At 42.9% G+C, this 68,113-nt stretch overlaps 1 protein-coding gene across 1 annotated transcript; it reads left to right on the top strand.

Moving 5' to 3' along the window:
* Positions 1 to 7,499: 7,499 nt before the first annotated feature.
* tfec (transcription factor EC) lies at positions 7,500 to 18,826 on the top strand (the record flags this gene model as incomplete). Its single annotated transcript, XM_080491880.1, is given in 10 exon segments — positions 7,500 to 7,625; positions 7,628 to 7,656; positions 7,658 to 7,733; positions 11,363 to 11,617; positions 12,382 to 12,483; positions 14,266 to 14,311; positions 15,258 to 15,314; positions 15,428 to 15,503; positions 16,442 to 16,589; positions 17,805 to 18,826. Coding segments are annotated over 10 exon segments (1,446 nt in total). The 3' UTR covers positions 18,336 to 18,826.
* Between the last annotated feature and the right edge of the window lie 49,287 nt (positions 18,827 to 68,113).

Below are 68,113 nucleotides of genomic sequence, written 5' to 3'. Positions count from 1 at the left end.
TAAGGACAATAATCATGCGTCATTCTGCAAAAGCTAACTTTTTCTGTGCGTTTTTAAACTTGTCCCCCACAACAACACAGCATTTGTCTTAATGTGAGATCGAGTGCTTCACAAAAAGAACATAAAACACACAAAGTATACCATCAATAAGTGAAATGTCATAATACAGGATTGCAGTGATGGGGACATCAAACGGACACACACACACACACACACACCATTAAAACCCTTTGCAAAAAGAGGGGTGCTACTTTCAAAACATTTAAAAGGTCCTACTTTTATAACTTTAAGTGTAACGTGTAAAAATCAAGGCAAATTATCTGATGTCTTGGGAGAAGCAACTTTGTTGTCTTATGAAAGCCTAACCCACTATGTAACCATACACACTGTATCGTGAAGCAGTATTGTATACTTAGAAGCCTTAAGAATTAAAACCATTTTCCAGAGTAACTCAACAGAGTAGGTTCATATAAGCAGATATAAAAATGGTTGAAGGTCCCTGTGACAGGCTGGCGACCCTTCCAGGGTGTGTCCTGCCCTCGCCCACAGTATGCTGGGAATGGCTCCAGCGCCCCACGGCCCTGAACTGGATAAGCGGGAAAGAAGATGGATGGATGGATGAAAAAAAGGTTCAAGTCATTCAAGTCAAAAGTTGGTGAACTTTTAGCTTTCGGTAATCCTTATTTGATAAAAGGCTGACATGTGCAGTGAAGGAGGTGCATTGTTGTCTACAAAAGAAAGGTTGGCAGTGACTATGTGACACGCTTGGCGCTGGCAGTACCTAAATGATGGGGAATAGAAATTGAACTCAGGCAAAGCTAATTACTCAATTTACCCCAGACGAGCAACTGGAGTGATGTGAGAGGGCAGCTGGGGGAGTAACCCAATCAAACAGGGAGGAAAGTAGATTTAGGAAGTAAAAATAATAATGATTTCATTCAAAATAGGGGAGAAAAAAAGAAAAGCGGACGTCCGTATCCTCCCTGCACGTAGTCGGGCTGAATACTTGAAGTGAAAAGTTGCGAATATTGTGTCAGACTTTCTCACGTCATTGGCCAGCAGAGATCCCAGTCTTTACGGGAATGAGGATATTAAGCTTGATGGGTGGTGATGTGAAGTAAAGGCAGATCAGTATCTGCACGCTGCTTGCACTTCCTTTTTATTTCTTCTTCCTGTCTTGCTGAGAAGAAACGCACTGGTACTCCTCCCTCCGTCACAGCAGCTTATTCGTTCAAACGGCAGGGACACAAAGATAGCTAGACAGAGCAAACAAACAGCCCTTTGTCTGCAGCACAAACCATATATTATTAGTTCGGGTAAGGTCAAAGTTGATTTAATTTTCTGCTTAGTTCTCATTAAACAGCTATTGCATTATTTAATTTCCCACAATCAAGTTAAGGACTGGGGGTGGAGGGTTGACTAATCAATATATGTCTACCAAAAAGCTTTTGAAAAGTGGACTGCAAATTTAGCCCACAAATGCACTCTATTTTCGCGGGGGACAGTGGGATTTTCTTTTTGATGCCATGTTAGACTTCAAAGGTCCACAGAGCTGCACCGAAACATGACGCATTTCGATCTTTCAGGCAAAGATCTCACTTCTGGTGAATTGCTATTGATCTTTCTAGTTTTGTATGAGAATCTTTGGTTTTTTTTGCTTTTTCACGAAATATAAAAACTACAACAAGACTCTCTGCATCCTGAGGTGAAGTTGAAGTAACACAGGAACTGCTGCAGTATTAGATCCATTCATCATCTATAGCACTTTACCTTTAATAATGACATACAAACACTCTTTTCATACCTTATGGACAGATTAAAATAACCATTTTAACTCAAAGACATGTTGAGAACTATAGTAGGAAAGTGGAGTATCGTGAGAAAACTCACATACACATGGGGAGGACATGCACAGTCACACAGAAAGGCTTCTACCCAGAGATGACTCGCTGTGAAGTGAGTGGACTAACCACTACACTGTAGTGCAGCCCCTAATATGATTTCTTTTTTTTTTGACATGTTGACAACCATAAGAAAAGCCTGCGGCCTACACAAGTGTGTCAGGACCCGACTGCCAACCACTGCAAGGCACATCTACATAATGGACTCGCATCAACCCGTTGCATGCATCGTGAAGCGTGTTTGACTACCTACAGTACATGCCCATGTGCGGACTTCCTACACGGGAGACAAAAGGAAAATTATGGCAAGTCGTAAAGGGAATGACAGCAGACAGAGCTTGTTCTTAAAACTCGGAACGTGAAGAGAAAAAAAAAAAAGGGGGAAACAGTTCAGTTAATGTCAGTGGTGACTTACTGTTACTGTCAGGAATAATGACGATGTGTTCCAACACAGCGGCATCTCTGTGAAACAGGTGATAGGCGTGTACTTCACAAGAAAGTATGAACAAGCTACTGGGGATAATGGTTATCTAACGCAATATAATGCAGTTGAGTTTTTCCCATGCTAATATGGCTGATGTATTCCCGACATGAGCAGTCACAGAGGTCTAATATTACTTTTACGTCACGCTGTCAAATGTTTCCATAGCAAATGGGTCAGTCGGTATTAGCTTACCTATTACAAGATTAAAAACTTGCGACAACGGCTTTCCTCGAATAGTTTTCCAAGAATATTCTGGTTTGTAATACAGATTTCCATTATTGACTCTTCTCCTTACTCTCTGTTTCCAAGTGGAACATCACCTGAACTATATTAGACATTTTATTTGATATGTTACACGAGGAACAAGTCTTTCCAGAAGCTCATCTGAATTGTTTTATTGCAATGATTTGATAAGGGTTTAGATTAAGTTGTGGAGCTGCTTACGTAATATACAATGATACGAGCTGGCATTGGCTTTCAAGGTCAAGTTTTGAATGAAGACTTTTTTTTTTAAACAAAATGTGGATATTAATTCAGATTTATGTGCTCCTCGATCATCTCGACTGCTGTTATATCAAACAACAGCTCTTTTTATCTTCTGCTATCTGTAGCTTGTAAATGTTAACACTATTGTAATGACAGTTCGGACACGTTTTACTTTCAGGTGTTTCTACACAAATCCGTCAAAAATGATTCAAATAAAAAAACACAAACACAAAAAAAAAGAAAAACAAAAAAACCTGCTGATTTCTGCTCCTGCATGAGAATTTGTGAATATCTGATGTCAGTCAGCCCGGCGTAGACGCGGTTCCCAGCCGTCCTCTTTTCAGCTCCAGACAGACAGACAGGTGGTTCAGAGGACAGAGAGTCTGAGCGGAGGTCGGAGACTGTGCCGAGCGAACAGATCAAACGCCTCGGTAGCACTTACTTCTACCCACATTGCTCCGTGAGGGCTCCCAGTAACAGGCCAACCGAAGTACAGTTAGAAGTTGTTTTCAGACTACATTGAGAAGTTAAAATAAAAAGACCCGCCTCGAACCACATCATGTGCATAACTGTGATTGTACTTCCTCTTACCGGTGATAGTTGGAGCTCACCGGGACTTCTTTCACTCGCTGCCAAAGTGAGATTAAAGATTACACTTCTGCTTTCCGACATCATTCGGTGAAGCAGCGCTGCACACCGGACCGTCCCGTTCGAGCTCAGTGGACAGTGAGGGTCCAGAATGAGATTGAGCTTTAAGAACAACACACAGCAGTTTACCCTCCTTTCCTTTTTTTGTCAATAGCATTACACTGTCCTACAAAGAAGACGGCAAAACGCAAAGTACACTGAAGGTTTGACTGATTCTGGAATGAACTTACACCAGGCTGACGCCGCACTAGAGAATATAGGACATTTAGAGGAAATGTGGTTGAAAACAACGTTAGTAGTGAGAAGTGAAAGGTGCAGATGGAAGGAAAGGCAGAAACCAAAGATCAACCTGTTAGTATTGAACATGCTTTGACCTAAACTTTTCAAAAGTGCTTCTCATCAGGCTACAGGAATAAAACTAGAAAGGTCATGACAGAATGAAGAATAATAATGATAAAGATGGCATTGGCAGGACAGAATCATACACACCCACTTAAACACTACAAATACACATACTGGTATGATGAATTTCAGATGAGAGGTGATTAAATAATGAGAGGAGGATTGGTTTGCACTCGTTCTGAGAGTATCCTCAGTTTAATTCAGGGTTGGAGGGCCTTTGTATGCATGTATGCTTGTGCCCAAAGCAACTATAAGTTGGATGAATGCTTATGAAAAGAATAATACAAAGAACAAGAATAATGGAGGATGTACAAGGAGAAGGAAATTGCTTGATATTATTAAAATGGGTAATAATGCAGCACATGAGCGCATCAGAGTGTTTTCTGATAAATACCGGCCAATCATAAAAAAGCATGAACACTCCAGAAAGAACAACATAACTTGCATTTTGTTTGCCAAAGTATACCTCGCGTATTGAACCTTCTTTTGACCGACAGTACTACATGCCAGAGGTTACAGTATAAACAATTAGTGACAGACTGGACATACTTATTCGTTTAGGTAGCAAACTGTACATGCAGGCCCACAATGAGACATTGAGAAGGACAAGTATGAAGCGAAGTTGCATAAGTGCTTGTGTGTGTGTGTGCGTCTCAGAGACACAGTGTGTGTGTTCATGTATGCAGGCATGCAGAGGGTCAACAGCCTCCCAGGTGTTCCTGTGAACAGGTTCCTTTTCACTGCCCGCAGATGTGATGTACACTAACTGATTTAGCAGCAAAAATCATGTTATTCCATTTCGAGTAATTACATCTGCTCATGAACGAGAAGGCAGGCTGCATTGCACCAGTGTGTCGTCCCTAAGTGTTTAAAGTGAGTTCAAGGGTTTATCTGTGAATTGTAAAAACAAAAAAAGCTAAACAAAAAAAAAAAGGGTGAGAGAGAGAGAGAGAGAGAGAGAGAGAGAGAGAGAGAGAGAGAGAGAGAAGAAAAAGAAAAGAAAAGATACATAGAGTATTATCCATACACTCATTCGCTGATTTTCTACGCTGGTTAATGTAACTCAGTGTAGCAGGCGTTGATCCCAGTTGAACTCAGGTTACATCTTTGACAAAGTCAACCGTCAATCACATGACAAAGACAAATTTGAATCACCAATTAGTTTCAAATGTATTTTTTTGGACGTTTAGAGGAAATTCCCAAGGCCCAGCCGGACTACACCTCTGAATGTTCTCATAATAATGCTGATGCTCGAGGGTCCTTTCTGCATCATTAAATGTATGTGTGTGCAGAATTCTGTTTGCTGTATTTACAAAGTATAACTGTGAGGCAGATCTAGTTACTCAGACCGCCTTATTGGAATATAATAAATAATAGCACATACATTTATATATGGGACAATTAAACAACTATGACCCTATAACAAGTGGCTGTTTTTGTGTTTTCCGCCAGAACTGGGGTTTTAAGGACTAACGGTGCTGAACAAATATTTAATGACACAGGACATTGAAATTCTCTCTGAGACTCTTGTTTTTAGTGATAGATTTAATATTGAAGTTTCAAGATTGTTTTAGTTATAGCGCCACTCGCAGCCTCCATTTCACTTTACAGCAGGGTTTCTTTACATTAACTGCACATTTTAATTATTTTTACAGCACTGCCCAAGTAAGGCATTTTCATAAACTCAATATTTCATCAAGGTAACAAGCACACACGGTTTCACACAGTCCGCACACAGTTTCACGTGTAATCCAGTTAAAATAGCCGTAATATTTAATTCATATGTGAATCATTAAAAGTGCAGTGGTGCTGTGTCCATTATGCATTCCTTTTCTAGCAGGATAAAACAGTCCTCAGATGTGGGAGCTGCACTTTGAAGTGTTGTCTCAGAAGCAGGCCAGGTCTTACAGGAAGTCCCTGATGTTTAAAACATGCCATGCAGGGGGACTAACAAAGGTGAGCATTTGTGGCTTGCCCCGAGATGAGCCAAAAATGGCCAGCCAGGAATTTGGGTGGATCTGATAGAGTGTACGCACAGCGAACATCAAATAAACAAAAAAAGTAGACAAATATCCACATGGGGTGATGGTGAAGTTGCAAAGAAGGGAGAGAAAACACCCCCCCACACCCACACCCACACACACACACACACTCACACACTTTCAGTGTTTCAGTGTAACTGACAGAGATACATAATAGTACATAATACATCCTTATTGTTTATTATCTGCTAATATAGTTGTAAGAATAGGATTCTCAGTGTTATAAAATCACTTATCAAGTGTTTCCATGTTACGTTTTCCTTTAAAACTTTATTTAACTTTATTGGCGCTTGATTTAAAGTTAATTAGTGGGATTCCATTTGTTGTGATGGATTCAATTTCCTTTGATTCTCAAGGCTGCTGAATGAGTCAAATGTTTATTAGATTGGATCAAGAGAGAATCTTGAGTTGTAAACCCTCACCTTCCCCTACAGTCATGAAATCATGGATACAAGCGGAAATAAGAGTGAGGAGCTCGGCCATCTGGGAGATACTGAAAGTTGAATTGCTATACTTTAACATAGAAAGCAGCCAGCTGAGGTGGAAGTCACTTTCTATTGGAGGTCTAATAGACACATCCAACCAGGAGGATTCTTTACTCTCCATACTGCCACACTGACCAGATGTGGACCTACATGGGTGCTGTGGAGAGTGAAGCTAGGCCAGCTGTAGTGTCATGCAGTAATGAATGAATATTGACTAGAATAAATGACAACACAGACACATTTTGAAGGTCATAGTAAGGCTTTGTCAATAACAATAGGATTTGTCAGATTGTTTTGATTGCTGTATAGTTTCACAGTGTTTGAGTGGAGGGACATTCACCAGGAGTTAATCTGCTGAACAACCCCTGTCGGTTTGTGATAGCAGAAATGCAGTTTAAGACATGCAGCACTCGAAGACAGCCATATTTTGGAAAGTTAAAACTTTTGTTGGTGAAAGCCTTGCAGAAAAACAAAACACTTTTTTTTTTGACTGTTTTGACTTTGTGAACCTTTTTTTTTTTTTTTTTTTTTTTTAACTTATCGAGTTGTTTATTACTTTCATAATAAAAGTCTGATTCAACAAGGGGGACTTTCAATGTTGGCTTTCAATTTTGCTGTGCATGGGACTTCTCCTTCTGGGAAGGGCTGTACTGGCCGCTGTTTTGGCCTGATAGTGACGGGGGGGTGGGGGGGTGGGGGTGACAAGTTCCGCTGAGTGTACAAGTGTGCTGCAGCCTATTTGCACACTTGCAGAGATTTCAGTGGCAAAAGTGTGACTGTAGATTTGGTGGTTGAAAAGCCTTCCAGGGGAAGTGGGTGTCATGAAGATAACCTGGGAGAATGTGCTGAGCTGGGCTGGATGTTCTGCAGGCAGGAAAGCACAGCGATCCACAAGCAGGAACTCACATTCTGTCAACTTATTACGCCGATGTACGCACACTCCCGAGCCTCCTAACTGCCATCTGTATTTCTGCCGCTGTCAGGTCTTTTCCTGACCAAAAACACTCACACAGGAAACGGCCCGTGCGGCTCCAAAATAAGCTGATGTGTCATGCCTTCCTTTCTGATATTTCTGCAAAACCTCAGGAAGGAGGCTGCAGCACCTCTCTTTTTCTTCCTCTTCTTCACCCCCTGTCTGGGTGTGAGACATTGCCAGGGCTGTGACAGTTGCACTTCTTCTGTAAGACTCTGTGGCTCCTGTGGTGGGAGACTGCCACTCTGGAGAGCCATGAGCCGCTGTTGTGTGGTCAAAGTGATCACCCTGACAGAGATCCAGCTTCTGCAGGTAGGAGCAACCACTTCTCTCAAAGCCACAGAAATCTGTGAAGGACCAGGCGCGAAGAGGCATATGCGTGTCTAACTATGGCTGCACGCTTGATAGACTGTGCGCCCTTAAGAAAAAAAAAAAAGAGAAGAAAAAAAAAAAGGCATGCACTTGCAACCAGAATAAATGAATAGCCACCGTGGAATGCAATTTTTTGTGATCAGTTCACTATCCCTGCCTTATCTTCCCACACATTTCGCAATCTAATGGGTGGTTACAGCTATTTACTGGTGAGCAGTCTCAGCAAAAAAATACAGTAAGCATGACTGTGGAGGCTTTTTTGTTCCACTTTCATCTTATCTCCAAAGATTCGAGATGAACAATTATCAAACATTGCAACTCTGCATTCTGGAAATATGTCAACTTGCCGTAAAAACTCAGCATTTTTTGCAGAAATGAATCCAAATCTCCTCCGAGGTTTTGTCCATCATATCTAAAACCAGCTAATGTCAACATCGCTCAGTGTTTCATAAGTTGTTGGATTTTTCTGAAGTGAAAGGAGAACTTGGGCAAGATTGAAACTGGGTTAGGGAAGGGCTTTTCTATTAAGAAGAAAACCTCTGCATGTCTGCTACGATGGGGATTTTAAAGCAAGAATGCAGTGGGACTAGAGACTGCAAGGTAAATGACGATTACGTGTATCTCACAAGTAAGTCCTGGGGAAATAATGCTTTAAGAAACACATCAAACTGGACTTTAAGTGATAACAGTTGGGTTGTGTGTTGGGTTTTGTGTCAGTTTGCCTTGTTTGTTTTGAAAGAAACTGTGAGCTTAGGTTATAATGTATACTTCTTGATTACGATTTGGATTTGAGATGGTTTCTTTTTTCAGTGTTTTTAAAAAAAGTGAAGGGACATTGAATTGAAAAAAAAAAAGAAAAAGACAAAGATGGTTTATGTGTCTCAACTCAGGGTGTAGTTTTGTTCTGACATATTTATTTGGCTGTTTAAATCTGCAGCTCATCTGATAAGACACGTTGATATCCTGTAACGGGACCTTCGAGGGGAACAAATACAGTGTATGTGATTTATGAATTTGTTTGACAACCTTGCCAACAAAAATGACATTCATAAAGCCAAGTAATTCAATAATCATCTGAGCCATCACAGCTTTGCTACAGGTTTGCATGCCAGCACTAATGACTGCAACTGTATATAAATAGAAATTGCCCCTGTGACCTCTTCCTTACCAGTAACGTGAAACACAGGCTCAAGTGTAGTAGCAGGTGCTGGTAGTCGTATTGAAAAGGAGGAAAAACCGATGTCTTGAAACATCCAAATGGTCACAACGATCTCAAACTGGAGCCTTGATGGATCCGATTCTTATCTCATTCCTGTCCCATGTGTATGGCGAGCACTGATAATCTTCACCATGTCCACTTCACACATGCACAGGGCAGCCATTGTGGAGCTTGGCCTTGGTGACTGAAGCACCATTACCTCTCAAATCTAATCAGATTCCCTTAAGTGGATAACAAGCGTGTCTCCGGCATTTACAGTAGTGAGAAGGCCGAAGTGAAACCAGGACAATCTGCTGTCACACAAAGCAGATGTGGTGTGTCGCAGTCATGGCATCCTTCTTGCCATCTGCAGTGGAAAGAAAAAGAAAAAAAAAAATGTTGATTGGCTAACAACTGGCATCTTGTTTGGCCTGGAGAAGTTGTATAAGCGCTCTCAGTCAGAATTGACAAGTTGAGTATTGTGATGAGCCTCTTCTTAGTTAGGTGGATGAGTGGTGAATAAGGCCGGCTCGTCTCGCTGACATGAGGAATGTAAATGCTGAGTTTTGGACCAATTGCAAAGTTGCTACAACTAAAAGTCTCTATGATTGAGAGACTGCTTTCCCAACATTTTATAATGCAGCATTATTGCAAAACTTGTAAAAGCCACTGTTTGATTGAATTCTATTTCTTGCCTTGCGTGCTCTCACAAAAATGACACCTGTCACCTGCTCAGGTCTATTTGCATCAGGTTTAATATGAGAACGTTTGAGAAGCAGATATTTTTACGGTCACGTTTCGCTTCCTCAGTCAGTTAAGTAACATTGCAGAGAGTCAACTGAATCCGCTGCTCCACCCGGACTGCAGCTTATCAGAGTATCTTGCAGGTCCAATTGATTATCTGTGGTCAGTCACAGAAAAAAAAGCATCCATTTAGCGAGGAAAAAAAAAAAAAAAAAAAAAAAACACTTCAGAAGAGCTCTTTTGAGCATTTGACCAGTGGATAGAAGGTATTTAGGGGGAAAGTGAGAAAAATCGGTGCTGTTAACCACCAGACAGGCATTCAAAAATCACTCCAAACATTTCTTATACCAAGAGCTCCCCAAAATACTCTGGAGGCCATAAACTAATAAGGCGAGTTACAACAGTGGACTCCTTTGTGAGCACCAGACAAGTAAGAAAGTTAGGCATTTAGGTGAGATGCTGTCTTTTCTGAAAATAGCTCGTATTTTACAATGAGAAAAAGCTCATAATAACTTTACTGCAGTTATTTAGTGGGAAACTGACAATACTTTACTATTTGTATTGAAACCAGTGAATGAATGAAAAGGCTTGGTTAAAAATGGCATTAGAAGAGTTATTTAAAACCCTCACTGGGGAACAAGGGTCAATTGTGCTGCCACAACCCCTGGAGCAGCCAGCAGAGGACTTTGGGAGGGGACGGCCGATTGGTCGGCCAAACAGAAAGGGGCGGTCCGAGCAAATTAGTGATAGACGTTAAAGGCAGATATCCTGCAGTGATCAAACCCCGGATGATCTGACAGTTTTGTGTTTGAAGTGATTATCATGCTACGCAACATAAAGGCTTACGCCCAGCTTTGGGCCTAATTAGTTCAGTTAGGGCCCTTTAAAAGTCACTGGTAGGGGACTGCAAGAGACAAACACTCACTGAGCAGTCATCAGATCAACAGGATAGCAGCAGCAGCAGCAGCAACAGACCTGGATGCCTGAGGTTGACCTGCTGCTACACCAGAAAAAAAAACAATCTGAAGATTATCTGCCTTTCTGAGAATGCCACACTTAAGTGACTGCAGTTACTACACAATGCGGGATGCAACCAGAGCTTCGAACGTAAGAACTGAGAGAAATGCTGCCTACTTTTAATAGTTTTAATTGTATTCTTGAAGTAACCGGACTGTTGTTTTTGTTTGTTTTTACAGTTGACTCCGCTCATATGGTGGATTTAATTGGCAAATACTAGTCAGGAATCAGCTTTATGCTACAATTAAATTTAAACAATCCTTCAAGTTATTTGACACACAGCCTGAGAATGAGTCCCATTCTCACAGAGAGATTTTCCTCAATTATAAATGTGACTTATTTATTTACTAAATGATGATCTACATAATTTATTACTATCTAGAGTTTGTCAACTATTAGTGCTTAAGCGACTAACACAAGAAAAAAAAAATCTATGTGTGTACTGCGTGAGAGACGGTCTCGGTGAAACAGACAGCTGTGCATGTCATCTGAGTCAGTCCTGTTTCAGCCGTATGATGAACGATGCGCAATCTCAGATTTGTTTTGGAATTTCTCGTCAACTAACTGAACTCCTGTGTTTTTCGTTCCCCCCCCCCCCCGACCCCTCTAGGTACAGAGCCACCTGGAGAGCTCAAAATTTCACCTCCACCAAAGCCCGAATCAGCCGGTAAAGCAGTACCTGACGCTGGGCTCCAAGCTGGCCTCCTCGGCTGGATCGGGCCACGCCGTGCCACATCCACACGCTCCCAGCCAGCCGCTGGGGACCGTGCCCATCATGAGGAACGGACACATGCCCGTCGTGAGCGATGGCAGCAACCCCAACAGCCCGGTCACCCTGCTCACAATGGCCAATCATGACAGCGAGGTGAGTGGAAGGAAAAAAAAAAAAAAAGAACAATGAATCATGAATATATGGAACTGAAATTGAGAAAACTCCAAATGGGGCCTTGTGGTGTCTGAAAGAGAATGAAATGACGACAAAAAAAATTGGAACCACAGGCTCCAGGATATACACATGGCCTGTGGGTCAAATGTTTTTGTGCATTTTACAACAGGCTTGAAATGTTTTCCTTTCATCACTGTTACATTCAAAACCTTATCCCCTGTTTATTTTTGTTTGCTTCAAAGAGATGGCCTATAATCACTCTTAAAATGTCTTTAACTATGAGCAATACATCATGGCTGGTACTTTGTGGAGATGGATAGTTGATATGCAGCATACTTCAGACGTTTAAACGACCAAATTTGTATCTACTGCGAGTCTGAATCTTGACGCATGCTCCTTCCAACTAATCATCTAAACAAAGTGATGCCATTATTGATCTTCTTCCCTCTCTGATGTGCTCATCAATAACTTCAGACATGCAGGCTCTGATTAAAGAATCCTTCCACAGAAGGAAACTAGTTTGGTAACAGATGCATGTTTTTCCTCGCCTCAGATCATGGCGATGCGAGAACTTGTCAGTTACTGGATCAATCTCTCAAAGGTCCCCCCACCCCCGCCCCCCACACTGTTTCATGTCTATTTTGGTTTGAATGATGAGATTTTAAAATACTTGGACAGGATTTAAATGCTGGTACAAACGTCCGTTTGTCCATAAGCACCCTGAAATTACTGTTTTCTTTTAGTTTCCAATGGATGAAGTTATCGATGACCTAATTAGTCTTGAATCCGGCTTCAACGATGGAGGCTTGGATTGCATGGAGCCTAACATCTTAATGCAAAGCAATGTAAGTATGATTCCCATCAACTCTTGCTTTAATGTTTGTGTCCTAATACTTTTTTGAAAAACCACAGAAAATGAACAGATGACTTTTGCCTTCGGAGGCTGAATGTGAGCTTTCTTTACCAAACCTTTTAGGCATGACGAGCTTGGGAAAAAGAGGACCTGACTCAGTCTGAGGTCAGCTTAAGTCCAGAGCTAAGTCAAAGTTCACTAGGGCTTAGCAACATTTGTCACATTACTAAAGAAGTTTACCAAAGCAGATTAAGTAAAAAAAAAAAAAAAAAAAAACATTAGCTGGACTTCAGGTGAGAGAGGAATTTAAAAACTGTAAGACTCAACCAAGAGGGAGAAGTTTGTTTGGAGAAAACATGAAGACACCTGAAGTTGTGTGGTTAGCAACATTATCAATTTGTCCATACATACATACAGAAAGATAAACTGGCACGGAGGAAAACACAAGAGAAACTGTGACAAGGAAGGAATGAGGGGGAGCGTACGATGAGCAGAGGAGGAGGAGGAGGGATGGGAAAAACCAGTCAGTTTCAAAAGAAGGCAGAAGCGCAACAGAAAGCCGAAGAGTGAGAGATTTTTGTTGGAGTGAGTTACTGAGCCATTGGATGGGGCTAATGCATGTACTCCCCATGGGCTTGTTCAGAAATGATACCATGCTTAAATGGATCAATTCATCCTAATTAGTCATACAGCGCGATGCATCACATCGTTTCGCCGTGTCAACACATTCAGGAACACAGACGGGAGAGGGATTGAAGTGATTACAATTGTGGTGGTTGGGGAATTGTTGCAATCTTTCATTTCGGATTTGCACGTTTAACCCCCTCCTCTTGTCCCACCGGCTCAGATGAGGGGAAAAAAAAAACATACACATGTGCAAACCAAACAGACTGTAGTAATCTGAAATGTCGGCATTTTTCTCTCACCCCCACCCTCTGAATCACATCTTGACGCGCAGCCTTATCGCATTCACCAGTCTAGTGGTTACATTTGACACACGTGTCATGGGTAAAATTGGCTGTGCGCATCTTGGATTCCACGGCGGCTTCTGTAGTATTTTCCCATAGATACACAAATGCGAATTAGACACACATGTGTGCCAGCACGCTAGATCTTGACATGTCCCTTCTCTGTGAAAAGAGGTTATTATTGCACAAGTGATGCATGCTTTCCCAGACGAGAAAGGACCGTAGGAAAACAGTTTTGCCTCTGTTCAAGCAGTTGACCCAACTAGCCTTTTCATCTAATGGGATGCTATTTTCAACACAGAGGACATCAGTGTTAGAGGCACTTTCAACTAGAGGGGTTTTGAAAATGTCCCATTAGGCTACTGGGCAGCAGCGAGTCTGGGTTGGGGGGGGGGGGGGGGGGGGTCATGAGTGAGGCTCATCTAGCCAGGTTACATCCTTGTTAAGTTGTTTTTACCCTTTGTCATGCATCCTGAGCGAGCACACTGAACATGGCGACCATTCAGGAGTGCTGCAAGAGGGTTTGTCCTAACCTGATGTGGCAGACGTGGGACTACAGCTCCCTGCTGGGAGATCCAGATACCCAGAAGCCTGGGGGCTGACAGCCTCCTCCACAAGGCTGTGATCACTCCACTTGCCTCTTGTGTCAGTCTTGTCACTGTGAAACAAAGCCACACAGCAGCTAAAAACAACTATTGGTTTGGCGACTTCTGCTAAAAGTGTGAAAGTCCTTTGTTTGAAATGTAAATGCGCTTCACCTCTGACGGACTCTTCCTCTTTCTTTCCCCTCTCTCTCTCCCCTCCAGGTATCCCTCAGTAGCAGCATGCTGGATGTCTATGGGGGTGAACAAGGTATGAACGCCCCTAATGGTGGAATGAGCCCCACATCTAACCCCACAAAGCTCACTGTAAAAAGGGAATACACAGGTATGAACGCATACCATAGTCTTGACAAAATAACTAAGCGAACAAACGCGTTTGAATATTAATCAATATTGACGTGAAAGTCATTCTTTTAGGAATTGAAGATGAGTGAAAGATAAAACTGCCAACTTGTCAGCAAACAATATAAACTAATGTAGCCATGAGTTCTGTTGGAGTACAAACCGTCTTGCTTGTTACTGATTTTCTCGTACTAGACCAAAAAAAATAAAGAAATGAAGGACCCTTCAGTGCATTTCAGACAAAAAATTACTAATAGATTCAGGAAATAGAAAGGATGTCTGATGAATTCTTCACTCCCTGGTGGGCAAATAAGTAAATTGCGATCTGTTTCGTTTGAGCAGTGGTCGGAGAGGACAATGGACTGTTACACAGAGCTGAAATGTTCTTGATTGAATCAACAGACAAATTGGGAAATCCAATCTCAGGACCCTCATTATGTAATTTGGAAGAACGTGAATGCAAATATGGATGCCCTGGCATTCTCGTTCTTCTCCGGGACAGATTCATGAATTTACTTAACTGTCTTAATTATAAATTAAGTAGTTTAAAAAGTGCCCACCACTTTTTTTTTTTTTTTTCCACAATGAGCTCCAGACATGCTGGAGGGGATAAACTGGGCTCAGTGTGTGCATGTGTTGTACGTGTGCGTGTAAGAGGGTCGAACTTGTGCCTGTGTTGTAGGCTAAAGCCTGGAAAGGTCACATTCTGACCCCGGCACTGCACTTCCCTCCAAGCAACTTGATTGTTCGTCTTCTGACTGGAGCTTCTGTGTTGTTTTGTTGTCTTTCAGTTTCTAAATGAGTGTGCGTTGCTAATCCATCCGTTCCCCTTTTGTGATTTATTTTTTTGACAGAACACGACACAAGGGTGATGGCCAAAGAGAGACAGAAAAAAGACAACCATAACTTGAGTAAGTGTCTCCGAGTGCCTTTCAACTCCCACAGTTTGTCATCTGAGAATGAGTTATATCTGGCCTTTAGCACAGTAACCAACAATGCTCTTTTTTCTTCTTCTTTGGCCCAGTTGAAAGAAGGCGAAGATACAACATCAACTACAGGATTAAGGAACTGGGGACACTCATACCAAAGTCGAATGACCCGTAAGTAGCAAAATTCTAAATATATTTACTGAACAATGCCCCAGCTCGGGCTTCCATTAATGCCACGGGAACAACTGCTTGAGCTTGTGCGGTGGCCAAGCGTATTAAATTCAAGGCACAAAGACCCTCAGAAACGTCGTTCATTGAATTCAAATGAGTGCTCAAGCATATTTCCGTCATATTTCAAGGGTGCACTTGAACTTCCATTGTCGTCTCCACTCTATGAGTTGTACATCCCTTTGCTGGGTCTCGGCAGTTCAGCTTAAAGCATGAATGATGAGGAAAGGGTCAAATGCAAAGAAGCGGGCCACACCATTTGAATCAAAGTTTGAAGCACAATTGGAACATTCAGATGGAGTGCGGGGACTGAATTGAAATCCAGCGGCCATCTTCCGCGGTTGAACTTTGCTTCAATTTTAAATGGAAGGTTAGCGTTGTCATCGTGCCATTAACACGGGATAAAAGAGATTATTAGCGCCGATCAGACCAACGTCTCACTCGTGTGGAAAAGGACAGTTTTACTACAGCTCCCCTGTCCTTTTTAAAAAAGTAATAACATCTGCAAAAGAATGACTTGCACTCTGGCACCTTTGAGTCCAATTCTCCATTTTTCTCCGCGCCTTCCTACTTAGCTCATTCTCCCTCACCTATTTTTACTCGAGGATTAATTTTACAGAACAAGGAGCTACAAGAATGGACTTTCCACATAGCTACTTAACTATTCTATTAAATTTCCCATTCTGTGTCCCCATGTAATGTCCAAGGATGAATAATTGCCCCGTGTAAATCGCCATTTCTTATACATATTATAAAAAGAGGGAAGAAACCTCTGTTGAAACTTTTTCCCCCCCATATTTTTTTCATTGCAGAGGATATTCTGCCCACATCAGGGGGTTCTGTGACAAAGGTTATCTTACTTTTTTTCTTCCTTTCTGCAGGGACATGCGGTGGAACAAAGGCACCATCCTGAAGGCCTCGGTGGAGTACATAAGGTGGCTGCAGAAGGAGCAGCAGCATGCTCGGGAGCTGGAGAGCCGGCAGAAGAAGCTGGAGCAGGCTAACAGGAGGCTGCTCCTCAGGATCCAGGTAATGCAATTCAATAGTCCCAATGAGTTTAGTGCATTTTCAGTACAAAATACAATAAAGTCGCCACAATAAAGGACAATAACTTTAACAGGAAAGCGACATGAATCATTCTAAATGCTGTTGTTTAAACAATAAAAGTCATATTTTTAGCACGAGCTTCAGGTAAAACATTTTTTTCCAATTCTTCATGTGTTCACATGGCAAAAATACAAATTTTACGATACTTCACTATGCTATTCCAAATGCTACAATTTTAGCTTTAAGACTGAATTAAGTCCCTATAAGGCATAAACTTTATTATTTATCATCACATTTTGAAACTACAGCTAATCAAAGATCCAATATCTCAATATCTTTAAGGATTTCCCACTGATAGTACCATCCAGTTGTCATTAGGCATTGAAATTCAAAGCTGTTTACAGAGTTGCAGAAGTAACTTTGTGACGCGTTCCAGTGAAGTTCAAATGTCCAGTTTGAAATTTTAGTAGAACAAGCAACATTTCTATTTGAAATGTGGAATAACCATTTTTTGAATTTTTAAAAAATTATATTCACACAATTTATTTAGCTTTTTTAACGATTTCATTAACTCCCATTGTTCTTATGGATTAAATCTCACAGTATTTTTTATTCAACAATGCATCCCCGCCACAACCACAACCACAACCACACACGAAACACGAAACACCGGGAACTAAGATGTAGTTTACAAAAGGTCCTTCGACTATTTCTACTGATGAGTAAAAACAACAAAGCAAATTACAAACATACTGATAGCACAAGTGGGAAATGGGCGTAATGACTAATATATGCATACAGGACAGTGCAAGGCTGCACAGTTTATCACAGTTTACGTCAATGATGAGAAGTGCAAAGACTGTAATCACCTTATGACCACCCAATCCAGGAATCAATGACCACCACTGACAATAAGAAGCCACGGAACAAAGGTCTAGGAGGGCTTAATGATGACTGTGATGGGTGCTGATCGTATGTTCTTACTTTAAAACCTCGAAAACCTAACCTCAGTATGTGGAGGAGGAGTGAAAAATAAGGTGTGGTGGTGACTGTCTCAGTCTCACTCCCTGTAAAAATTCCAAAGTAGTTTGCAAGAGAGGAAAGTACATTTTTACATACTTAATTCAGATAAAGGATGAGCGTTTATCTCACAAAAGTGTTCATAACCTCACATTTTATTTTTGCTTTGCATTCCAGGAACTTGAGATCCAAGCACGAGCACATGGACTCCCAAACATGGCCACAGCCTTGGGTACAGTCGAACTATCCTCCCACCTCCTCAAACAACAGCAGCAGCAGCAGCAGCAGCAACAGCAACAGCAGCAGCAGCAGCAGCAGCAGCAGCAGCAGCAGCAGCAGCAGCAGCAATCGCCTCCCCAGGCCCAGCAACCACAGCAGCCGCCCCTCTATCAGGAGGACCCCAACAGTGACTACCTCCAGAGGATAGCCGTGGTGGCCGGCGTGCCGTCCATCGCCACGGTCAGCGGGCCACAGGATCACATCGGCGGCGCCGACGCCTGCACCACGTTCTCCGACCCGCTGTCCCACTTCACAGACTTCTTCAACGTCACGCTCAAGGAGGAGCACCGGCTGGACGAGATCCTGATGGACGACCCGCTGTCGCCGTTCAGCACTGATCCGCTCCTCTCCGCCGGCTCCCCCGGAGCCGCGTCCAAGGACAGCAGCCGCAGGAGCAGCTTCAGCTCCGCCGAGGGTGACGACCTATAAGGGTTCCCTCTTCTGTGACTGACTCTTGTTATCACCTCACAGGGCTATAATCCCCCGTCCAAGTGGTGGAGGGCACACACAGAGAACCTTTAAAAGACTGATTGACAGTGGTGGGCTTACAGTTACAACCACTTCCAGGGTGGCAAGTAATTTAAATGACAGCTCACAGCCCTGACAGCACACCTCAAAGTGCCTCTTGTATATAAAGTGATCAGTTGTTGTTTATCAGGTGGGTGTCGGAGCTCAATTGTCTCAAAAAGCTGACATTTTCTAAAGCTCACTGGGCCCAGAAGTGTTCCCTGGACATCCCACCTATAGACTATTATCATGTTTCTCTGTCTCCCAGAAAGAGCAGAAACATCCTTGTAATAAAAAAGGGAGACATTTATGAGTACATAATGTAAATGACTACTGTTTTTTTTTAGTAAACACACTGTAAATATACAAAACAACCACTGAAAAATTGTCCTAAACTGTACTTTTTTTTTTTTTTTTTTAAGACGCAAATACCACTACTCCAGAAGAGAATTTTAACCATTTGCAGACAGTTGCATTGTATGATGTGCCTTATTTCAGTAAGATATGATGTGTAACTGATCGACTCACCTCAATGCTTAACATGTTCTTAGCTATGCCTTTTAAATGTCTTTTTAATGTTTTTGTTTCAAAAGAGGTTTTTTTTTTGTATTTATACATGTTCATTCCACATATTCATAAAAAGATATATATATTATATACATGTTGCCTTTATGAAATTTCTTTCCTCGCTGTTTTTTTTTGTCATCTTTGTCAAGCCAACACACTTGAATTTACGAGTAAAGTAAGATCAGAGAATAAAGAAAAAATCCCCATCAGCTTTTTAGTTCTTCAATGCTACACACACCCAAAGGCGCATTTGTGATATAGTACAACAAATAATAACTCCCCTGTTGACACATCAGTGATAGTCATGTCTCAGCATGAACTATGGCATAAAAGAGACCAGATCGGACAGCAGGGCTAAGAAAAGCCACTAAAGACTGAGAAGTTGAGCAGAAGGTGAAGCGCCGGCTTACGAAGGTGGCTGATTGGCATTGAGTGGCAGAAAGGAAGCGAGAGGAGGGAAATTGGATAATAAAGACAAGTAGAGGAGGAGTAATAATTCTGATGAGCCTACTGTGAGCTGATGAGCCCTTGAGGATGAATAATGGCGAGGGATAAAGAGTTGCTAAGAGAGCTGTTAGCCGAGATCCAAGAAAGTTCCCTCTGAGATAAGCAAATGGAGCAGATGTGTCCTCGCATTCTGCAAGAACACTGTTTTGTCATTGGCAAAGGTTCGCAGAACAATGTTTGCTTATGTAGGGTTCGGAAAATTCTTTTTTTTACATCTCTGTTGAGGTGTATATACGTAGTTTTTCTCAACCTGACGTCATGCATTAATAATAGAACAAACAGACTCGTCTAAAAACAACGAGCCAATACTTCCTGAACGGATTTCTCATCAAAGCCTCTCTGAATTAATGTTTCACAGTGTTTTTAAGAGTGTGTTTCTCAGCCGCAGGAATCGAAACATTCTTCTTTTGCATCTCCTCTTTAGCTGCAAATAGGACTGAACCAATCAATCATTATGGACACAGCCACTCCAGCTACAAAGCGTTGAGTGATGTTTATGAGTAATTGGCCAAAGCAGTTATGGAAGGTAAATATAGATTTTCCTTCGAGAAGGATTCAGCATGACTGAAATACTGAAATTAAAATTCAAAGGGCTCAGTTTACACTTTGATTTTCAATATATATATATAAATTTGCCTTCTTTCTTGTATGGCTAAACTTTGGAAAATACACAAATCCAATTAGTTTTGCACAAGGATTGATGAAAGTTAGAGTCTGGAGCAGTCCAAAGAGTACGAAATTGAATCACTGTGATGAATGTATTGAGTGAATTAAAAAAAAAAAAAAGGGGGGGGGGGGGGGGGGTCATAAAGCACAGATTGAAAAAAAATACCCATGTAAAGTCATGCAACACTCTCTGGAGGCTTGCCCAAGAGACAAAGCATTATACACTGAAATGGAAAGTCGGTATAAACTTCCTAAAGAATGCATTTTCTCTATATCAAAAGCTATCATGGGCAGGGTTCAAAAGGAAATGTGGTTGGATGAGGCAACGGTGACATCAGAACAAGTGACTTTTTATTTGGAACATCACAGCTCATCAAGCCGAGATTTGAAGAACTCGACAGGAACTGACGTGTCTGCACTGGGTTCGGGGGGGAAACATGCACGCATGTATGTTAGAAACATTAACTGCATGCGCTGTGAGGAAGGGCGTAAATTTGCCTGTGTGAAACAAATCTGGGAAAATTTGTGATCCTGCAAAACTCCTCGTCTCTTTCTCACTTCCTCCGCTGCTTACTTAATCTGCTTCACGAGAAACAGATGGCACGCTGGCCTCTTAAAAATCTGCCAAAATGTTGTAGTAAAATAATCTTTCCACTGGTTTTTGTGTTACTATAATGTGCAGAGGAACATGGTCTCCCTCAATGAATTACCTCATTCTTAAGATTAAAAAAAAAAAAGGATGCAGCGATGTAGTTTTTCTACCAGCAGGTGGCAGCGATGGGCTGTGTTTTGTCATCACACTGTGCAGTATTGAAAGGTAATCCAGTGCAGGGCCACTGTGGTGCCACAGAGACCATTTGTAGCAAATTACTTTGGAAATCCAATAACCCAACGTGCGATTTAGTGTGTGACAATAGTTGGTAAACAGTAATTTCAAAATATGGAAGTGTGCCTAGGCAGTATATGCTAAAGTCCGTGGCACTTCCTATGCTTCCCAGTATAAACTGACAAATCTAAAGAAGGCAAGTGATGTCGTGAACCTCACAGCGGAGTCGTTCTGTCACCAAAACAACGTTGTCAGACCTCCTGCCACCCACCAACACTGACACCACCACTGAGCAGGAGAAGCTGTCACCTGTGCAGATGCCACAGCTGCCAGCGTGCTACAATGCACTCACCTGTCGAGCCTGCCATTGGCAACTCTTAATCACCTCCCGCTGAGGTGACTCACTTTGGAGTAGCGCGCACACACGCGCACACGCACACACACACCCACACGAAGGCCCGCGCACACTCGCACACCCAAACAAGCCTAATCAAATGTGCTTGTGTGCAAACACAAACGCGAACGCCCAACCAAAAAACACACGCGCACAACCCATGCGAACCACACAAACACATGCACAGGTGTGTAGTTCATTGCATCTCGTTGCCACACGTATGAGGGAGAGATGGGGCGGAAAAAAAAATAACCACCTAAAAGCCCTCATCAGGATCTGGACTGTGACAAGACTTGTGCACAAATTAGGTGAGATTTGAGTGGGAATAACAATATGACAGCTGGCAGTGAGGAACCAAACATCAAGTGTCATATCTATTTTCAGCCATGACTCAGAGCTGTGTGACAAACAACACCATGCTGCTTCTCAATCAGTCAGCCCGTCGACTGGAAATGTGGCAAACTAGGCCCTGGATGAGTTTCCCCTTCAGGAAAAATAAGAAATGATCTGAGTCTAAGGTCAAAGTTAAAAGTGAGATTATGAATCTTATCCAAAGTTTGACCAACTAATTCATCTTCGTATCGCCAGTATTGTCTCGCCGGTGCACCACAGTAATTGATCCCATGATTCTTTAGGGCACTGGCTTCACTGGTGCCTATATAAAAGACCACACCCTGGACCAACGTGCAACAAACCCAAACGTCACAAAACCAACGAGGCCCCACATGCATTAACAATGGAACGCAAGAGGGATGAAAAAAAAAAAAAAAAAGAGGGGACCTTCTTGAGATGCTATAAAATTAATGCGATTTCCAGAGTTTTTATGAATCGAGCCAGATGCCAAATACATAACTTCAAACAAATTGACTTCCAATTATTGGTGCCGCACACCACTTCCAGATGTGCAACAGATGGGGCCGGGGCGACCAAAGGTGTCTCGGTCGGCACTTTGTGTTATTCCGCAGTAAAACAGCAGTACAGTTGTATGTGTTTTAAATCACAGTGGGCTGTGGGCTGGAGGTGAAGGGAAGGACACAGGGATAGTGGAAGAAAAATGAAAGCACATCATTAGGAAAATGTAAATCTGCACAGCACAGACAGTGCAGAGCCATATGTAGTATTAATACAGCTTGATATTATGTAAAGGCAGATGAGATGCTGGGGCTGAAAGCTGGAGCCATATCAAGCAAGTGGGGGGATTCAGAAATGTAAATGTTAATGTGATCTCTGCTGTATCTTCCAGTGCTTGGATTAAATGGTAAAAAGGAACAATTATGGGGCATGCTTTTTTGTGCATATGTTAATAGCTTACAATATCTTTGCATACGTAAAGAACATTATATATGATTAGAAGATATCCGCAGAATATAGTGTTATATATGAGGAGGTTTTACAGTAGTCATGCGGAGTGCTGCACTCTGTTCAATTGTTAATAAAGTCTCTCCTCGGAAACTTTAAATAATTTGATTAGTCACTGTTAAAGCTACATAAAAGTAAAACAAATGTGATTCAAAGTGCGAAAAGTAGCTGAGCACAGACTTCTTTTCACTGTGGAGGAAACTAATAGAATATCCAATAGTGGTATGGTGTCCTGGGAGGGTCATGGCTCTGATCCCATTATCACCACCGACTCAGGCCCTGAGGGAGCCAAAATAGCTGTGAGTTTTTCCCAGAGCTCAGAGTGAAGGACTCTACTGGGGCCCTATCTTTACTTCACTAGCAGTCCGCCCGAGCACCACAGGCCCCTCCATGCACCCCCGCCCCCCACCCCCCCCCCCCCCCACCTCTGATCCGCAGGGCCAAAGACCTTCTCCTTGCTTCCTCTCTGTTTTCACGTATCTCCGGCTGTCTGTTCAAATACAGCAGAGAGCAGGGACCATTTTGCTTGGCCATCGTACCTCTGCGCTTCCTCTAATTCCCTCGTTCTGCCAAGAGTTGTATGCTAATCTAGCTGGCGACAGACCCCCCCCCCCCCCCGCCCTCTTTCTCAGTCTCCCTGCATGCACACACACTGGAACACGCACACTTTAACCTTGTGTAATCTGGGTGACCTTGGGCTGAATGGGAAGCCGCTGAAGAGAAGTCCCTGATTGATTTATAATTTAAAAGAGCAGCAGTGGCCACTGTACCCTTATTGGCCACTCATCGCCAGAATCCTCCTTCTGATAATAAATTTAAAAAAAAAATAAATGTGGGCAAAAAACAAACTGCTCAACATCTAACAGTTACAAAGTCCTGCAATCTTGCTTTTCTTTCCCGATTCTTTGTGTTCCGGTGGAGGAAGCATGAGGCGGAAGAGCAGCTGGGCGAATGTCAGAATTGCAGAGGACAATAAGTTACAGACGGGTAAAAGGGGAGACCATCAACATGATCATCATTAGCAGGGGAAAATAATTTAGACTGCGTTTTGGGTGCTCTGATGGGCATCTCTTCTGCATTATTCATTCACTTTCCCTTTCTCTCTCCTCTCCCCTGTTCCCTCTCTCCACCCAGGCCAGGCGCTGGGCCTTAGGAGCTGGACTCATCTATTATAGATGGGTAATTGTTTATTAAATGCAGGGCTGACCCTATTATGCCTATTACCCGTGTGCTGCACACCAGTGTGGCTGGCAAGTGTCTGTGTTTCTTCTATATTCCAGAAGATCTGACAATCCCCTGTTGAGGACGTGAGGCCGCTTTGGCATGAGTAAGTGTCAGCACGGCTGGGGATGTGTGGGGGGAAAAAAAGGAGGAAAAAATAGAGATAGGAAAGAGAAGGAAGACGGCGGGAGGAGAGGATGATGAAAAATAAAGCCAATGCCTGTGCGGCTGCCACTGGCCAAAGAAGTCTGTCTCTCCTTCGCCTCTAAGGCTTGGTGGAAAGAGGCTAAGACAAAGGGTGAGCTAAAGAAATGCTTTGCCTCTCATTACACTGACTCCTAATCTACCTCTGCCCTATCCCGGGCAATCCCTGCTGCAGGCGTTTGGAGGCTAAAGCTTCAAACTAGGCAGTTTGTCCAAAGCGGATTCATTACCTTAGATAGGACTACCAATGAGCCTGCTAAAATGTCACATTTAAAAGGCCGCGGTGCCGAGCTGAGCCTTACTGACACTAGAGGTCAGTGTTGTAACAGAGTTCAGCTGCAGCCCTTAAACCAGCAAACAACAGCGAGTTTAAAGTAGACACAGACATTACAAAAGATAGGAGAGGCTGGAAAAAATAATTCAGGTAATGGAAATGAATTGAAATGAAATGATTAAGTTCAGTTAATTACTCGGTAGCTTAGGCAAATCAGCTTAACTTATATCAAAATCATTATTTCAGCCACAACGGCAGATTCACTGGGAAGATATTTAGCCAACATGCACTTAAAACCAGTCTATGTAAAGTAGGATCAGGCTAATGGATTAGATCTAATACACGTAAAGCCCGGCACGGTGACAAAAATAAATGTGCTGTTCGAATTTATCTCGGATGCGGAAAAAACATCCAAGATGAATTTAGTGCCACAGATGGTGCAGAAGAGCAAAGGATGCTGTGATGACATGTGTCTTTGTCACTGTTAAAGTATTTCTATCACCTCCTTATCAATTTGTGAACGGCAGTCCTGCTAAATACCAGCGTGCTCTTCATGAAAACAGATAAAAACAGTTCTCTCCCATCCTGTGAAAGGAGTCAAAATACTGACTGAGACTATCTACAACACAGCAGCGAGGACAGAAAAAGGGAAAATACTGCCAGGCTCGGATGTGCCGCTGTGCCGTGGTATGATGAAGTGATCTGCATGATGGCATGTCACTGGTTATTGGCTGGGTTGAGAGTGATTAACATGGGGTGTTAATTAGTGGGTCGTCAGGAGTGGGTGTGTGGCTAACAACATGGCTCCGAACAGCACGGTCACACATAAACACACAACGCAGTTCAGGCCTCCTTCTACAATTAAAATGAGTTTTACAATTAGTGCTGAGTAAAATTATTTAAATTATGTCTCTTAATATGTTGGCTTTAATGAAAGGCAAAAAAAATAAAATAAAAAAGGAAGGAAATTAAATAAATCCAACTGAAACACACAATTAGAGGACATGCCTGAGAAAATACAGTTTACAGAAATAAAGTCTAAATTATTTGCTATTAATATACAAAGCGCTGGAGGTTAAAAACACTTTGGACTTGAGACTGAATCAATTAAGTTAACTGAAGGCACGATTATGTGCAGGAAACTGTTTTGTGGCTCCTGGTGTATTTACTAAATAATAATTGATAAAACTGGGAAGGGTTGTGTCATGTTGAATTACCAACAATAAAAAAAAACCAAAACAAACCACTGAACATGATTGTTTTTTGGTTTTTTTTCCCATTGAATCCACATGCACACGGATCAACAATTAAACATTATCCGTCTGTGGAAAAAACAGCATATTAGAGGAAATCAATGGCACATTATTTACAATCTTTTCAATTTTTGCAAATAAATAAGGGCAGCCAGCAGGAATTCCAGTAGCAGATTTGCCGTGATGCTGTTGAGTTGATTAGAAGAGTGCGAGGAGAGTGACTGAGAGAGCCGGTAAGTAAGAAGTGAGGAGGGAGTGAGTGAGTGAGTGAGTGAGGGAGGGAGAGAGTCAAGCCGCCCCTCTTCCCTGAGCTTATTTATTCCTCCGGCATCCGGCCCACTGATTAGGTAGCGACAGAACACCCTTTAATGCGTCGCCACAATGAACGAAGCTGCTGCAATTTCAATGGGCTTATCTGTTGTGCTGTGTTCAGTAAATAATGCCGCAGCTGTCAGTGGCCTCAAACACATCATCCATGTAGCTAATGCTACGCTGGGATTAGCCGCGTTGAATGAAGTCTTGTCACCGAGCAGGGAAGGCTGTGCCAAGCTCCAAACAGTTTACAGGACCCTCCGCCCCAAGTGGAACAAATAGAATGTAATTAAGTAGAGATGAGAGCAACGGAGGAAGCGTAGTTAGACATGGATGCACACACTAACATGTGCACACACACAAACACACACACACACACACACACACACGTTCACTCCTGCCAATTCAAATGCTTCTTTGTTATTTGCTGTGCCTTTTAATACCCACAGAGAGTAAAATACCTTTTTTATTTATTTTTTCCCCCATATTATGGAATTTGTCATGTTCAGTTGGAGCTGTCATAGCTAGAACAGTGTGCGCTAATGTGTGTAATCTGCTTTGCAACACATCAATTATGATGGATATTGCTCCACCGCCATGCTTCCAGGGTTTTTATACAAGCCTGCAGGGGAATCCGTCTTTTCTTGTTAGGCAACCTGTTTAGTAAATAATGATCCACTTTGAGCCTGGCTGATGCCGTATAATGTGATGTGTATGCATGTGTGTGTGTGTGTGTGTGTGTGTGTGTGTGTGTGTGTGTGTGTGTGTGTGTGTGTGTGTGTGTGTGTGTGTGTGTGTGTGTGTGTGTGTGTGTGTGTGTGTGTGTGTGTGTGTGTGTGTGTGTGTGTGTGTGTGTGTGTGTGTGTGGTGCTCTGGTGCACAAGGATCAAGCCTACCAGATCAAAAAACACTTAGGTGCTGGCTGGAATTCAATCATGCCGGCGCGGTGTGACACCCACGTCATGGAGAAACCGAAGCCGCTTCGGAACGTGTTGGGAGCCCACATGTAAAAACTATAAATATTATCAATGACTGGTAAAAGTATTTCCAGAAGAGTGTGCGCAAACAAAGAGCCTAAAAGAGAAATATTTAGATCTTCCAGTGTGTCAAACAAAATTATTGTTTTTTCGCCAAATCAGATGGTTCTTTTAGTTTTTTTGTTTGTTTATTCAACAGGACTGATTTGGAGTGTATTTTCTCCAATTTCCCTTTTAATAACAGCGACTTTAATTGTCCGTTTTGGTCTTTTTCCTCTTCTCTGTCCCTGATTTTCCACTTCATCTGAACTGTGGTGTTTCAGCTGTGATGTCTGGCTCACTGTTTTTGGACCAGCTCGTTCTTTCTCAAGCCGCATCAGTTCATAGGCTCCCTCCACTCGCCCTGTAAATCATGTTCCTCAACCTCTGCCCTCTTCCAGGACGGGATGGTGGTAAGCACGGGCTGAGTGGCACTCCGACTGCGATCAGGAAGTCCATTTCTTTTTGTTTGCAGGTCAGAGAATTTGCAGAAGGCAATATGGATAGCGGTTTGCTGGAGTGCAATTTGACAAAATGCTTTTTTTTTTTTTTTTAAAGACTTTTCAAAGGGGGAGAAAAAAAAAGATTTCTTAATGCTAAATGGCCACCCTCAAAGACAGCTCGCCTCAGATAGAGTATATACTCTGGAAAAGCTTCAGCTCTGGTTCCTCGGGGAGCTGCAGAGGATCACATCGAGATCCCTGTCAGATCCCCACTACACTACATTTCATTCAGTCAGTCAGTCAGTCTGTCGGCAGAGCAGAGAGGCAGGTAACAGACAGGGCAAGAGAGGCCCTTCACTCCTAGATGAACACATTTTTTAGTGTCAGCATAAAACCCTGAGCTGCACTGGGACCCACTCATAGACGTGGCTCTCTGTATGGGCCTCTTTTTGTTGTATTTTGTTGTTTTTACTTTGTCTTCTCAAAGACTTTGGTGGATTTTCTTTTTTTTTATGTACACACACATGCATCTTCACACACCGCTGTCAAGAGTGAAAAACTGCTGAGATTTGGAGGCTTAATCTGAGATTGAGGTAGACACCTCTGGATATTCTATTTACTCCACGCAAGCTGCTCCCCAATGTCCCATAAAGCCTGCTGCCTATGAACTAAGCTGGCCAGGGTTTCGGGGGGGGGGGGGGGGGGGGGTTAAAGCTCTCCTGCAGACAGAGTACCTGACTGGAGTGTGTGTGTGTCAGCCTGTTTATGTGCATCTGTCCCGGTGAACACACAGTCCTTCGTCGTCGTCCCCCGCCCGCCTTTCTCCAGTGTAATGGCTTTATTTATGAAGTGGCACCAGCAGTAACAGGCGGGTGATAAAGGAAGGGATATTGTGCTATAAAACCGCAGCCATGCTATCTTCAGCTTTTAAAAGATTGATACTATCGATGTTCATCATCGGAGTGATGAGCGAGAGAGGTGAGGTGACTGCTGCTGGCAGGAAGGCAGCGGACAGTGAAGGAGGTAGTAACTCTCACACTGTAACACCTCAAACACAGAGAGGTGGAGGATTTTTCCACACAGCTCTGAGGCTAATATACATATTATTTGGAGAAAAGCTGGAAAACACCGCATAGTACTTCAAAATACAGAACACCCTATTGGGTTTGCCTTTAATTGGTTACGTTAAATTACATGCAGGGAAGAATAAGACTATGCATGACAGTGTTTGCGCTATGATGAACTGACAACTTGGCATTTGTACACATAATCAGCTCAATTAAAAGCTTCTTGCTTAACTTTCTCTTCAAAATGTGGTTTGTAGCTACACATGGTGATAACTACTGTTGATTTTCTCACATTTAATGTGAGGAAGTGAGTGAATGTTAAAATAACATATGACTAACATATCATAGTGAATAGAAATAGAAATGACAGAGAGATCTGTGAGCTAACATAAAAATAAGCATATTTTACAGCAGTAATTAGTTATTGCTGACTCCAGTCCAAAAAAACTTACAGAACACTTACAGAAATATGTTATTGTAGCTAGAATATAGGATGATAAAAGTCAGAAAATAAATCCCTAACTATATGTTTTTCCGACCTATCCCAACATCGAACCTGGACTGACAAAAAAGGTGTGCCTCTTAAAACAGAAAATGAGGACATTTCCTCAGAATTCCCACCGGTGGAGGCCCGCTGGTCAGTGAGACCAGCAGGTTTCCACAAGATGCCGAAACCTGTTGGAACACACAGAACTCATTCAAGCTCTTCAGTCTGTCCACTTCCTCTCCTCCCTTTTCTTCTCTTTCCAAGCTCGCGTTCTCTCGGCCCTCCTGCTAGCTGTACTTAGAGTATGTGTGAGCTTCAACCTCTTCACCGCGACCTCTGCTTCAATGCACCTGTGCGCCGGGTAAACCAGTCATTAAAATGTTCATATGAGTGACCGTTAAATGAGCACATTGCTCGTGTTTTTCTTTCCCGGCGTGCCACTGCAGAGTGAACTGCTGACTGAACTCAAGAGTTCTCTGGGGCGCCGTTCCGGGGATGTTTACCTGAATAACTAATGTGATTTACTATTTCGCTCAGACCCAAAGACACTGAATTGATGGTGTCTGACTGCGACCAACAGTGCATGACAGCAAAAACAGCGACGCAGAAACACGTGCGCGCCAAGAGCCCAGCTTAATGTAAACCAAATGCCGGCGTGAACACTGCGAAGTGAACAAAACGCCTCCTTTAAAAGAAGATTTGCGAGGCCCAGGCTGCTGTCATCACAATCACCCAGTGTGTGTATCAGAAAAGACAGGCGGAGTAAAGTGAAGAAGAGGTGAAGACACTTTCTCTCTGCTCATGACTCCTCAAGACTAAATATAGCGCCTGGGCTTTTGTAGTCTCTTTTGGATACCATATTTTAGTCTGACCCCAATCTGAAGACAAAGCGGGAGTGCTCTGTTTCTCTTTGGGTCTTTTTTCTTCTCTGCGACTAAATTGCACCGAAATCTACGGTTAAAACAACAGAGTGCGGGCTGTTCAGACGCGCCGTCTCAGTAAACAGCTCATTTGTTAGCCGAGATGTTACACCCGCTGTCACGGGGAGGTCCCATCTTGTTTTGCCAGGTGGACTGGTGGGATCCCTTCCCTCCCCGCTTCCAACCGACTGTTTTGATCCAAAGCAGCTGGTAGGACGCGATACCCGTTTAGTCTGGGGAATCAGCTTGTACAAACAAACACCTCGCCCCCGCTCCGCGGCTCAGCGCAGGCCTGTGCATCTGCCAGCCATTACAGCCTCGTATCGGCCTCGCATCGGCCTCCTTGCAAAATAAGCCCGATCCCGTTTCCAGTCCCACAAATAAACAAAGCAGAACACGGGCATCATTATTCATTATTAAGGACGGTACAACTGAGGCAGGGGTTGTTTACAAAGTACACCTGCCATGCACACTGCGTTCCAAAAGTGACCCGGCCTGCATACCGTAACTCTCCCGGGAGATGCCAAGTGCTAATCACAGGTGTGGAGGGTAAAGCACGTGGCAGCTAATAAGGAAGTAAGTGTTTAGTATCTGCAATCATCTCATGTGGAAATCATTCATTTCTATTCATTTATTCCTCATGTCATCAGACACAAAAGCCAGGGGAAAGTTTAGTCTAAGGCGGGCGTAACCTGTGAAAACTCCAACTTATGGAAAAGTAGTTCTCCTGACGCATACAAGGTACAAACATGCAGCTGATGGCTGGATGTTGTCAGTCATTCCAATGCAAAACTGCCAGATTGATGAAAAAAAAAAAAGTGCTGTATTAAGCAACTCTGGAGTGTCACGGCGGTTGAAGTTAACTTGTAGGCCTACTGAGCACTTCTCCCTGGAGTACAAAATTGTTACAAAGTAAGAGAGGCGCTTTAGTGTTGACGGAGTGAAACTGAAAGCCACGACGGCTGGTTACAAGAACTTGGAGCTGGAGGAGACCTCGCCGCGCTGCCGGGGAGGAAACCGGGGAAGAAAGAGAGCAAAAAGGGAGAGAGAGGGCAGATGGGAAGGTAGAGAATGAGGAGAAAGCGGTGGGGGAAAGAGGCGTAACCTGAAGAGTCGAACGAGAGAAGGAATGTGTGGGTTCGTGCGCGTTGCAAATTAGCGTGGATGTGTTTGAAAGGGGGAAAAGAGAGAGTAGGTAATTTTGGCATGTTTTCCTTGGCGCACCTGCCCAGAGAAGCAGCCATGAACAGGAAGGTCTAAAAGTTAATTACATCAGTTGTCTAAGCCAAAATAAATGTCAGCCCCTGATGGACGGTGCAACACCTCCTCAACTCTTGTTTGCCTCTCGGCAGGCTCTGCACCTGCTTTAAGTTAGAAATTTGAGCACTAATGACCTAGATCCAAACCCATGCAAAATACACTATCTCTGACAGTTACTGGAGTATGTGTGGCTTCTGCCGAAACTTCCTTTCAGCCTAACTCTGCATGTTTTTGTCCATCCATCTTCCAGTGTGTCTGCATCTGTTTCTCCAAGTGCCCTTTTGCATGCATGCGAATCAGCCTCGCATGCTCCCACCCCCCAGCTATGTTCATTAAGTTGAGCCCTGCTCCAAAGCACTGCTCCTGGTCTCTCTTGCTTCTTAATCATTCTTAATTTCACACTTCACCTAAGGGTGTTCTTCTTTGCCCGGTGCTTTCACCAACCCAGCCCCTCTGGCCTCCCCTCTCGCTGGCCGACATCATCAAGTGTCTGATACTCGCGTGGCTCGGAAAGGCCGCCAGTGTCAATCCCACCCCGAGCGTCCACGCCACTCAACCTCGCAGCTATGTGGACTTTAAAAAAAAAAAAAAAAAAAACGTGTTATCTCCCGGAACACTCTGATGATCCCTCTAACATTAACATAACTTAACCCAGCACCTCTGGTCAGCCTTTATAAGTCACCACAGAGACAGAATGCTTTGACACTTGGAAGAATATAATGTGCTCTACTCAGGGGTCACAATGTGGAGAAATATATGAACAGAGGTTATGGAGATACACTGACCGATATGAATCTGACGTGGAGATGTCCTGGGTACGTAATAAAATGGAACCGCTTGATACAAAGGTGAATCATCCTCTGGTATGAGAGTGACCTCGCATTCTTCATAAGCATCAAAAGTTACAAATATTTCTCCTGAAACTCCTTTTTAGATATCTGACCAATGATAAAACTCATAAATGTATTCACAAAAAGTTTCAAAGACTATTGATACTATTTCACCTTTTCAAACATGCAGACCCGCTATTGTCACTCCTCCACCCACAAAGGCAGCAAAGGCCACAACAATTAACTACATTAGCAGGTGTGGATATGCCCCTTTGCACGCATTGGAATGTGGTGAAATTGTGGAATGCATGTGCATTATTTTTATTATTCTTTTTGCAAGACGGTGAAAGAATTGTGGGTGGGCAAGTGGCGGAAAGCAGCACATCATCTTCCTCAAGCTGTCACTTCTTCTTTCCTCCTCTCTCCTTTCCACTCATGGAGGGAGCAGTGCGTGGGAGTTGCTCAGGAGACATCATCATGAGCCACTTCACTCGAGTGCTGCCTTCAATCAGCCCTTGAATTAATAATAATCATTTCTCCATCCCCCACACAACAAGCCCTCCGTCTCTCCGCGGCTGATAAATACTGATATGAGAAGGAGCTGCAAATAAAAGCATTCACTGTCATACGTGCACACGGATACGTCGGCGATCACACCTCGGCGGTGGGCACATCGCCCATTTCTCCTTATGTCTTTCTGTTCCACTGACTTTATGGTTCAAACTGCTGTTCAACACTTAATTGTCCCTAATCACTGCTGAAGGTCATGGCTACTCAGCAATACATCTCCTTTAATCTGGCCTGTCCTTCTCCTCCTTAATTCCCTATATTTATTCTCTTTTCGCAGCAACTATCCAAAGGAGAAGATGCCAGAACAAACTGTTCATTATAAAACTTCAAAACGAAAATCGGGATAAATTAGGACCTTTTTTTCCCCCCTTCAAAATGGATCGAAAAAAGTTATCAGTTATCATCTTGGAAATGCCTACATCTTTGCTATTACTGACAAGCTGCTTCCTGGAGAGGGGAAAAAAAAAATACAGAGAATGCTGAAAATATGAGGCCTAAAATCAGAAGTGATCATCCGGAGGAATGTTTGTGTGTTCATGTGTGTGAGAGCGAGAGAGCCGAGGATGGCTGAAGGTCAGGGAGACATTGAGGCAATCACACTAATGAAAACAAACGAGGGATAGTGTTGGAGGAAGAGAAGGAAGGAGAGGAAGGGACGCGGTGAGAGATAGACAAAAAAAAAAACGGGGGGGGGTGGGGCAGTGAATGTGTGTGTGATTGTGTGTTTGGGGAGATAGGCTGCCTTGCTTCAGCCTAATCAAACACAACACAGTGCTATAAAAGGCTGGTGAGAATATACAGATACATAACCTAACTCTCCGAGGCCTGCCATGTACTGTTCTTTTATTTACATGCCCCCCCAACCTTTAGTGGACACACAGACACACACACACACACACACACTGTACAGTGTACACACACACACACACACACACACACCCACAGCAGTAGCAATATGTGAAGGTTATTCCTGCAGAGGGATGACAGTGTTTATTCAGGGCTAGCAAGCAGACTCTGTGACATTCAGCTTGGAGAACATGATTAATGCTACAATATACATAGGCATGAGGAAAAGGAAGAGGGGAAAGAGGTGTTGCACTCTCTCTTCACGGAGAGCAAAAGGCCTAGGCAGCAACATATACATCCATGGGTCTATCCTTCATACGTAACTACAAGAACAGGAATGATGGTGATTATGAATCTGAAATCTGACGCTTTGTCAGTGTGAAAAGAACCCCTCCCAATTCATTCTTACATGTTTTAATAGAAAGCGACATGAAGGAGAGAAAAAGATTAAAAAAACCTCAAGTTTGATTCTGAATAAAGAAGAAGGTGGATGGGAGTGTTAGATGCGCACAAGATGCAAATGAATAAAACCCTCATTACTCAACTGAATGTAAAGGAACTGAGTTTTTAATTAACATGGCTACTAATTAACAAGTAGTTATAGATCAAACAGATGGAGATACAGAGGCATGTGAAGATGTACGATACGCACACACATCCATACACGCCGCAAAAGCCTCACTTTCACAATGACGCACAGAGTCGGGTTACAATTGCACACCTGATCACGTGGAGTTTGACCAGTCGGTAAGCAGTGTGGACCCAACGGCTTCACACCAATAACACGAGGTGAGAATCATTGAGACATTAGAAGCGATCAATAAGTAGAGGGCCTACCACTGCATGTAAACCTTCCGGGCGGAGAGGCACTGCCTCAGGCAGAGACGAGAGCGAGCAGCTGTGTGGAAGCAGTGCAAAACACACTGTGGCCTGAAATTACCATTTCCTCCCAACAACTGGGGAAACAATCCACAGTGTAAAGTTGCTGCTGGATTCCAGATCAGACAGAAGGAGCTTTCAATTATGATTTTTTTTTTAATTTAACCTAAAAACAGTAGAACAACTTAATTCATCTTAATACGAGAGCATTTTGTAGAAGATTTTCAAATTAAATAGTTGATTTAGACTTTGAATAAACTTTAATTAACCACCCACTGTTCTGCCTTCAGGAAGCTTACATAACGTAAAACTTCACAGCTTGATACCAGTATGGATGGTTAAATGAGTATGAACACATAATTAAGGCGTCTGAAAACGTCCTGTTTATCATTTATTATTACACTGAGGTCATTCACAAAACCAGCGTCTTATTGAGAAATCACTCCATGTAGAGGAAGAGGGGCGAGATGGAACATAGTGGACAAAGGCTGTTGGAGAAGAAGGCGAAGAAAAAGGTTTCAGAGTAGATTTATTGATTTAAAACGAAGGTGAACGTGATGACTGGTGTACCGGTAGAGGACGGAGGGGACAGGATGAGAAGGAGGAAGATGATCTGCTGTGGCGACTTCTGAAGGGAGCAGTTGAAAGACCAATAAACACACACTCACTCTCCCATCTTAAACGTAAGGAACATGTTACCTTTAATGAGGAACAAGTGACAATTCTTCCACTTGTTCCAAGATAACCAGGAAATTTGAGTCCTGAATCAGTGAATATGAGTGGTCTTATTGGGCTCATTAGCCCAGTTAAACAAACCAGCCAATCAGCCTCTCAGTCAATCCCACAGTCAACACACTGTTCATCTAGCGGGCAGCAAAACACACTGACTCAGCAGCTCTGCGACAGGATCCTGGCTTACAGAGCCGCTCCGTGCCGGCCGATTCCACTTCAGAGGAAGCCCTCTAGTTTATTTTCCGTTGAAAGGGGATTTGGCTGCTATCAAGTGGTAGCAGCCCAGTATCAACCGCACGTCTGGCTTGTAAACAGGCAGCTGGCAGCACTCCAAACTCCCCACAGCGAGCAGCGAGGCCGAGCTGAGCGGAGTGGAGTTGTGACACTGATCCCCCCCATCACTCCCCGACAGCCCGCGCTAATAGACCCTTCAAACACTCCTACCTCTATCTATATTTCATTTGAGACATGCCAAGTCTGTTGTGTGTACACGTGTTGGTGTTTGCGTGCTGTGACTCTGGATGTTGTTTTGTTTGTGTGTGTGTGTGCTTTCTCACTCCTGCTTATCTCTCTGGATGAGGCATCTACTTTATTGCTTGTTGTTGACATGGATCCCTTTAGCCCTTAACAGGAGTCAGCGGGAGGGTTAAGCTGCTAACCACCCACTCTGTGACACACACAAATACACACTCACACACAAGACGCGCGCGCACACGAGCGCAGGCATTCACACAGTGCGCCGCCTCAGCAGTCTAAAAGCATTATTCAGCAGGTCAACAACCACTCGCACTGCTTGGGAGCATGTGTGCCTGTGTGTGTGTGTGTGTGTGTGTGTGTGTGTGTGTGTGTGTGTGTGTGTGTGTGTGTGTGTGTGTGTGTTTGTGTGTTTGTGTGCCTGTGTGTACAGTATGTGTGTGCAACTGGATGCGTGTGCGCTTGTGTTCAGCGCTTCAGGCTAAGGCACTCAGAGTGAAATTATGTTCTCAGACTGGCTCCGTGTTGCCCTCTTTATCCTGACAGGCGAGGAAACAGCCACAAATAAATAAGCGAAGAGCTCTCTCTCCCCAGACGTGACCGCCATGGCATACTAGCACTCCAGAAGACGGCGTGAAGAAAACAGAATTGTATTTCATTGTAAGGGGTGGCAAGGGACCGTGACTTGATAAGCATGGTGTATTTGTTGTATTTGTGCCACTTAAAGTAAAGCTGCTACTGTGGAGAAAAGAAAAAAAAAAAAAGATGTTGAGGGGGTGTATGAGGACACAACAAGCATATAGAAATTTGTTAGTGAGGCTTTTTATAGTCCCTGGCGGGGTTTTCTTTTGGATGTACTGAACTCCAAAGAATATTCCATAACATAAAAATGCATGGTTAATATCACTTATCTTAAATTTTTTACGTCAATTCAGTAAAGCAACTAATTACATATATATTCTTTTTAAGTTTACTATATGCATTTTTATCTTAAGAGAAGCAGTTTTATAATCATGGGACAAGCTTGTAAAGAAAAATGTGTTTTTTTTTTTACCCAGCATGCATGATTTTCTATGTTTTGAGAAAATAATAAAAAAAAAAATGAAAAAATACGTTTAAGGCAAAAATGTGAATTGTTTCAATAAAAAAATATTTTAAAAACACAATGTAATGTGATGGAGATTCATTGAAACAACATAAAAAACTCTGAAGCAAAACCACTGTTATGACAGTTATAGACTATATATAAAGACTTAGAAGACCTATCGATGTGAAAAAAAAACACAGTAGGAACGCCATCAAACTGTTTCAAAGCAGCAGTTTGAGTCAATCATCTGTTTTAATATCTTGTTTTTTTGCAAATGGAAAGATGACAAATTTGCATACGTCTTAAACTGTCAAACTTTCTATTCAAATATAGTAAATCCTAACCTAGAGCAAGTCACAATACTGTGTTGAAGTCAAAGGTTTTCAAACTCATCATGGCTCTGAACAGCTATTAGCTATGTAATGCCCGACCTTAGTGGTTATTTAGTTTATACAAGCAAGGTCTTGCTGGAGAGTCTTATTGAGCATACAAAGGCAAAGGCCAGGTTGTGCAGTTTCATAATGAGCTGCCATTTTGTTTTTGCTTTTCTAGCCAGAGGGAATCTAATCGATTTTTTGTGTTGACAGCGGTTTTATTTAAATGTCCACAGCCACAGACCAAAAAAAAAAAGAGGAAAAAGTGAGCGTTCAAATGGTGGTTGATGATAATGAAAAGAAAACCCTTCCCCAGCTGGCCTATAAAAGCCTTGCAGAGAGACATCTTTGAAGGTTCTCCTTCAAAGCCCCGGCTTGCCTCCACGGCCACATCAGGGGATTTCTGTTATTAATTGAAGTTAATTTTCTGGGATATCAGTTTGCTGGGCACGTGGGAAAGATTGATAGCCCCCACGCGTCTCCCGAGTGTTGGGATGTGGAGGAGGTTGGGGGGGCGGGGGGAGAGGACAGTGAAATGACACTGTTCCTTCACCATCCCACAACGCGGCTTTCACTTTTATCATCCCCAAATCAAATTACAAACATCGGAGGCCAACCTTGGCTGGAGGAGATTTCCATAAGATTAATTAGGCCGGCTAGCCAAAGACAGAATGGGCAGGGAAAAAATAAAATAATAAATATAGGGTGGGTGGGGGGTTAGTGATGTGGATGGGGGGGTTGGCGGAGGGATGAAATGTGCACGCGTGTGTCTGCCTGTGTGAGAATGGGCAAGTCAATTGGACAATGGGTAATTAGTATAAGCAGCAGAATCTCAAAGGCATGAGGAGGACAGCCGAGCGGGGGCTCTCCGTTGGCCCCGTGATGTGGAGGGCCGTACGGCGGGGCCCACATTTAATTAGCGCCACTTTGATACCCACAGGAGTGCCAGGGGCCCCGGGGCAACCTAAACAGTGACTGACAACCCCACACCTCCGGACGTTCCCTGCTCTCCAATTATAGATGCACCAAGCTGGGAGGGCGCAGTGTAAACCCCTCGTACAGAGGAACTCACGTGTGCACGCGCACACACATGCCGATGCCTCCGCACCTTTTGTACCGCGTGCGCGCCAAATGCCCAAACAAGTCGGCCGACCAGGCGGCTGGCTCCAGCCTCTTCCTATTTGTGTGCTACAAATTGGCATTTGGATTAAATGGAGCTTGAGATGCCCTGAAGGCGGGAAGAGAAGACAATCTTTCACCTGGCCTGATCTGCTACCAGAGCAGACGTTTAAAATGAGGATTAATTTTAGGGGGTGGGGGGTGGAAAGAGCGGTTGGAAGCGGTGGAAAAGCCGAAAATGTGCCGCTTCTGTTGTGTAAGACAAGCTACGACAGTGAACATATAAAGCAGTACATATATAATAAAGGCACACGCAAGTAAACGCACATACACAAACATGGTTTGTCGTGCCAGTGTACAATCTGCAATATTAATGTGTGGAAGCCAGGCTGAATAAACGACTAGAGAGCAGCGGCTTTCGCCGTGTTGCGCTAGTCTATTTTTAATGTGCAGGGATGTGCCTGACACCACAACATTTTGCAATGCTTGAGTTACGCGAACAAACAACTCCTGGCTCCATGAATTATGCAACCGCAGTGTTTTCATGCAACCCAAAACACATATTTAGTAAACAAACCGCTTGCTCTTTAGCTAACAAGATGTTTGTGTAAATAATAGATATTTAAATCTGTTCTCCGCAACTCGGAGGAAGAAAGTTGCCAGTGTAAATTGTTGTATAATTTAGCACATTTGCTTTTTCATCTCGCTCCTCGACTCCCCCGTTGCCAATTCGCACCGCCTAGTTGACAAACACATAAATGAAAACATCAACACAGGAACGCGGCTTGTTGTTCTTTCGCAATGTGCCTCGTGAAAACACTTTTTTCTTTCTCCGGTAACAAGCCCTGCCTGTCATAAATGAATCACCGGTGTTTAAAATATTAATCCACCTGACATACATCCCTCAACAAGAAAGGAACGGAAAACACTTTCACAGCGACAAGCCAACCCTGACTGCTTAGATTTTTAATCAAAATAAATCAATAGGATACATATTGTATGTAAAAGATGGCAACAGTGGCAATATGGCATCTCATCACATGTCTTTGCTCGCGCTGTCAAAGATAATTCCTCTACAAGTCTCATAAGGGAAACTCAAGCAGTGTCTTCAGCCGTGATGAAATATGGAGACTTTTTCCAGATTGGCGTCTCTGCCCGCGTGAACCACACAGACCAGCCGGGTTGTGTTTATCCAGAGGCCTGGAGGTGGTGTTGTTTCATCAATAAAGCTTGTTTGATTGGGGATTGCCTTTAATCGATGGAGGAAATCAAACAAACAGACACCGCTAATGGCTGGATAATCAGTGACAAGAGATCTGAAATCCACTAAAAGCCCAGCATTTTGATCCACCTCACACCCCGGGGCACCGGGGGCGGGGTGGGGTGGAGGGTGGGGGGTGGGGGGCTGTGGACAACACCAGAGGAACCAGCAACTCTAGAACCACGAGCAGGATGAAAGACACATGCACAAACAGATTCAGGGGTATGATTTTCTTTCATCTTGTGTCTATGGGGTGGTTGGTAGGTTGTCCTCTTGATCTGTGTCACATAACTGTCAAAACATTTTTCGGGGGGGTATATTGAACATCAAATCTTCCCCATTTCTTTTCTCGTATTTTGGATGAGTCATCCCACACTTGCACGCTTTCATTAGCCCTTATCGGATAGAGACATGTATGCAGCTCAACGGGTTTCTCCTTTGCAGAAACTGCAGTGCTTTCTTCTAATAACTTCACAAGCTGGTACCAAGGTCTAAAGCAAATATAGCCCAAACGTATTAAGTTCATCTGGACCGTGCTCCTTCTACGCTGAAGTGCTTTTACCTGGGATATGGAAACAAATGGGAAATAATAAACTTAACAAAGATGTTTCAGAGTTTGTCCTCTCGTTAAAGCGTTATTATTGCTTCTTTAATCTGGATTGAGCAGGTATCGGGGACAGACTCATAAATAAAGAGAATGCCAATCTGTATGTGGGACAGTAAACACATTTCAGATGAATATAAACACAAAATCAAGTCATCACAGTCCTTTGGATGCTGCCAATGCAGTACTTTCCATTCAGTCCGTCCTGGTTTTGTACTTGCCGGCTCCCAGGAATGGCTTACTCAGACACTTAAATGGAATAAAGCCATCATTATTGTTATTACTTTCACATGTGCTTTTTTTCTTTTCACTGAGAGTTAAAATGTCTGCCATGAAAGTGTTACACCTGGGAGCACACAGTCGGTAAACTATGATAGCAATGCCTGGGTTGATGTCTGTGGTTTTAGTTGATGGAGTTCACTGCATTAAAAGCACAGTTCAATAGGAAAACATTTGTCCACTTAGAGTAAAAAAAGATATAGACATGTGAAAAGAAAAAAAAACGCAGGCTCAGACTGTATGTCTGTGTGCAATCCAGATAAGATAATTTAGGATTTAAACATTGGTGATTATTTGTATTTAAACAAATGATGGCTGATAAAGAATGTTGGACACTTATTGTGCTGGGTTATATATATATATATATATATATATATATATATATATATATATATATATATATATATATATATACACAAATCCACATATATGTTGTGGCTATCTGGATTTTTTTTACATGTTACAGCTTATCTGCAGTTGTATGATTTTGCTGGAGAAAATGCTTCTGTGGTAAATTAATCTAACAGGAATTCGAGTAACAATATAGAGAATAGAAAAAATAAAAACCCCTCACATTTCACACATGGTATACACTCCACCATCGGCCCAAATGTCACAATTCAGGCGCCTGAGGTAGTCCATAGTCAACCCTCATGACCTAGACATTCTCTCACCCAAGTGCCTCCAGAGCCCGGGGTGTCCCTTCTGTAACCGCTCAACACCCCCAAACACATATTACCACCACTCCACCCCACCTCCCATCACCAACATCTCCTCTGTCTACACACGGAGCCTGGGGAAACCTAAACCAGCGCCAGATGGGGCCTCTTGTTTCCACAACAAGCAGTCATCCATTTGTTGTAAAGCACTCTCTCTTGCTCGCTGTTCACCTTATACATATTGATGTGCAGAAACTTGGCATGACACGTTGAAGTTGACTCAGTTCATGTAGCCCCCGACAGCTGTCAGACATTACATCCAATCAGCTTGGCTCTAACCAGCCACTGGGCAATGAGCCCAGACTGTTGAGCAACAATGGTCTTTATTGGAGACGACAAATTGGGCCCTTTAAAAAAATCGGGTATTTGCCTTGTAATGCAATTTGTCACCGCCTTGCTTCAACTTTTTGGTGGTCAGTGACGGCGTTTCATCTTTTTGAGAGGACACATTTCCATATTTCCAGTCGACGTTACCGCCATCCCCTCATTGTCAGTTCACTGTATTTACTCTACATCATAGCACTTTTCATCCACCTTGTGTTTCTTTCAGGAATAATTTTGCTCAATGTGACTGACAAAGGAAATTGCTTGCATCTCCTGTTTACTCTCTCCTTTACATCCAGACATCACGCCTTGTTTGAGGTGACGTTAGACAAGTAGGAGCTGTCACATCACCATGAACGTAGGTATCCATCTGTTTGTGATTTGTGGTTAAAAACAGAATCCCTATGCATATAAATTTGTGATTATCGTGTCACCAGCTGTTCATTCATCCAAATGTATAGGCAGCTATCACACCATTATTGTTTTAATGCGATTCTGTCACACAATGGTAGGCGTAATTAAGGCTCTGGGCTTTTTTAAAAGCAACAATTCAATCTGCTGTTGCACAGATGAGCAAGATCAAATCATCAGGATGACAGTAGAGAGCAAGAAAAATGAGGCAACTTGCAGTCAGTGGTTCACTTTTTACAGGCTTTTTCCTTAATACAGGACATTGTTTATTTCTCTTACTATTAAATTTAACATCAACAGCGGATTGAATGGACTGATTGGACATTGCAGCTCTTGATTTGAACCTCGCTTTTCCGACCTCCCCCAGCACTGTGCCCTGCTACTCCCTAAATCAGCCCACCAGTTCACCTGAACAGAACAGAAAGAAGCAGTCATAAACTTAATACTGTGACAGCTAGAGAGCGGGGATCAGCGTTAGGAATGGGCACATGGCTCATGTTGAAGCTATCAAGCCGCTGACCAACACCACGCCTCATCCGCTGCACACCTGCAAATCATTATCATTTGTTACAGATTCTGTATATCAACAAGGAAAACATTACATAAAGGCTTCCATATGGTCAAAAAATGCCATTTTGAACACTGGACACTAAACGGTTTGGAGTAATTCAACATGATCCGCTTGGAGAAAGAATTTGCCCCCTCCCCCTTTACGGCAACATTTCCAACAAAAGACTCCAAAAAAATGTGGCGTTGATGCATGGAGGTGCAATAACATTTACTCAGCAAATCACTACCACATTGGGCTGTGTTGTATCAGGTAAGTTGCTTTAGCGCCAACAGTTTATGCAGTAAATTATAGTTCATGTTTCCATTAATGAAGCTAGAAAATGACATGTTGGATTTAAAGACATCTGTAACACGGGTTCTTGTTTTGGGGGAAGCAAATGAGCAATTAGGGGGGAAAAAAAATGCTGTGGCTAAACTTTCCCCACACGTTCCCATTTTATAGAACGCATGATTTACCCAGGTTTGAAATAGCACTTGTTGAGCGTATTTGTCTGCATGTATTTGTTTGCTGGCAGGCATGTGTGTGTCAGACCTGTTGCATCTCGGCGGCTGGTGTTGGCAGGAGCCCAGGACTTCCAATTAAGATGAAATGCCAGCAGCGCGCGCCGGCGCTGGGCTGCCGTATCATCTGTGTGCCAGACAAAATAGGGGCAGTCAAGTCTTTGCTCCTCGATGCTCTGCTACATTAAGGCTTTAATGGCTGCCAGTCCGTCACTTTACTGTTGTAAACACCCACCATCCACACCCCCTGCCCTCCCTTGTCTATGAACTGTGAGCAGCCCTCAGCAATCTGTTGGTAAATTAATGAGGTGGGGGGGGGGGGGGGGGGGGGGAATCTGCCCACCGCTGGCGCTTTGCCAGGCTGAGGCAGCGGAAGCAACAGGCTGGTATACAAATGCAAAGCGAAGGGCCAGGTGAGGCAAAAAGAAAGGGAGAAGAAAGGAACAGAAGGCAAGAAAAAAGGAAGGATTGATATGTTGTTGTAAAAGATTAAAAAAAAAAAAAAAAAGAAAGAAAAGCTCGCTGGAAGCACAAAGGGAAAAATGGGAAAAAACACATAAATGGAAGTAAGATTTCCTAAACCTCATATAGCACCACATTCAACTGCTACCACTTGCTAGTGCTGCACTGACCTTTCAGAATATCATAGATTCATGTTCCCACTCAAAACAGTCAAAATAGATGAAATTATGAGTAAGAATAGCAACCAAGAGCGAGCCTGCAAGCTCATTGTGGAGCCAATGTGGTACCAATATATGTATGTGCTTAAAAAGAACTGTAAAGCTAAGCTGATAATAAACACACTACGGCGTTGGTTCCAATTTCACACTGTGCAGATCTCCAGCCTTTGCCAGTGATGCTTCTGCTGAGCTAATTTACTAAATACTCTGTGTGAACAACCCTTGGCCCCACTCCACCCTTTTTTCCTCACTTCAAAGAAAACTTTATTAGTGGTGAGATTAGACCACACTTAACCTCTAATGATGCCATGCGAGATGCCGAAGAAAGACGTTTCGGCACAACACTGTTTTATTTGATGGTTTCAATATGAAACAGAAAAGCGAGCAGCGGGGGGAAGGGAGGAGGGAGCGGGCAGGGTGACAGCCCCATATCTGGAAGTGGCGTTGGCGTCGCAGGCAGCCCGCCACCGCTCGTTCCCCACCCTCTCTGATGATGTACAGCTGTTTCCTTTCTGTTCTTTTCTTTCCATCTAACCTCCTACCATCTCTTTTGCTAGTCAAACTCCCTTCCCATTCCCACTGACTGTTTCTCACCCCCTTCCCACCACACATACACACACACACACACACACACACACACACAAAAATAGGCCAAGGTAACTTGCCAGTGCCCCCCCTCCACCCCCCCACCCCCTCCCGAGGGGTTTGTGTGATATTTAACTACGGCTACAGTGGCATTTACTAATTTTATATGTGCAGAATTTATGTCAGATTCTTATTCAGTGAGAACAGGGGAGAGGAGCAAAGGTGGCTGGCTCCGTGTCCACTGTGTATACACTGGTATTATGTGAACTATTCACAACACGTCCACTGACATGAGCGTTGCTATTTTGTCTATAACTCGGCTGCTTTCCAACCCAGGTGCCACAATTAAAGCCTAACCTTAGCATTTGGAGAAGCAGACATGAAGGGGCCAATTTGTTGTCTGCCATGCACCCTGCCTTTGATACAGAGTGGTGGATAAAGGTTTTTTTTTTTTTTATCTTGAGAAGGAGCTCACGGCCCACTGGGGCACATCTTGTTGACAGGGGTGTGAGGTCAATCAGATCCCACTGATACGGTGGCACAGACCACCAGACAAAGACATGCAGGCACATACACAAAACACACAAATGCACATATATATCCATGCACATGTGTGCGCACACATTTTAATTAAAGTTGAACTTGTGCTGCATTCAGAGGTTCAGTCTTAGACTTAAAAAGCAACTGCTCGCTTCATTTAATCATTACACGAATGACTCAACGCACACATCAAGAAATACTATTAGAGCTCTAACAAATGCATTTAGCTATGTGAAAAGACTAAAAGTTTATAAATTTCATCAAGTCATCTATCCGTCGATACATATTCTAAACCACTTTGTCCAGTTCGAAGCTGCAGGGTAGAAAAGCCAATAAAAGCGGATTCAGGGCCCTGGACAGTCTACAGTAGGGGGCACATACTCATTCACTGAATCGAGGTGGCGACTGCTGCAACATGCTTAAATATCCAAGAGTACAGTATTATTGATATTCTGCATGTGTGCCACCACTGCCTTCAGGAGATAAATAAATGAAGTTGACCAAGAACTGAGCTGTTGTTCTAGTTTTCTGGAACCAAATGATCATTGTTATTTTGGAGCAACGCTGGTGTCGCTTCGGTCATGTTGCTTTAATTATTTTTTTTGCATTCAAATTGGTTGTAAGTAACTCTTAATAGCAAACCTCTTTCAATATATAAGGCCACAAATTTTTATCCAGGTCAAAGATTTTGCCATAATTGCCCGTCTTTCTTCTGTGCAACAGCGTACAGCCTCCTTTACATACACCTTTGGACTGAGGGAGAACACTGGAGTACACATGGAGACCTTTCAAAATGAACTCCATCCAACCAGGATATCCTCACGCGACAATTCCCACACCTAAATACCTGAATCAGCTAAAACTAGCAATGGTATTCGTTATATTTTTACACAAGTTACATAATTTGCATTACATGTAACCGCAAAGGTTAAAATTGATTTGAAAAACACTTGATCAATACAAACATCCAAAGCCATCTTATTAGGATTTCTTCATATTCATTCCGCTGACTTCCTCAGTGGCTTGTGTCCCAATTATCCTGACCACTGCAGGTCTTAATCATTGTACCACTTTGTATTATTGGGATGGGCTAATACAAAAAACTCTAAACAATTCATGCATGTATTTGTATGTGAAAACTTGAACTATGTACTGACAATTTAGGACAAAATGCTTAAGAATAAAAATACGTGTGCAATGATGGCAAAGGTTCAAATGCAAACTCTGGGAAAACAAATGATTGATTCACATAGATTTTAACCACTAAAGATAACACAAAAAATGACTACTTGATGGTTTGATGTGCAAAAAGAAACCGCTCATAAATCACCATGATATAGACTGAAATGTTGAATGTTGAACTATTTCCATTTACCTGTCAATCTTTATACACAGAGAGAGAAAAGAAAGTGGAAGCAGTAAGAGAGACAATGAAAGAGAGAAAAAAGGTAAAGATTCTGAAAGAGAAAGCAAAAAGGGAGCAGAAGGACGGGGGGGGGGGAGACGATAAAAGCCAGTGCCTGAGAAAGGGGTTCAGGAGATTGACCTGTGGGGCTTAAAATCAAATTGCAACAGTATTGTATTCCCTCCCATTTCCAGTACAGCAAGTAAGCTCCTTATTGATAGACGAGAGATGAGACCACCCATACCTGGGGCTCATCCTGCTGTCACCGTGCAGGACGGGCACCAGGAGGAGGGAGAAATCACACATCACATGTGGGGCCCTTTTCTATTTTGCAGCCAAAGCCAAAGCCAAAGCCAAATCCCCCGGGTGGGATCCCGCCTCGTCCCACAACTCAATAAAATAATTAGCTTTTGGTCGGCCCGGCCGTTAATCAAGCTGCTCTAACATATGCAAAGGCGAAAAGAGGACGAGAAAAAAAAGAGATATATTCAGTTTTTTATCCGTCTTTTCACTTGGGGAGCCGTGGCACTTTTATCTGTAAAAGTCGCTGATGTGACTTCTTTTTTTTTTTTTCTTCTTCTTCTTCTTCCAGATTTCTATAAAACATGCGGTAGAGCCAGATTGCTTTTTAATTTTATGTTTAGTCTACAGGAAGCCAGATTATTGCTCCCCATGTGGAGGGGGTTGAGAAGTAAATGAGAGAATCAGCACAAACTGTTTCGTTTCAAATGAATCCATGAGGTGCTGAAGAGACGATGTGTCGTGAAGATTTTGTTTAAATAAACCTTTGCTCCCTCCCTCTTCCCCCGGATCCCTTGCTGTGCGATTGTTAGTCGTAAAAGAAACATCTGTTTGGCCGTGGAGTCACGGAATGCACCGATACTTAGAAAAATGTTCAGACAAATTTGCAAACAATTAAACACCAGGAACAAACTTTGCAGTAGCATTGTCCAGACTCTGTTATACAAACACATGCACTCGCACGAAAGTTTGGGATCATTTATAATACTGTTTAGTTGCAGCTCTGCAATGGAGGGGAAACAAAGTGGAGGAGAAATGGCCCAGTTCTGTATTCAATGGCTCACGCAGAAACGCAGCCTTTATGCAAATGAATGAAACGTGATGCAGAGGTGATAGGAGGCTGTCTGACAACAAGTGAGACATGCCTCTTGTCTGTGGAGGCCTTTGCAATGTGCCACTGTTGAAAATGGCACTAAAATATGGAGCGCTAATTTAAGGCTTGACACATTTCAGTGTCTAATTTTTCCTATTGCTACACATTACAGTCAGGGGGTTTTGGATATGTGTTTTACACTCACCCCTTTGGGGGATTAATCAGTATTTTCTCACCTGCTGTATATGAAGGGCAATTGGGCTTAACCTTAGATATGCAAATAGACCTTGTTCCTAGACATGCAATACTGAGAATGTATTTCAGCTGCAACCAAAAGGTCACACAGATTAGTTAAAATGTTAGCAATACTGTCGAGGACAATATTTTTCTTGTAGTTTTCCTGGAACGTCTAAACATAATAAAGCAACAGTTTGGAAACGAGAGGTGCACGAAGACAAAAACCAAAACAACTGTCAAGACTTTCCGTTCTTGGTGGTCAGGAATGCCAAGCTGTCAAATCTGAGTAAAGATTGAGGCAATACCTTGAAAAACAATATTATAGACGCACCTGCTGAAGAAAACAAGTCAATGTACAACAGTCAGATACATCAGGAGTAAGAGCACTCACAGGGCCCTTATCCTTGAGAGAGAATCCATGAGAGCTCGCATAGATTTTTCTTTTTTTTTGTTGTTGCTGCAAAGAAAAACTAATACTGAATTGCTAAACTCCAATGACTTCGATATAGTTCACCAAAACAGAGAGAAACACCCTCCATCGACCTTTTATATTTTCTTCCCATCCCATCTCCAGCCCCCCGTTCGAAAGCTCACATCTCTAATGCATGAGCCCATCGCCAGGCATTGTGGAGGACTCCAGCATCAACCAACAAAGTGTTCAATAAAATATGGCGGCGAGGCGTTCAAAGCCATGCTAAATGCACCTGACATGGGGGAGAAGACAGCAGGACGTGCAGCTTTTGTCAGATCGGGGTGGAAAGGAGCGAGGAGCACATGAGAGGGGAGAGGCCGAGAGAAACTGTTGGGAGGAATATTGTAACTTTCAGATCTGAACACTTCCACTGTGGCCTAGGAGCCATGATGGTGCATTCAAAGCTGACACAGACCTCGCCTGGATGCGTGTGTGAGCATTTTGACTTGTTGCTGTTTGGACATTGTGTGTGGTGCAATTTAGGAGGCTGTTAAATTTCACTGTTATCACTTTTCACAATTACTCTACAGTTTTATTCATCAACTTGTGTGGGAATGCTGTGCATTTTAGTTTGGTTTTATGTACACATGAATCCAACTAGATATAATGTGATAATAGTTTCTTCTGACGGATCGGTTAAACACGGATCTGTTTGCTTTGTTTCAGTTCAACTACCCAACAGGCCTGCCTGAAATACAGCACAAAGTCAGACTTGATATCAACGGTTCCGTCTGTCCGAGAATATTTTTTGGGCCCAAAAGGACAAACAAAATTAACAAATACAACAACCAACTCGTGCTTTTATCTCTTGGTGGCATCATCATTGGGTAGCATGTGTGAAATTAATGCTGCATTGAGTCAACCCAGTTATCAAATACGTTACAGATAATTTCATTTAAAAAGGGATTTTGCACACTTCCAGAGTGTATTCAATGTGTCTAATAGGAAAGGTTTTTCATGTTATAAGAAGTTGGGATCCAAGAAAAGGCATAAAATTGGAGGTTTTATCACAAGTCTGTCTCTGTCTTTTGGGCAAGACATTGAATTGTTGTGCTCCCATTGAAATCCTTATATATACTGAGCAACGGCTGTAATTGTCTATACAGGTTGTTGTTTTTTTCATTACTGGCTTTGCAATCAAGCTTTTTTTTTTTAAATAGTACTTTTAAATATTAACAGTTTTATAATCCGTTTACCACTTTTTATCTTTTTTTTTCTTAAAAGGTAAACATAGAAAAGAAAAAACATGCAGAGAAACGACATCCCCCTGACCCCCTGATATTTTCAGTTGCCAAACCCCGTCTGAAGCTCTCTGGCGCCCACCAGGTGAAGCCCGCCGACACTTTGTAAGCCACTGGTTTAAAATAATGTAATCAGGGGCTGCTGGTCCTCGGGCACTTTCCTATTATTAAATATCACCCTTATTGGAAAAAGATTTGCAATGACCTAAAAGCAAAATACTGTACAGCAATTGCTTCTTGACACGACCACATCATGTGGCTGTTCAGTGTGTGCGAAGGAGGTGAACAGAGAACAAGAGACACAGCGAAAGCGGGAGAGACCGAGCACAGCAGACTGTGTGGCCAATGATGTCTGCAGATCATCATGTATCATAATTACCCGCGGTAGAAATTAGAGTAGGGATGTTGAAATTTCCATCATGTCTGTTTTCTTTGGGCCTCGTGCACCTAATCACCTCCAGCGGAACGCGGCTGTCAATCACCGCATGACTCCTGTCCTCAATCCATAATTCCAGCGTCCCTCGAGTGGCGCTGCCTGCTGGACCTGGGCTGCAGAGCATGTGTGCACACTCACACACTCACACACACACACACACACACACACACACACACACACACACACACACACACACACACACACACACACACACACACACACACACACACACACACACACACACACACACACACACACACACACACACACACACACAGGCACAACAGCACAACATTTGACTGAACGCACACAAAAGGTACGCTCAATTTCGAGATTTCACGCACACAAACAGGCAAAGAGCAGCAAGATTATTCAGCAACACGAGGCTGAAGGAGAGCGGCCAAATGAAATAAATAAATAAATAGATAAATAAAATACAAGCTGGTGTTCTCATAAATTTTAGATGACAGGCTTATATTGATTTAGCTGTGTTTGAAACTAAACAAGTTATATCCATAGCCCAGAGCACTGAACATGCACTCCGTAATAATTATTTATGATATATTTGGAGAAGGGCCCAGTGATGTTTTGGTTTAATAAGCCTGAGCAGACTACAGACTGTAATAACTTGCTATCGTTCAGCACTGAGCACTGAGGCCAGACAGAGAGCTCCACTTTATGAGAAGTCCAGTGTTTCGTTTTTCTTGGGAGAAATAATCAAAATCATCTTCCCTTATGAGTCGTTGTGGACTCAAGTCAAACTCTCTCCGCAAAGGATGAGATGAAAAGTGTGCTCATAAATGATAGGGAGCAATCACATGATTGATATGGCTCCGCATGAATTTTAATCTATAGGAGAGATCTGGATTCATGTTCTTAGCTGGTTCAAAGAAGAATATCAACAGTAGATCAAATGTTTAAGCAGGCACCGTCTATACATAATCGTGTCACATTAAAATGAATATAAAACTGTCTTTATATTATCAGTGGGGCCCGCAGAAGAATACCAGATGGATGATCACCCTATTTAGTCTGCTCTGTGTCACCCACCAGCTCATAACATTCTGATCTTGCAGATAGGACGTTGATAAAATCGTTTTTTTGCCAGAGAACCTTGAAATACACATCCCATTTTGATTTGCAAGATATTATATTTGTGTGCATGCGTGCACGCAAGATATTATATTTGTGTGCATGCGTGCGAGTTTTGTGTGCCGCCGACAGCCAGCGTAAGGATGAGACACAGGTGAACCACTTCACATTTAACAAGCTTACACTTCAGTGTGTCTGTACATACAAACAGGGTGTAAGTAGCTCGGGAATCAATGGCCTCTGCGGGGGGAAAGTAAAGTGCCAGTCCCCCCCCCCCCCCCCACCTCAGTCTTCCTTGATGTCTGGCCAGCAAGAGCTTAAGACACTGCTAATCCATGTTTAATATCAAGGAACTGTGGCGTACAAGAAGGGAGGGCCTGAAAAACACTGAACCTGCACACTTCCAATTTGGAACAAATAAAATATTGAACAGTAATGTAACACTAATCAGGAACTGTTGTTTACATAGCGGTGATCTCTGACTCCATGTGTGATGATGTTTTCCCCCGGGACCTCGGTGTGTATGAGTGTTTGTGTACACACGTGTGTGTGTGCACATTGTGCCGGGCCGTTGTGCTCTGTTTGTTGAGCAGTTTCCATCATCCAAACAGTGTCACACCCACCGCAGATCACCCTCACATGTATTAAAACACAGATGGTGAGGCCTAACTTTGTCTGGCAGGGAAATAGCCACAGGAGCGATGCAATTTCCTGGGTTATCCACATTATGGGAGATGTCCTAATTACCTCGAAAAACTTTAGGATGACTCAACGGACAATGCTTTCCACATGTGCAGAGCCCCATTACTCTGATCATCATCATCGCGAGCATCTGAATATATGAGCTGTCATTGTGTCAAGCATTAAAACATGTGTGTCCCGCCTTTCAAGTTCTCTTGGACTTTTTTTATCCGACCATAAAACGTCTTTGTGGTCTTTAAGAATAATGAAGATACAATATACAACTGCCTTTTTTTTCTTTCTTTTTTAAAGCAAAGGAGAACATTTGTAACTCTGCCTCTCAGTCGACTGTGGAGAGGTGTCAAACTAATTTTACTTCAAGGGGCACAAACAGACCCATTCAATTTCAACCAGGAGAATGAGAGCATGACAACCTATAAATACTAACAATTCTAAAGTTTTCCTTCAGCTGTAGTGCAATAAAAATTGGATTACACTCAAAGCATGTCTAAATAATGTAACCAATTCCCACCAAATAATTTTAGTGAATCATTTCGAAACCATTTTTAACTTGGCGAGTGTTTTAGTTGCATGTTTTATGTCGTTTGTGGCAAACCTTTCCGTTTAAATCCTAAAGATCCTAAATTCCAAAGAATGCTCTCTATTTGTTATTGTTTTTCTGCTTGTTTGGTACTAAGTATGTACAACTATGTGTGTGACACTGGCTTAAGGAGTAAAGTATTGTTTTTCTCAAACTGTGATCCCGAGTTATCTGCAAACTAATGCAAACGCAAAAATCTCGTTGCACTCGCACACACACGTCCACCCACCCACACCCACACACACACACACACTCACACACGAGAGCCGGGGGAGGTTCCTGCAGAGGTCAGTATAGCAACACAGAATGATCAAAGACTTGGGCTTCACAAGCGTGTGCATGTGTGCGCGAGAGGCCGCGCAAGTGCCGGTGTGTGAGCTCGTGCGTGGACTCCACCGTATGTGCTCGTGACGGTGCGCGATGGTGGACGGGACCTCAGAATGGCCTAACCGCAGTGCCATCTGCAGGAGTTCAGCCAGCCGTGCGGCGGATCGCGAGTACGCACTCCTCCGGTTGGCACAACAAATTTCACTTTTTTTTTTTTTAACCTTCTTTTATTTTTGTGTTTGCCATAACTGCCAGCACCTGCGATCACAGGAGCAGAAACTAAAAAGCTTAAATTATCAACTTCAATTGAAAGCCGTTGGTGAGATTTCCTTTGTTAATTAATTCCATGCCTGCCATTCTCGTAAACTCTGGATTTCTAACACGTACTGCGTACATGTGCATCGCACATAGCAGGAGAAAAAAATAACAAAGATTTAAAAAAAAAAAAAAGTAATCTGGAAAGGTTGTGTTGCTGATAGGAAGACAGTGGCTGCTAGAGGAGGAGGGGGCGGAGGAGGAGGGGGCGGAGGAGGAGGGGGGGTAGATAGTATAAGAGTATTCTCTTTCTCTACCTCTCCTCTGGTTTTAATTGCAAGGTGCAAAAGTGAAATGGCTGTGCTACACGATAGTGTTAGAGGAAACAGGGGTGTCAATGAGTAAGGGAGGGGGGGGCGGAGAAGAGGATGGAGGGGTGGGGACGGGGATGGCGGGCAGACGGCAAAGGGGCAGATCAGTGTTGGGAGGTGAGGGCGGACTTAGGCTGTATGTGCGCAGAGTGTGTGGGAGAGGAAGAGTGCATGTGCGGGTGACAGATAGGAAAGCGAGTCCCCAAGGTGCTCTCTAAGGAGCAATAGATAAAGATTCTCTGGGGAAATTTCTCTCATTAGTCCTCAGACACAGTTCAGTAATTCAGCCGTGTCAGGTTACTGTTTGTCATGAGACAAAAAAAAAAAGAAAGACGAAGAAGCTAAAATAAATAAATAAATCACGAGAAGAAAGGTTTCATTCGGCTTTCTTCACTGGGATTCGTCACTCAAAAGGTTAAAAAAAGAAGAGAAAAAGTTCTGATTTGAAACCACTGACATCAGTTGGATCCGGCACCTTCTTGGAGGGCAATTATGAGCCATTGCAATCTCTGTGAGGGATACTTATCAACCCATTCTGCTGATAAGTTTAAATTTAATGATGTAAGGAAGTTACTACAGCTCAGTGGAATATTTTAAACCCGGTGGCACCGGGACAACAAGGCAGGCCAAATGAGGGTGCTATCTGTGGACACGATGCAGTGTTTACTGGTCGGTAGGACGAGGACGATCGGGAGCCGAACAGGTTGAGAACGATGGTGACACCAGAGATATAAGGGCAGAAGGAAAACACCGCTCTGCAACTGCCCAACATATTAATCTTGCCACCAGCGTGGCCCACAGTTATCTCCTCTGCACAAGAGCTTCTCCCAGGAACAAAAGAAGCTCTTCCTCAAACAGAGTTGCAAGTTTTGGACGTTTTTATTACGCCGTTAGCGACATCAATTTTGGGCAACAAAAGGAGCCCTCGCTTGTGTGTCACCTCTGAGACAAAGCCAAACCAAGACAAATGAATTCCTTGGCATGTGATTGTTTAAAATGTGGCGGTGGGGTGGAGAGAGGATCTATTTCTTTTCCACACAACGTCTTGACACAACAGCACAGATACAACAAATGTGCCCTTTCGGAGACAAGAGACAAGACAGACACACAAGTGTGACAGTCGGGTGACGTGGGGGTGGGGGGAGTGGGGGTGGGGGCAAATGTATGAGGAAATCTCAATCCTCATATCTAGTTCATTATATTTTCAGCATTGTAATCAATAATCGCAGACGTCTGCCTGCTTCTTCCTCCTTCCCTTTCTCTTCTTCTGTCTGGGAATTAATGAATAATAGAAACATCATGGAATTCATTCTCCATATTTCTAAAACCTGTGAGGACTATTAGTGTGGGAGTAGATGCTGCTTGCTGTTGGCCTTTGTCACCCTCCCCAGCTTTCCTGTAACTCAGTGGCCGCCTGCATGCCTAAGCAAGGAGGCCAAGGCCTTTTACTCCATTGTCAGATGGAAATGGAAGTGTGTTTCTCCCCATAATTGCTCCTCTGTGTCTATATCATCCATACCAGCGAGAAAAAGAGGGAAAGCAAAGACGTGAGACAGCATGAGAGGCCAACGTGTCCCCTGCTATAATACTATCAACCGTCTATTATACCTACCGCTCCTCATCTCACTCATTATCCTCGGGGGTTAAAGGTCGGACCGTACCCCTCCCAAGTGGTCATTTAACTCTTCTTAACACAACAAAGAATGCAGATGACATCGCTGTTGCGTAAAAAAGGTTATGCATGGCACAACCCGCAGTGGTCTCTGACGGCTCACTCATTGCATATTTAAAGAAAAAAAAAAAAAAGTGGGAGCGAAAGCGAGAGGGAGAAATGAGCGTTTCAGTATTGGCCCTCACCTCTGTCGGTTGGAATGACCAGTGGCTCCCCTCTCACCGCGTGCAGGGAGAGAATAACAGTTCAGCCCTTGCGGTGACCTTGGATGGATCCCGGACCAGTGGTGTTTTAATACAAGCACGGCTCCCACTTTATGGATGCCTTTGTATTATTAATACTATGAGAAACGAGAGGCGAGAGGTGAGACACGGCGGGCTGGGTTTATGGACACTGTAGCGCCCAGCAGTGCAGGCCGGGCCAAAGGAGAGGAAGAAGGCTGAGCGGTGAAATAATTCTGAAACCACATAAACTTTTAGTGAATGGTGAATAACAGAGGGACTGTTCTGCACTCGGGGCCACACACCAACAACATTCGCATTAACAAGGGTTCATTTTTAATACACTTTATCGTTCTTTTGGGATTAACATACTCCTAATATATCACATCCTTCCTTTCCAGATTCCTGTGCCAACATCAAGTTTAATGAAAGTAGACTTGCCTGTGAATGTACTTTCTCATGCAGGCAAAAACACTGGTGTTCTTCAAGCATTGTGCCTCAGCTCCCGGACTCTGAAAACTCACAAAATAGAATTATTACACCCCAAGTAGTTGGGGTGGAGTCGGTCATGCGCTGCTGAAAGTCCTGCCTGTGTCTGCGATGGCACATTGATCAACTGTATGTCCTCAGGCACAGTCAGGCCGGCCAAGCAGAAGCAGCAAGAGCTTATAAAACACTTTTAACCAAACTTCAGGGCAAATCAGGCTGAGGATGAGCCCATTTTCCGGAGGATGGGGCCGCGTGTGCGCGCGGCCCTGTCAGTGTTTGCTCAACAGCGTGTGGACGTGTGACGGCGTGTTTGAGCTGGAGGGGAAGCCGTGTCACAGCGCCTCGAGTCCAATCTCAGAAACAAGTGAAGCGCTCCAAAGTGGGACAACCCCCTGCCAAACGCGCCGCACAACAACTTCATTTAGAGCGCCACAAAGTCAGCAGAAAGTCATCTGTGCTGCGGGACTGCTCTGGCAAGTGAACAACAAATTAATCTTCCTATTGGCTCGTATGCACACGGCGCTTCATCACCAAGTGGGTGATTTTGACATGCATAACAAGGCTAATACAAAATATACAAAGGATGGGTATTGTCAGGCTTTTCGTGTGTGTGTGTGTATGTGGAAATACACACATTAGAACTATGCGAGGTAGACAAAGATATAACATTGTAAGAGATTATGACTTCTCCGTTCATTTGAATCAAGTTGAATAAAGCTATTTATAGAAGTGGCTTTGCAGCTGCTCTGAGAATTATGTAAATTCAAATAACATATTCTTTATATCAGAGTGAAAATAATGAAGCCCCTATAATGTGTTCCTTGTAACAATGAGCAAGTTTGAGGAAATTTTCTTCAGACCCCGATCTTGCAGAACAATGCCTTGTTCATGGACAATTAAAACAAAGAGCAATGGGGTTCTGGTGGGACGCAGCAATGAGCATAAATGTCCTTTATGGCGCGTGCAAATTGTCCCTTTTTTACGACGGTTGAGCAGGCTCGACCTTAAGGGAGAAAAATCACACAAACGCCCCACTTCATCTCCCCTTCTCTGTATCTCTTTTCTCTCTGCCTCGTTCTCTCTCGTGGTCTTCCTGCACTCAGATTTCTGTTTTCCAACTCGCACGCCGTTGCTCCCACCGTTGCTGCTGTGCCTGATAGCTGATGGAAATGAAAACATCACCCTGGTCTTTCATTTTCAGCACGTTTTCCGTTTCACTTTGTGTTCCTCTCTCAGCTCTTTGCAAGCTTATAAGGGGCTACAATTAATAGCACATTTGTTTTAGATGCTTTTAAGTGAATCAACAGAAGAATTCATACAACTTGCAATTTACAATTTGCGCCCAAAAAACTAACTGGCAGTATTGATTTGGTATTTTTCCTGTGAGTGTATAGTGAGTATGAGAGCAGAAAGCCTCATAAACAAGCCCATATTGTTTTGTCGCAATGCCGTAAACCAAACACTTAACACTTGAAAGAGTGTGTACCAAATAACTTCTTAATGCTGCATAAAATCAAGTCACATCAATAAAAATATCCCCCCTAAAAACCGCAGAAAGGTATCAAGGTATAGCAGTAAATTACACAACAACTCACTGAAATGTAAAGTTTTAAAGAGAAGTTGAGAAAACAAACAGCCGCTGCAACACAATGCCGAGTGAACATTAAAAGATGGACAAAGAGAGACATCTATAGCCATCAGGGTGGGATTAACCAAGCACAATTGTGACAGATCAGGCTAATCATCAGTTATAGTAACACCTCCGGTGGCACAGTTATTGTGTTCGTCTCTTCCTTCGAGTGCAAATGAAGATGATTACACCTTGGAAGTGCAAGCAGAAGGAGGCAGTGGTGATAGAGCTGCAATAGGGAGAGACAAGGTGGCAGTTTTATGTCAATAATTGCAACAACCTAAGATAGCAAGAAAGTGTAATAAGTAACTCGCAAAGGATTGTGCGGACGACTTCGTGCTCAGAGAGACAGTTGTGATCGAAGGCGACTCAAACACGCCGATATACACACCAATGGAGACGGGTGCCTTAAAATGTGGCTGCACAGCATCTTGTGTGTAGATGCAGATAGTTGTAGTAATAATAATAATAATAATAATACACATTTCTAACACAGAATTTAAATTAGAGTCACAAGGGGCCCTAGATAACCATGAGTGAAACTCATTAGAGGTAGAAAATCAAATCAAATATACACGCCACTGTGGGCTCTTGAACAAGGACCTTCAATCTACTAATTCACAAATATGAATCTAAATAAAGTTTCTTCCCGCCATAGCCGCAGATGAAAAAGCACACTCCATTTCTTCTCAGTAATAGCACAACGTTTGCGTTAACCAACTTAAGAGTGTCTATTTTTCTTCGCGCTCCTATAACAGGCAGATGGACTTTATTTACAGTAGAACTGTGATTCATGGAGAAACCTGCTTCCTACAGGCATATTTAAACATAATTACAATTGGTCTATTGTGAAAACCTTTTGACATTTAAGATAAGGCAAACATGGAATGAAAGATGTGTTTATAATTTGCATGCTTGATGAATGTTTAATTGCACAATCACACATGGCTTTGCGCATTCAGATGAGATAAGGTTAACGTACAGATGTGAGGATGACAGCTTGGAGTACATTTGTGAAAGAACGGAGAAAACCAGATGCCTTGAGCCTCATTTCTCTCCTCTCTTTTAGTTAGATACATCTATTCTTGGTTTGTCTGGACATCGGCATCATTTTTCTTCACTTTCTGAGCACTCCTGGGGCCTGTACTTCCAAGTGGGATTAACATACACTGGATACCTCTCCGTTACCTGGGTTGACAAACCCAGACAATAGCAGTGGTACTACAAAGCCAGTTATCAACTCTGTAATTGAACCCAGGGTTTTCCGATCTTGATGAATGCGCGCCCATAATAAAGACTTAGGGGCTTGCAGCTTCGGACCAATCACACGCATGGAGAAACCCTACAGAGCAGTTTACTTTACAATGGATTAGCAGACAATTACTCTTCAAAAATTCAAACACATCTTCCAGGACAAAAAACAACACTGTTGCCGCAGCAAAAAGCAGGAAGGAATGCCTGCAGAAAATTGCACCAAACTTGCTCTGTTAATGCACAACTTTGTGAGATTAGACAATATTATTTATCAGACAATATAAGCAGCTCTGTGACCACTCAATTTCACTTTATCACAGCACAGACGTTTCGGGCGGAGCTTCCTCGGTGCCTATATTTTCCATTGAGTTGTTTTGAGGCTCAGTTTTGTGGTGGGATATTAATTCCTCACCGTGACGGCTCCAGTAGTTGCGCGTTCCATAAATTGTTGCTTTTGTGACTATTATTGTTAACCTTATATTTTCAGATGCAACCCTCATGGAGCCAATCAGTGTTGGGAACAAGCAAACAAAAACAATCTTCAAATGAGTCTTCACACTGTCTCTGTTGTATGGATGGATGAAATCAATGGAACTTATTTGATATTGCTTATCGTTTCTAACCGATCTGATGAAAATCTGTACCTTTAGTATATAATGTCAAACGGATTGCATCCATCCCTAAAAACTCTTTCTCTCCTAAGCGCTCACGATCAGTGCACTCATCGGGACATTCTCAGAATGGGCAGGTCATTTTCAAGGCGATCCGATTGGTCGGGACGCCGTGCTTTTATATTCGATCTCTTCTCCAGAACACAACCTGCTCAGGGGCATGTTCGCCGTTCAGCGTCGTTGAACGGACAACCCAGGGTTAACCCTGAAGTCCAGCTTCGTAGGCCTCAGGTGACCTTGAAGGCCCCCATAGTCGGCAGAGCCTCACAAATGATTAATTAACAAAAGCTCAGGTCAGACTGCTGCTCGATGCTCGATGCTGTTTTCCAGTGTACGATCTGACAAGCTGTGCTCGAAGTTGCGAAGCCAAGAGACCGTGTGCTAACTTCGAGCTGGAGTAGAGGAAACAAATAATGAGGCTCAGTCTCACCCGCCTTGGTTGTGTAGAGGAAGTGATAAAGAGGAGGCCCGGAGCAGAGAGGCAGGAAATCGACTTCATAGATGGCTGTTTGGTGGAGAGAGGCTGAGAAAAATAAATAAATAAATAAATAAATTTAAATTAAGAGAGAATATCATGCTGACCAACAACCAAAGAGACCAAAAAAATTTAAAATGAAGGACGGCATGTGACCTTTGCCTCTGCCCCTCCCTCCACATGTCTAAATTGCTCCTATTGACAATCAACACCTTGAAAAGGTTAGAGGCGATATTCAAAATCATTTTTTTTTCATAAGCTTCACCGCTTTCCTTTTTTTTTTTTTTTTTTAAAAACCCTGCTTTTATATCACTCACGAGGAAGAATGAAAAAGGAAAAGGAGTGGCAAAAAAATATAATATGGCAATTTAGCTAAGTAATTACAGCATTTTACTCTCAACTACCAACCACCTACCCGCGGCTCCGTTGGCAGAGAAAGCTAATAATTCAATTTCTCGGTGACAGTAATTGTCAGTCGGTGTACCTAAAGGTCATATCAGTCACCCAAGAGAAAGGGAAGGGAGAGCCCGATGACACAATCACACAAGAGCAATTTAACATCAGAGCTAATGGGAGGAGTGGAGCTGTGATCGACAGAGAGAAGTAGAGAGGTGGAGAGCAGGGGAGTTTGATCTTATGACAGAGCGCTCATGTGATGTTTGGATGGTCAGAAAACAAAATGTCCAAGACAGAGAAACTTTACAGCGTTATTCTTTGTCATTTCGATAGAAATGTTTCTTTTATAACAGGTAAATTGTCATGTTATTTCTGAAATCAGTTAACCACAAGCTGTGATTCTTGTTTCTTACTGTCTGGATTGGCCACCGCTTTTTGAAGAATGTTGTAAAATTGAAAGCATTTCAACGTGAAATAGAATTAACATGATTATTTTGTTCCTTGGAGGACAAAAGGTTAGGCAAATGATTGGTGGACAAGTGGAAAATACTAATGCAAACTAGATTTAAGCATGCTTTTTATGGCAAAAGTGGATAAACTACAGGAAATGCGGATCTTTTTTTTTTTTTTTTTAATCGCTCAACAAATAAAGGCAATTCAATAATAGACACAATAAAAAGTTGATGCCTCATAAAGTAAGGAGTCAGGACTGTGGGAGAGGTAAAGAGAGGCCAGGCCAGCCTTTGAAGTAATTGACTAATACAGTAGCTGGTATTAAAGTCATTGAGTGCCAAAAGGGAGCAGGCAGCCGCTTGACCCTGAGCCACTTTGGACTAATCTAGCATTCAATCCAGCGTGTAATGACTGCTAGAGCTGTCAATCCTCTGGGCTCTCTTTCTGTCTCACTCATGCAGACACACACACACACCACACACACACACACACAAACGCACGAGTACATACTCGCATGAGCACTCTCACTAGCACTCCCAAAAGTACATCCATACTGAAGTACATACACCCCCACAAAGTGGAAGAAAACCTCCCTTTCTCCTTCCCAGTTCCTGCAACTGCAAAAAAAAAAGAAAAAAAAAAAAAAAAAGAAAGCCCTGATCTCACTGGGCTTCAACAGAATCCATGAAGGAGTTCACAAAATCTCTTAAAACATTTGCAGAATGTGAAGCTGGAATACTGAAAAATTGAGAATTGTGTTCTTCTTTGCAAAATGTCTCTATCTATCTCATATTAAAAGCACAAAAAAAAAAGAGAGCATTCATCATTTCTGAGCTTCATCCAAGTCCTGATGATAAAACGGACTGGCGGACACAACATATTTCTAGGATCAATTGGTTATCATCGAGCACAACTGTTGCATGGTACAGCTGCAAGTGCCACAAATAGACATTTAACCGGGCGAAACATTTCATGAAAATTCGCACAAAAAAGATGCAATTCCAAGCGATTCAGGGGGGAAAAAAAGAATAAGATTTCACCATTTTAGCACATTTCCTTGCTTTTTTTGTGTCTCCAAAACGTCACATAGTGAGCTAGGGGAATCATTGTGGAACTGACATAGTGTTTCTGGAGATAAACCAAAAAAGACATCCACTAATGAACAGTGAGAGATGGTGGTGGTTTAGGAAAGCCAGAGTAAGTCTGATTGGATGAGTGCATGAAAAAATGAGTCTTGGAAAAACAGTTTCCATGTTTCACCTCCTCACCTGGCCCAGTTTAGGTGATCCACAACTTCAATCCACATTGTAAAATTTTACTGATGATTGCAAATAAAACGAAATCAATGAATTGAGGAGCAGAGTGGATTTCAAACATATTGGCCACATTGAGTTAACTTTTAGGAGAAAGACTGATACGCACTTGTTTTATTCTTAAATCTATTTTTATGAGCATTAATCATTTAAGTTTAAAAGTGAAAGATCATTTTAACCCATATTTTAAGTCAAACAGTGAAACTTTCATGTATTTTATTTGTAATGCACACGCTGATCAAACCTGTTTTGTTTAATTCTTTAAGGTTTTGCTGATGAGCCATGAAACTCAAAAACAAACTGACAAAACAATCTGACAAAAAACTTTTAAATTAGATTTTCATATGATACGTCCACCTGAATGTGTTTCTACTACATATATAAACTGAGCATGTTGTGAGAGATTTTCCAAAAAGGACAAACACAAACAATGTCAATCAGATGATAACTTTTAAAGTTTTTAAACGCGGACATTTAGCGAAGGCCAAACTTTTGATTGCTGAAGAACTCCCTGAACAATCCACCAACTCGCTGCAGCGTCTGCAGTCCCATCGCCCCGCAAAACGACACCTGTCCCACTACCTGAGCAGCAGCTGAGAGAAAAGAGAGAGGGATGAGGAGAGAAAAGAAAGCCAAAGAAACAGAAGCACTTCACAACACTGTCATTGCCATTCATAATACGCATTGACGTATAAAGAGGGCCATTAGGGGCCCCAACCTGGGAGCCATTAAATCATTTTAAATCGTTGTAACATCCCATTAGTGTCAGTAGTGGGACCACATAATAGTCTGTATTAGAGGGATAACCACAAGACGCTCCATTTGGACTGAGTCACACGGGTCCTCTCGCCTACTGTCTGCCGCTCTTCACTGTCCCGGTCCCCTGATTCTCACCTCCGTCCCGAGGAAAGTGAAGGGTCACAAGTGATTTGGAGTGCCGACTGAGACACTGGAGACCAGAGCGGGGGGTTCCTACCCTGCACGCTGCTGCTTTGTAGCAGAAGGATGATGAGGCTACTGAATAAGGAAACACGGCCATACCACCTCAATGAATTAAGCATGATGCAGGTATCCTATAATAGGCCCATTATTCTGCCTTTAGCTGTGTCAATAGGAAACAGGAGGATTAAACCTCGTTGTTCTTTGTCTAGTGTGTGTGTGTGTGTGTGTGTGTGTGTGTGTGTATGTGCGTGCGTGACAAAATATTTATCAAATGGAGTTCAGGCATGTTCCATGACTAAAATATAAAGAAAACCCGTTATACTTTTGTCTGTGAGACAAAACAAACATGTGTACATGGCACTTTTGTTCACAAAAAGTTTTAAGATAGTGGATTTTTTTCGGGGATCAGTATCAACGAAATTAAACCTCAGCAACTTTAAAGCTCCATGTCATGTTAATTCTGACTGTCAACATAACAAACTGAAAAAGCACAACTTAAATCAGAAAACACAACTTGGTAATAAGTGAGATTTGAGATTGATGCACTGGAGGCCTTTCAGAATCCTGAACAGTCATGTTATCTCAATATAAGAAGTGAAGGTTTCTCAAACTCCACATTTTCCTTGTACTGACTCATGTCAGGAGTCCCACAAGTGTCATAAACCCACAACCTTGTTTCGATATCAAGAGGAGTTGTGTTTACAATGTGTATTTACTGATGATTATAAATATTCAAACAGGTAACTTTTATTGACTTGATTACTCTCCATATAAATCACACAGGTGACGGGAACCTCGGTAACAATACAACCTGAAACCTGAAAATATGTCAGGCTATTGTAAGCTTTGAAAAAAACCTCAGTGTGAAATATGCATCTCCTCAGTTCTTTCTCTATTTTTCTCCGCTGGATGATAAATAGCCCATTCGGCGGACCCTTGGTGTGCCCTCGGAGTTCTTAAAGGAACAAAGCCATGATGAATGGATCAATGCCAGCGGTCCAGGAAAACAGCTCTTCCGGCCGATAAAAAAGATTTGCCAATGACAATTGGGGGACAGCGGTGACCCAGAGAGTGGGTCTTTGGGGTACGCCCCCCCCCCCAGAGGAGCCCTAGTGATGGAGCCAGGATCACCATTAGGGGGAAGATTAAGTGGCCCCGGCTTCCTCTCTTACTTAATTATACATGCAAGCCCCTTCTGTAAGGCCCACCGCAGCACCTTAGAAAAAGGCAGAGTGCTCCTTTGTCTCAGGCACTGGCCGCCACTTTGATTGCTTATTGGCTGTCTCTCCTGACAACTGTCGGGCACAGAAACAACTCCCATTGGCCAAGGTGTCAAGAAAGCAGAGAGGGAAGGATAAAACAAAGGGAGAGAGAGTAAAGACAGGAGGGAAAGAGAGTTGGATAAGACAGAGACAGCAAGGGAAGATGTGTGTATTTAGTTTTCATTACACCGGCAGCTTGAAGAAGATGGGGGGAGGAAGAAAAAATGTCCTTGTCAGAGCGAAAGTCTCTGGAGGTGCTGGGAGGCGTGCCGGTGCCATCCGTTGACACTCAGCTGACAAATATGAATAGAGCAGTTCATGCTTGAAAACAATGGCTTATGAATAAACAACGGGACCCAAGAATCTGGCTAATAAACAAAAACATATCGCTAGGGGCTGGCAGGAACAGGAGAAGAATGAGATGAGGCTGGAGGAAACCTCTGTTAAATGCTAACGACATGCAGCAGGACAATGGCGGAGTTAGGCCCTATGGCTTGGTGGGAATCCGCTCATATCCAAACCGCGGTTTCACCAGTCAGGCCTTCTCTCAGTCCTTCCCAGGACAAAAGAACAAACTAATCGCTGCAAATGAGCATGATATATTTGCCAGACGTTGAAAACCCTTTAAAGGGAGCGATCACAGGCAACGGCAAGGGCGCAGCGTGGATGTTAAACCACCTAAGTGAATGCCAATGATGATGACTTCCATCCATGGCTTTCTGCGGTTTCTATTCCCAATCCATACCACATGCACCCGTGCCAAAGTGTTCTAGCATGTTGACGAGAAACAACCGCTCCCGATGGAACGGCGGAAATATATTTCACATACATACAAAGAGCTTCAACAAAGTAAAACAGAGGGCACACCATTCGATCGGGTTGCCTAAAGGACAGTGTCAATAATTAATCTTTCAGGCTACTAAGCCTTCATGTGCTTATCAAGTCTTGGGAACAGAACTGGAGATGCCGTTAATACGTAATGCAGCTGCGATTGATGCAGCCTACCAGCTTAGTTCTCCAGAAAGCAATTGTTTATGTCCCCCGGTATCAAAACTGTCGTTAACATTTTAACTGAATCACTCGGTGGGTTAATATGTAATCAATATGTGGTTTCTGGTCCGGGGGCATGGTCGACTCCCGATGGTCGAATTCAGCTAATCCTGTACAATAGACAGCTGTCAAAAGTGTTGACAGGGTGAAGAGGGATCCGCAATGCTAAGAAATAGTAAGTGACCACTGGAATTCCTCAGTTTTTTGAATTTATTGGGTCATAAAATGTGACAAAGGAAACAGAAATTAAAGCACTTTACAGCTAATTATTTTCAGCTAAAATCAGCAAACATGTCTTCACAACACAATAAACTCTGATATAAAGAAATCCATCATTAACTTTTGCTTTCTAGAAAACGTACGCATCATAAAGTTGACCAGAAACCAGTTCTGACATGTTTCAACTGCTTTCAGGCTGGGAAAAAAAAAAAAAAGAAAAATCAACCAAGCTGTTTACTATTCATGCAGTCCAAGTCAAAGCTCAGAGACTTTCAAAGAAACGTGTTTGGTTTAGACTAAGAGGAAAGTTTGCAGATGAAGTTATGCTCTCGCATTTACGTATTAGGTTTTTTTGAAATTCTATTTTATTTTTGGCATCTGCATGGAAGCGGAGGAGCTCTCTAAATGTTGAGAGGTTAACTAAGGCATGTCATTTTCAGAACATAAAATTCTATGCAATTTAGCATTAACATTTATGCCCAAAAGCTATCTATTATTCAATATAATTTGAGAATGATGAGCCAGAAGTGACATTAATGGCAGTAACAAGATTGATATACTTGGACTCAACTTGGAACTTGGAGGCACATGTACACACACGTGCAGATGCATGAGTTCACGACACACACACACACACACACACGCACACGCACACGCACACGCACGCACACGCACACGCACGCACACGCACACGCACACACAGTGTCTATCACTCCAGAGAACATCAAACTGAGTTACTTCACCTATAACTACAACTAACCCAACCTTTTTTTTTAAAACTCGAAAAGAAGTTTTCACAATAGAATTTAACAGCTAATTGTAACAATTTCAAGCATGCATTTACCATATTACAATTGCGTCTTCGATTTCAAAGAGAGGTACAAAGAATTTAATTGAAATTGCTTCTTTTTACAAAAATGATTAATGGGCATAATTGTTTATATAATTCATAAGATGATTATCACACTGTGGCGCATAAATTATGCGACTTTAATCATAATTCAAACCCAACAAGCGACGTCTGAGGTTTATTTAATATGCATTACAATCATGAATCAAAGTAAGCAACACTAATTTCGGCCCGCTGTAGGACTAATCACTGTCTGGATTCTATCATCAAACACAAATACATGTTCCCGTCTTAACCAGAGCCACAGAGGCACAAGTGAAATCAATGGGGGAAAATCAATTAGAACGTGTTTGCATGTATGGATTGACACCTTGAATCATCAGCACTATTGATCCCCTCCAGTGGGATCTTCATAAAACCCATTTGTTCCATCGAAAGTTTGCATATCCAGCCAATAAGTTGTTCTTTCTTCTCCCGTCCTGGTTTGCATAAACAATAGTAGAGGGGTCATAAATAATACATTATAGGACTTAGTGGAACATATATTTATTTCTGTTGAACCGTTTTTTTTTTTATCATGTGAAGGCAAACAAAAAATGAGCGCGAGAAAAAAGGAGAAGCTATTGTGATTATTGAATAAGAGCAGAAAACAGCAAGGATTTGTTGATGGAATGGGATAAATTCAGAGAAACAAAGCCGTGGAACACTCAAACTGAGTGATGATCCAAGTCAAAACCGCTAACCATCCCACCCTAAAACAAAAAGCCATGATGAACATCCTTGTGGCTGAACTGATTGCAGTTAATTATAAATTATGCAGTCATTGTGGGCCTACAAAAGAAGACATCCCCACTCAGCAGTCAGATGTAATTACCAAAGTCAGGCGCACTCCACTGTGTGTGATCCATTCCTGACAGCCGGCATTGACTGATGACCTTCCAGGGTAAAGACTCCCTCGGTTGGGTCGCTGAGCATGAGACACACCCACCCGCAGACGCCCGCCCTCCCCTCCTTTTTAAACTTCTTCCCTCCAGCAGGATCTTCAACCATCTCTATACCTGCCCACACACCCATGTGACCTCTGGTTGTCAGAAGCAAAGCTATTTACAATTTCAACCATCAAGACACCGCGGCTTTTCTTGACTATCATTCACAATCAAGGGTTTATGCGCCACGCTGCTATGTAGGGCAAAGAAATATGACTCCCCATCAGTGGGTGGCAGAAGGGGTTGGGCTTTGGAGAAAGGAGTAAGGGGAGGAGAAGGCTAATTTGACACAGCTCGCTTGGCTTGCCATAATTGCTCCGTCACTGTCAGTCCTTGAGAGGCCTTCTCGCCGTACAATTTGGACGCAATTACCAGCCGTTTACCAGTGGCCGTTATGCCCGTCGCCCCATCCCCTCCCACCCCCACCGAAACCCCGCCTGTTCTCCCGTTTGGCCGGTGGCTAGGATGTGCCATGCCTCATCAAATGCGGATGCGGCCCATTAATGAACACTGTTAGCATTTCTCTTAAACTTCTCCTGCCTCTAATAAACATGCAGTGTTCCATGAAGGAGCATTGCCATCCTCGTGACATGATATTTATTGTCTCTGCTGGTGGGTGGGAGCCAGGATGGGAGGACAGAGGTGAGGGAGGGGCGGTTCAGACTGAAGAGAGATATATCTGCAATGGGCAGGGAGAAGGAGGGAGGGGAGGAGTACAAAGACAGATGAAGAGGTAGAGATAGAGCCTGGAACATCTCTTTCTGCTATTACGCTCTTCATGGCGAGAGCCGCCTTTACATAAACACATTGCTGTGTCGCAATTTCCTGAAAGAAACCGATCACAAGTTCTACGATTCAAGTTTCCCATACAGTTCCTGTGCAGTTATATGAAGTTAATGGGAATACTTCAAATTCTTTATTTACTGTTCTTTCATTTAATGCCATTATGTCTTATTTCTGTATGGTTACATTGCTTCAAAAATTGCTGTTGAATCTCTTCTGTAGATGGAGTCAAACATTTTGAGAAGAAAGTAAGACCAACAACAGAAGATGGAAAGATGTGAACGAGCTTATCATAACAAACCACATTAATGTTATTTCTATAAGCTGACAAACGAGTTGTATTGCTAATTGTGAAGATGTTGCAGGTATACTGTGTAATTTCCCGACCATGTGCTCACGCAAAGCCAAACACAAATTTGTGTTCGCACAACAAAGTCACACTCAGCAGGAAACTCGATATCGTCCCTCTGTACTCTGACACCTCTTCTGTTTCTGCTGCCCTACACGAGAAGATAATGAAATAAAGGAGAGAGAGAGCGAGAGCGAGAGCGAGAGAGAGAGAGAGAGAGAGAGAGAGAGAGAGAGAGAGAGAGAGAGAGAGAGAGAGAGATGAACAGCAAACGGGACACCTGTGGTGACCT

The sequence above is a fragment of the Lipophrys pholis genome (assembly GCF_963383615.2).
Source record: "Lipophrys pholis genome assembly, chromosome: 22".
NCBI classification, from domain to species: domain Eukaryota; kingdom Metazoa; phylum Chordata; class Actinopteri; order Blenniiformes; family Blenniidae; genus Lipophrys; species Lipophrys pholis.
Note: the sequence above shows the minus strand (reverse complement) of the source record. Positions and strands in the feature narration are given on the sequence as shown.